At 37.5% G+C, this 72,089-nt stretch overlaps 1 long non-coding RNA gene across 1 annotated transcript; it reads left to right on the forward strand.

Moving 5' to 3' along the window:
* Positions 1-17,459: 17,459 nt before the first annotated feature.
* Positions 17,460-27,331, forward strand: LOC135328395 (uncharacterized). Its single transcript, XR_010389227.1, has 4 exons — positions 17,460-17,593; positions 24,897-25,035; positions 26,242-26,440; positions 27,014-27,331. It is a non-coding gene; the product is annotated as an uncharacterized LOC135328395 (long non-coding RNA).
* Positions 27,332-72,089: the final 44,758 nt, after the last annotated feature.

Below are 72,089 nucleotides of genomic sequence, written 5' to 3' on the forward strand. Positions count from 1 at the left end.
TTCCTTCATTTTCCACTTGGTATAAATACAGTCACTTTTAAACTATGGAAAGTAAGGAACTCATCTGTTTTATTTGGAAATGATTTAGTCTAGTGGGGACATTGTTTCAATCAAGCTCCAGTGATAGACTTCTATAATATTGTACTCCAATTAGTTTTGCATTTGGTTCAATTGTAAATTTTGCCAGTAAGTCATTCAATGTATATTTGTTAAATGTCTGAAAAATAATCACGCTACTGAGGATATCTAATGCTTTTTTTTTTTTTTTTTTTTTTTTTTTTTTTTGTAGTCTTAAGGGTAGGGGCATTCCTGATATGGAAAATATTTTTTTAAAAATCTGACTTTTAATAGTTGTTGTACTTACTAAATTTGCTGAGCTTACACTTTAGGTATTATTTGAATTTTACCCACATGCGAATGGAGCTACCTGTGAAATGAATGAGAGTTTAAAAATGAGCTTGTTGTCTTACTCTCAACAGCATTTGGTATACATTTTTCACTTAAATGACAAAACAGTGAGAATGTAATGAGAACAATATGGTCTACGGCCATATCACCGACTCTGATTTAGCTTTGTACAGTGATTCTCATTAGCTAGTAAAGGCAGGCAGCATTGCTACTGGGGGGCAAAATATTCAAGGAGCCCTATATGTAAAAGGAAGTTGTGTAGCTGATACCACATAGCTTGCTTTCCGCTGTGCTAATGCTCAACTAAGGTCCCTGGTGGGTTGCATAGTTGCAGGCTGGTGAGACAGAAACTACCCTTTTGAATGAAACGTAACATTTAGAATTGCCTCCTTTCAGTAAGTATTTCATGGTACTTTTTGCAAAGTTAAAGTAATAAAGTACAGCTCATTTTGCATGCATTTGGACAGAGGCTTCTTTTCTTTGTGTCCTAGCTTACTGCTGTTTGTGCTATTGAATCATGACAACTTTTGAACCAGGCTTGACTGAATTTCAATGAAGGCACAGCTACAGATATCAGTGGCCTGAGAACAGTTAAGCCTTGATGAAAACTAGAGTGACATAAATGATTTTTCCCACATCTCACAGATAGCCTATGGTAATACTGATTACAGGCTCACACTGTGTTACCAGTCTACAGCCACCTTTTTCACGTATTTGTGAATTTTAATTCATGTTTTTCCTTAATATGTTTGAATTCCAATTTCAGGCTACAGAATATAAATAGAAATGTCAGGACACACATTCTTTAGGTAGAAAATACAATGAAAAAATTGTGGTGGCCTGAGGAGGAATATATGTGGATATAATTTTAAGATTTCCATGGTTTTATATCAACAGTGCATTTATACAACAGTGCTACTACACAGCTATACCATACCAGAACACTGATTGGAACACTGTTTTTTATAACCCTGTTGTGAAGATTAACTGTGTAATGTGCAAGATTTTTAAACAAAGAAATGCATATTATAAGCATTGAAATAATTGCTTTCCTTGATATTTTGAGGATGTGTATGCTTCTCAAATTAAGGAAATAAACATTCATATTTAATTTTGTGTGTAAAAGGAATGTTAAATAATACATGTAACATTAATAATATAACATTACAGAAGAATAAACATTTTAGCACGAACACACTCCTGCACCCTGCTAAAATGGAGACTAATGAAAAGATCCAGATTTTGCCTTCAGTGATTAGAATGACGGATGCAAAGCCCATCCACACCAATAGATAGACCTTCACTTCCGCTAGTTCTTGATCAGTTCATCTGAAAATGAAGCATTTCATTTATGCCAGCCATTTAGGCTCCTTTCCAGTCCTAAGAGCAGAAAGTGATTCTTCTATTCTGAAAAAAAATCCTTCCCTTAAGTGAGGGAGGAAGAGTAAATGGGAGGGGAGAGAGAGGGGCATGGAAACGGCCTCCCATTTACTGGCCAGCCTTAAGTCTCGGTTTTCCCGCTCTCTCAAGATCAGATTTAGAAGACCCACTTCTGAAACAGCGGTGGTTCTAGTGGCAGAGTATTGCTGCTTCACCGATTATACAGAAAGCCTAAAATGCTGAAGTCCAGCTTTCTGGTGGACTAATTATAAGTAAGAATCTCAAACCAAATGAATAAATACCCAAACTTTTAAATGACACAATGGTATAAAGGTTAAAGTACAGTGTGGAAAATGTATCTTTGAAATTCTTTATTCCTTTTATACACACAGCAAGATCCCCCCCCCCCCCCCCATACACACACACACTCAGTAAGTGAACTGTAAATTGAGCTTTCATTTACTGAAACTATAGTTTGTTTCAGTTTCCCTGATTCAGGAATGAGATTTCACTATATTCAGGGGCGTCTACAAGGAGGATCCATTATTTTCAAGTGAACAAATCTATCAAAAGCTTATGAGCATAAACATAAATGTATGCATATTCATATTTACACACACATGCACATATAAAATATACTTATATATATGTAATTTTAAAGACATAAAAATTCATCAGGTGGTTTAGTTGTATTGGGTCATTGATCTCTTCTAATACTGGTGCATTCAATTGCATGCACATATTTTCACATATAGACTTTTTGCATAAAAAAGCAGATGTTTGTTCTATTTGCACTACTGTATAGCTAATCAAATACTTAGGCCAATACTCCAAACATTAATGCCTACAGCTAGGAACACAGGTAGGATTTTGGTTGTCAGTAGATACTGATGATCCAAACCTGAAGCAGATGGTGCTTTACTCCTGGACTCCCAAATGTGGTTCCGTGAAGTACTTTGAACACCTGTGTTCAGTCTGTGGAGATTCAATGATTTTTATATTTTTAATTATTTGTTTAAACCATTCTGGTATAAATTCGTGTAAAGGAGTTGAACAAATCACTTAGGCCTAAATCTTCAGGTTAGGATATCTTTGTATCTGCGTATTTGGTTATGCAAACCTATTTCCTTTGGCATCATATGTTCCTGTGCTTAGGAACATGCAAACTTTCAAGTATTTGGGATGTGGACAATGTTTTCTTCATTTAACCATCAGTGACAGTGTTCATTCCACAAAGGTTTTATGAGGACAACTATATTAAACAGTCTTGTATTAAACTGTATTAGAGTAAGACATCCAATGCAGTAATTGAAATAGATTTATATGTATGAACAGATGCCATACCTAGGTCACATAATGCACACTGTTATTACTGTTCTCTTCAAAATATCTCTTTATCGCATTGTTTGTCACTGTGTAGTCATTGCATTTTGTTTAATGTTAGCCATTTCTCTGGCAGGTATTACACCTACTATAAATATACATCTGTGAATGGCAGCGCAGTGGCCAAATTAATCCTAATGGGGAAATTTGCCATTCATATGTCTCCTCGATTCAGATGGACGACCCACATGGTTAAAGTTAATTGTGTTGGCCTAAGGTATTTAACTGTAAGCTATTCAAGGGAAAGACACGGTGTTTCTACAGCATGAGGTCGTGCTAGAAAGGCCCATCTAGATCGTCAGATTCTGTGTCTGGTTGTTATAGACAAGCAAGTCATCTATACATCTCGTATGTACATATATAATCATATGTAGAAAAGCTTTCCCAGTGAAATCGTACTTCTGACTGGAGATGTGGGAACCATTTTGGTTAAAACACTAACAAATTATAAAACTGGCCTAAATGGAAACAGTGAGTGAAGCCTCTCTAACCTCTGTGATAGTTCAAATTCTTAAAGACCCTATAAAATATAAAACTGACTGTGTGTGCACATGTCTGCAAAGTATCTCCCTGAGAGAAAAGAGATATAAAAATCCCAAGCCCTGACCCTCACAAATACAGAGAAGACTGTCTTTTTGCAACTTGGTGTAGGATGACTTACCTATTTATTTTAACACTTGTTCAGGTGGGGAGTTTCCCTCAAGAAAGTACAGGAATACACTTTCAAGAGAACAAGACTATTTCATCTTCTTGCACTGAGAGATAGGTCATATACAGCCTGGATTACATATATATGTAATTTTCCATTTGTAGAGCAGAATAACATAATTTATTTGGCATTATTTTGTGTTAATAGTGTTTCAGAGTCTTTTTTCATCATCTACCTTACCATTTTAATCCTTTCAAATGTAAAATGTCTATATACACTGAGCACTGCATCTATAAACATTAGATTAAGGGAATTCTTTCTTGGCAGCTGAAAAACAGAGAGAGATTAAAGGAGTAGCCATATTGCTGGCAAGCCACGCACATTTATCATCATCCTGGGCTGACATTGTGGAGGAGAGTCTCAATACATATTTAATTAAACTTCTTGTTCTTCCTCAAATGAAATCTTAGGATATAGGGAAAAGTAAGATGAAATGCGTACTGCGACTGAATTTAGCATAATGCATCCATGACTCTCAGTTTTGGAAGGACTCCAGTGCTAAATAACTGGCAGTTAAAAAGGGGTGAGGGAGAGGCTTATCCCTGGTTTTCTAAAAGACTCTTTTGTTTTTGTGAGATCGGGCGTTTTCTTCCATTGCTCTTACTTTGGTAGAATCAGAATCAGAAAAAGTATTGCTGAGAAATAAAGCTTTAATTTGGCATTTTAAAACAAAGTGAATGAAACTAAACTAGGATCTTCGTAAAATTATAGTAGCACCCAGATGGTAAAGAGAAAGAATTATCTCTCTGTGAATGGGAGAGCTCCTATCTGAACATCCCAAGTACCACCATCTCAAAAACTTTCTAGAACTGAAACAAAATAGGCATGAGAAAAGGGATTTCTGAGGAGACAAATAAAATTGGCTGTTTCAGTGTAAATACAAATATGTTATGAGCTATTCTGGATTACACCCAGAACGGCAACATAATGAAACTGTTATGTGCTATGTAAACACAGCAAATGCTATGTTATTTTGGATGTAGACGCTTTGACTGTAATAATATTTTATCTGTTCAACACCTTTAATCCAAAGTTCTCAATAGTCTGTTGAGCATTAAACAAATTTTTGACACCTTTTTGAAAAGTATTTTCAAAATCATTTTTCAAAAAACGGAAGTTCTGGTTCTATTCTGGTCTAGCCTAGATCCCATCACGCTGAATAAACACCCAAAATGTTCCTCCAGCTGCTAGCATCCACTCCAGTACAAACCATGGGCAAATCCAAGGGGGCCTGAACCATCCCTTCCCCCCTCGGAGTCAGGTTTTCATTTTCATGTATCCCAAAACAAATGATCCAGCAGAGTTGGTGGACAATCTGACATCTCCCGCCCATCTCCCAGATGGTCAGATCAAACTCACTGGTTTCTGGAAAGCATTTAGATGCTTGTATGCTGGAACGGTTGCTTACCATTTGGCATACATGTTTGAGCTCTTTATCCTGTAGCCCAGTAAATGGGATTTTTGCCATTACCAGAAGGCCCCAGGCGTTGCCTGACCTGCTTTAGCTTCAGCGCTGGGAATACCCGGCGGGGTAAAGGCCTGCCAGCCCCAGGGAGCTGCTGGGCAGCAAACTGCCCTTTCGGCTACCAGGGGCTGGGGGAGGCTGGGGGACAACTCAAACTTTAGCCAGGAAGCAATGGGAAGGAAGCAAAGTGTGGCAAGAAAATGTATAAAAATAGCCCCAAGCTAATCCCAAGACTGAAGAGAGAGAAAGCATTGCCATCAACATCATGTTTCTCCTGGGTAAGAGGAGGTGGAAGCCTCCAGCTTGGACTTCCCCTCTCAGGAAGACGGCAGATGATATGAGAACAGTGAGCACCACATCAGAGGACAGGGACAGGTACTATGAGGGTTCAGAGGCTTTTCGGTATAACAGTGCTAACTGTATTATTAATGAGGCCTTTCTGTATTACATAGTCTGGGCTATTAGACTGTTAAAACATTAACTGGACTAACAGCAAATTCTTAGCTTTGTATAGAGGGTTTATTCCCTTTTGCCCACTGCCAGATCTCGAGTAGAAGAACTCTATGACCTGCTTTTCCTAAGTGAGCAGTAGCCTTCGTTCTCTTACAGCATAACCCAGGAGAAAGAGATGTTACTTTGCAAAATCCACAGAGTTTGCAGTTCACCTTAGATAAACTCTGTTGAGTATTCGCTAGCTAAGTGGAGCATGTCCTCATTCCGGGTTGTCCTCTAGTTTATACTACATTCCTTCATTCTTTCGAATCCTCTGATACTAAGGAGAGAAGTGAATCTGCGACTCAGAATCATTTTACCCCACGAAGTTTTTGAATGAAACTGATGTGACTGCTATGATTCAAGCAAAGCTCAAAGCTCACTCATCGTCTGAGAATGATGACTGGATTGCAGGTACCATGAACTTAGGTGCAATTCAGTACTTTTCCATTTCATTTGCGAATTGTGATGGAGCTTAGGCAAGAGCTAAGTGCTTAGATGCTCAGCTGGACTGCCTGTCCACTTATATTTAGGTAGCTATGGTACTTATATGTAGGAGGCTTGCAAGTATTTATATTTAGCTAGAAGAATTCATTGATTAGAAACAGAGGCACTAATTACTTTCTGCACTCCCAGATTGAGGATTAGAGAACAGGCATTCTAACCCACTCAGTGGCCAACACGATTTGCAAAACCTTCTATCCCTACTTTTAATATTTAAAATACATAAAAGAACTTTAAACATAGTGTTTATATAAAATGTGCCTTATTTGATTTTCAGCAGTGAGAAGAAGGTAGAATTAAATTACATTTTGGGAGTCCTTTCGAAAAAAAGTGTGCATTTGCTGTGTGTACATATCCACATGCATGTGTGCATATGCATATATGAATTGTTTTTTTAAAAATAGCTGCTTTGATATGTGCAACTTCTCATGCTTTAGGAATTAATAGTTTAAATATATTCTGTAATGTAAGTAGCTGAGTGATAATGAAACAGATTTCTTCCTCATACAACTCTATGGATGTTCACTGAATAGCATATGAACTTGCAAAACCAAATCATAATTTTATGTTGTTGAAAATTTTTGAAAATTCATTTTTATCATAAAATTCTTTTTTTTTTTTTTGGCAAACATTTGTGGGGATGGAATATTCTGTTGGAAAAGGTTTTTTATATATCTAGAATAGTATTTGCAGCCAGGGAAAGAAAGATGGCAGAATAGCCAACAGCTTGTGCACTCACTGCATGGACTTCACATGTCTTTGCTCTGCACTTGAATGTATTCATAGTTACCTGAAGTTAGCTTAGAACCTGGAAACAACTGGGGTAGCGTAGAGATCTATGCAATTTAATTTATCCTGGTTTCCTGAAAGAGTTTATTACATTATACTTTTCCTGCACAATAACAATTAAAATGTCCATGATTCTGGTAAATGTTCTACTGTCTCTTCTGAGAGGAGAAAAACACAGTGAAACACTGTAATTCTTCTGCCAATTTAGAGGCAGAGCTGATTTACTAAATATGCATCTACAGTCGAGGTGGTGAGAAGAGTTGTTTTGTGCCTCAGTATTGGAAAGAAGAATAAGTGAGGATGGCAGTGGGCATAACACAGAAAAGAAAGACAAGGACAAAAGGAAAGAGAACAAAAGAAAGGAAGTGCAGCAAAGCAGTGATCAGCCAATAGTCCAGTTGCCACTTTATTATTATTTAACACTACATGAATAAAGACAGTGTCAGCTCCTCAGATCAAAGCAAATTATCTTTCTGCTCTGTTACTTAAACAGGAAGTCGGGAATATTGTAATGCTAATTACTAGAGTCCAGCACCATCAGTTCCACCTCATAAAGGGCTAATCTGCTTGCTTATAGATTGGGAGCATGCAAATTCTAAGATTTGTAAAAGCACTTGTTGATAGGAGACAAGGTAGTTGTTGATTAAGGTAAAACAGTTTAAGATTTTCATAGTCTTGCAAATACTTTTTATATCAAGTGGACGTTTAGCTCATAAATCCTTTTAGTCAATTAATAAACATAAATACAAAATCATGTATTTTAGGACAATCCTAAATAACTCTCATGATCATTTTGTTTTTGAGTTATGCCTTTTTTCAAGAATGTGCTGTTTCATGAGCTAAATACTTAAGAATGCTATTCATTATTGTATATCCTTTCAAAACAATTAGGTTAGACAATGAAATCCCATTTATTATAATTTCACATACATTAATTTCTCGTATGGCAGTGGGCTTCTTCATATATTAATCTGGTTCCACCCAGTTTGGAGTTATGCATCCACGGGCAGATATCCTGTTAACACAAATGACTAGGAAAATACTCAAAACCGAGCCAGAGATCTTAATTTACTTTCAATCCATCCTAAGTTACTAGGCTTTTCCTGGTGTTATTATCTCATGCATCCTGAGCTGTGATAAAAACACACTTTGGAGTGACAACGTGAAATTTTATTTCTACACTTTTAGTATGCTATGAACTGGCAGTTGGATTTTAATTCTCTATAGCACCCAATCACTTTTTAATTATCTTCTTTTTCTCTGTGATATGCTTATTTCCCGATGTATACTGGCATCAGCTTCAGATGTGATCCTGCACACTCTGGGAAAATCAGATATATAATGAAAAATGATCAGCTTTTTAGTTGCAGTCATGGCATTTTATGTTTGTATGAGAGGCTTTTTTTCTTTGTTGTTACTTCATCTTTTATATATAACCATAGTTAAAATGAGTTACATACCTTAAAATCAGGCCAGAAGACTTACTGTTGAAATACAAACTCTTGAAATTCCTAATAGAAAATTATGACGATATATTCTCAGGTGTCAACTGGAAACATACTAACTCTCTTTATTTAATATTATTGTTAATTGCATTGAGTTAAATTACACTTAAGCACACACTAAGTAAGAAGGTTAAAATGCATTGCCGAACTGGGATCTTACTCAGTTTATACATTTTCAAGAAAGTTGTGTAGACTAGGAAGGAGAGAAAGGTAATTAGACCCTATATTGTGCACCTAGTACAGGTGCTCATAGACATCAGACTACCATTTCTGCAATAAAGGTAAAAAAGGGGCCATATGATGAAAATTAGACATATCAAAGGAATCTGTAAGGTATATATTTATTGATATAAATATTTCTTACCTTAGTTTATATAAATATTTGCTACTTTAGTTTAGGCATCTATATCTTAGACATGCATGACTCCCTGTATAGGCAATGGAGACAATGAGCTACTTCTTAGGTGAGACTCATTCCCTCCTAAAACAAATGTCTAAGACATGTCAGCTGAGTTGTCTGTAACTTGCCTGTGATTATAACAGGAATGTGGTTCATAGGCTGGCCTCTGTGATGTGAACATATGTAGCCAGGTAAAATGAATCCCATCATTTCAGTTAGATCGGTTGTGAAAGACAGATATTGAAGGTCTTGGAGGGGCAGAGATCTGAACATCTGGTCTATGTCTGGGTACCTATGAAAAATAGGTTCCATTTTATAATTTTATGTCTCTATTTAAATAGTTTTTTTTGTGGGACTGTAACAGCCTAACATTTTGTTTAAGTGTTATTAGGGGGAGAAAAATACTGCAAAGGAACAGGAAATATGTCAGAAGACAACCCTCTGTATATGAAAAATAAACCTGGTGAAGTTTTATTCCCCAAAGGATGTCCTAATCCTTTGTTGTTCTTTGCTAAAAGTTTATGAATTTTTAGGCTATACATGAGAAAAAATTGTAAGGAGAAGTTATATATCTGTTGGTCTGATAAAATACATTTCCTCTCCCTATAAAGGAAGGAAGAAAGCAAAGTTTCTCTAAGGAATAAGAAACACAGATAAGATCTGATTTGAAGGACACAAAGTAGAAAAATTTAAGGGTAAATCCTAAGAAGTTAGAATTCAATATTGAAAAAGAAAGGTTAACAGGAGAGTTCATACAAAAAGCTCAGATCTGCCTTGTTTCTCACTGCATTGGTGCCTGGGCTTGGGAATGGCAAAAATCTCCTTTCTAATTCTGGAAAACAACTTGTTTGGAATTAAGGTGACAAGAAAGCAAAGAGATCAGTCAAGACTAGTAATTGTCAGTAGTATTGATGTCTTTCAATGATGCTAGGAACTAGTGGCCAGAATGCAGGTAAGAATGTACACTTTTCTATCCCAAAATAAGGAATGAAGTTGGTCAAAGAATTGGATAGTTGTCGTAGAGCCTCATTTCTCTTGAACCAGAATTCCCCAGTAGGTTCAAAAGGATTTAGATCACCCATTAAGAGCCCATAAGTAAAATGATATTGTCAGCTAGAATGTCCCAGGACTGCTGAGCAATGCTGTCTTTTCTCATCCCTTCAATAATCAAGCTTTCCATCTGCCGTGTGGAAGTTTGTGTCAGTCTCTGTGATTTCATGCACCGTTAGCTGAACGGATAGATCTTCACGAAACCCGTGGACTCACTATAACTTATGATGTTTTCCTTATCAAGATGCTTATGTATTTTGTTTATAAGATAGAGAGCATTTGAATTAATGCTTATAGTTTTCTGAAAGGCTAAAGTAGTTGAGTCTGAAATCCTTGTGTCCCCCATTTTCTGAAACTACGTTAAATACACATTAAATACAGAACTGTCTAGCCAGCATAACTTTTCTTCTAAATTAAACCATATTATCCTACTAAGAACAGCATAATAAATAAAAAACAGAGAAAATTTAAATTTTCTGCTGAATTCTGACACTACTTCTCTAATTCTTTTAATTGGAGAATATATTTTTCATAGTTACCTGTGATTTGAACAGTGATCACAGTGTTGACTTCCTTTTAGAAAACTGGTCCAGAGGTGTCTCATGTTTTTGTACCTCTTCTCCCTGGGGTTCTGCTGTCCGTGATTTGTGGCCTAGTTTGGTGCCACGTGGCAGTGTGACCTTGACTCAGTTTTACTAAGAAAATAGTTATTAACATGCGGGAAAGTCTGTGAATGAAAGTCATACAAAATGAGTAAAAGCACAGACTGAGGTGTAACTGCTGAGACAGTAGTAGCAACTCAAGGTTTCACAAGAAGTACTGTTGCGAAAATTTAGGAAAACCCTAAGAAAAAATGTCAGAGAATCAGAAGACAGCAGCTCCTTTCCCACCTGGTATCAACTACCTTAGTAGCTTTTTAGTCCTACCTATCTAACATATATATTTACCAATAAATAATAGCTTTGTACTCTTCAGTTGTATAAATTATATTCACAGAGCATCTTTAAGAATGGCAAAAGCTATCAGAAGAAAGTGATCCAAAAAGGGAAGGTTACAGTTGCAATGAAATTGATATATATCTCTTTATAACTATACATCTTTAAATATTACAGAAGTCAAAGATTTCACATGTCAGAAACAAGAATCTGAGTTACCGTTCAATAGTGCCTTTGCCAGCAGTGTTGTCACAAACCACATGGATATAGAAATAGAATGTCTCTCTTCAAAAAAACTTTCTGCAAGTCTAAGTCCAGACATACTTAAGGGTTTAGTCCCTAAAATTTGGATGCAGAGGAAGAAAAACAGATGTTAAAACTTTTAAAACAATTTGTATCAATAAAAGGCATCACTGTACTACAACAGAAGGTCAGACCATGGAAAAACAGAGTAAAGCCAATTTAGTATCGTATCGCTTTACCAAACTACACAAACAGCAAACATGAAGACCCAAATCACTTTGTACATCCACTTCTAGTTTCACTTTACTCAGAAAATGAAAGCTCTCTCTTGCCAAACTACACTAAACATGTAGAATTGGAAGTGAGAAGATTTTTTAAATATATACATTTCCAACCAAAGTCCATAAAACACTGCATGTTATTTATTCTGTATAAGTAGTAGCAATGGCTACCTTGCAGCTCCTCCAAGTCAACTGGTTAATTAGCGGCAGTAAATAATTTCCAATTTTTATGCTCACAAACATGTCCTTGTAAACGTTATTGTCACTTGCATTTCTCTCTTTCTCTTTGCACCTCTGTAAAGTGTTTACACAGACAGCCTTGAAGCTCCTGAGAACTGGGGAAGTCTGCGCTCAGTAGATACAAAGCCTGTTTTCTAAGTGAGGTATTGACTATAATAACCAAGTAGAGTAGTCAAAATATTTTGGGTGACATTGCGAGTACTTAGTCTGCATATATAAACAGGCCTTCTAGGCCTCAGGATCAGAGACAATTGCAATAACTCAGTCGACAAGGCAACACCAGCTACTGGCAGGTTAAACAGAAAAAGAAAATCACAAAAAGAGATGCTTTTTCACACAACAGATAGTTAAGCTATAACTCTCGACAAAGATTTTTTAAGTTTACATGGGGAGACTGGATAAGTTTATGGAAGATAAATCATCCGAAAGCTTCCAAATTCAGAGGAAGTATGTCTGAGTTCAGGAAGACCCTGAGCTGGAAAGGATCGAAGCCAGAGAGGGTACCTGAGGGACCATCAAATGTGTCTTCTGTTCTTATACCCTGTCCTGGCATCCACTTTTGGCCACTTTCTGGGACAGGTAGATAGACTTTTGCTGCTTTTACAGTCTCATGCTTTTTAAGTGTCCTCTGTAAGGTCCATCTTACAATTTGTGACCAGGATGGAAAAAGAAAAAAAGAAAACGCTACCTGAGGGAAGGATTTAATTTTACCTTATTGATGATATGCTGGTGTTTGAATTTATGTCTCCACATCCACTGGAAATATAAAGATCAATAGACTATGATGAACTTTATTATACCATTGCAGCCATCAAAATTTGCTGTCTTCTTTTTTTCCCGTTGAATTCTCCAAAAAAGACAATTTCACTCTTCTGGAATGAAGGAATCAAGTTCCCTTGGCTGGCTATACATGGAGAAAAAATGGTTTCCCACCCTAATCAGACATTCAGACCTTGTGTTTATGAAGCACCATATCTGTGATTTCCCCCCAGGAGCTGCAGGAAGAAGATAATTTTTTAAATCCAATTATTTTTTAAATGATTTGCAGCAGATGCATTGCACTCCCTCCTAAGTCTAATGTGCCTGGCTGCCCATATGAAACCATGATAGCTCTGCTGCCTGTCAACACTCTCTGCAGGTAAGAGTGTAATCTTTCCCCTAATTAATAGTGATGTATGATAACTCATCATGTATTTTTTAAGGATTTTGACACACTGAAACATGAAGTAATGACTATAGTGCAGTTAAAGCGTTCTGTGCTCTGTTTTCTATAAGATCAAGTTGTTTTCTTAATCACTTTTGTCAACTGGGTTAACCTTCAAAAAAACGGCTTCTGTTTAGTGGACTTAGGCAGTAATACCTGCACAGGCTAATTTATTCTCTGATTATTCTCTTGCTTCTAGGCAACTAAAATTTGGCCCAGAATGAAAGGTTTACCTCTTCCAAGTAGAGAGTGCCAGGTAAAAATTAAACTAACAATAAGGCAAAACAAATGATGAATTTGGAAAAAAACAGTATTTGAAGCGTGCAATACAAGGGAGGCAGACTGGAACCAGTATGCAAACATGTTTAGAAAAGCCCTGATGCTTTACAAGTGCAGGAGATCTAAGAGTTACTGGATACTACCCACATTACCCCAACTACCTTTGCCCGGATATGTGAGATACCAAGGAATAAAAACAGTCTCTCTCATCAAGGGGACCATACTATAGAGCTTCCTTCTCCTGGAGTGATATCAGCTAGTATACAGCTAACAGAAAGCTGGTAAGTAGGTTTTGTGCCCTCATGGAGGCCTTGTATAAAGTGCACAAAGAAAAGGGCTGGGATGGGAAGGGAGTGAAATCTCAAAAGGAAATTCTGCAGGGAAAGCGGGCATGTGGTAAGGTCTGCTCCTTGTGGCAGCAGGAAACCCTGTGAAGCATAGGAGCACACTCATGACCCCAACAAAAAGCGCTAAAATGAGGGGCTGACCCAAAGGACCCTGCCCTCCGCTCATAAAGAAGCTCCTATTATGTTCAGCATGAGCTTTGTGATTGAAGATAACGGATGACAATACGGACTACAGCCACAGTGCAAGCAGAGTTGCTAGCTGACTGGCGTGAAACTGTTTGTTTCAGCGTTAGAAGTAGCAAGAAAGGGCCCAGTATCATTCTGTAAATGTTAGCAGAAACAGAAAGGTGGGTTTTGGAGGGATTAGCTGAGTGCTAAAGGCTGGATACTCTTCATCCACCAAAAAGTGTGTATGAACAGTGCCACCATAATGCGTGTCTGTCTTCCCTTTTTAAAGGCAGAACTTGTAGTGTAAAGTACCTGTCTGAGAATAATTTGGGGTGCAAAAAATAAAGCTTTACCAACTCAATCTGCTGGAGGTGCCAGGCTGCAGATCAGCCTAACTTCTGCTTGCAGAAATAGTTGCCACATGAAGCAAGAAGATTCTCAAAACCAGAGACAGAATTACATGAAAAAGTACACTGAAATCAGTGTGAACTAGGACTCAGTTCTCCATTCTCAGTTTAAAATTGCTACCAATTACTATTACTCTCTTTTTTGAACAAATTATGGACTGATGCAAACTGGTGGAATTTCCTGGATTTCAGCAAGACAGCTCTAATTTAAACCAGCTTAGGGGCCCTGTCTCACAGAGAAGTTATCATGTTTTAATTCATAAGAAAATGAAAAGTTAATTAAGTAGCTTGTTGTTATGCTGACAAATGATACCTATAATATTATAACTATAATCCAATAATTATAATGTACTGTAACAATATAGATAAGACTGACAAAAATATAGAAAATATATGTGCTTATAATAGTACATGGACCTTGAATTTAAGGCCTCAGCTAATTACACCGTCTTACAGAATAACTGAGGTTGGCAAAGATCTCTGGAGGCCACCTAGTCCAACCCCTTGTCAAAGCAGAGCTTACTTCAAAGTTACATCAGGTTGCTTGTCCAGTCGAGCTTTGAATATCTCCAAGAATGGATATCCCTCAAGCTCCCTGGGCAATTCATTTCAGTGCTTAACCACTTTCACTGTGATATTTTGTTTCTTTCTTTGTTTTGTCCAATCCCTTGCAACTTTGGACTGTTGACTCTTGGTCTTTTGCTGTTTCAGTGCATTTTCAAGCAGAGCCTGGCTCCATCTTGCCTATAACCCCCCTTTAGGTAGTGGAACACAGAACTTAAATGCTGCTTCAGCCTTCTTTAATCTATCACAAACCCAGTTCCCTCTTCAACTCTTCACGTGTCATGTGCTCTGGCCCATCTTCGTAGCTCTCCGCTGGACTTGCTCCAGTTTGTCAAGACCTTGTGTGCACTGTGGGGATGCAGAACTGGGCACAGCTCTCCGCATGTGGCCTCACAGGTCAGAAGGGAAGAACAACGTCTGTCCACCTGCAGGCTACACTCCGGCTGGGATACCCTTAGCTTTCATTGCAGCAAGAGCACACTCGACCTATTTTCAACTTCTTTTCCTCCAGCACCCGAGACCTCTTTTGGCACAGCTGCTCTGTCACCAGTCAGTTCCCAGCCTGCTCTGCTTTGCAGCATTTCTCCATCCCTGCTGCAAGACTTTGCATTGGTTGCATATGAATTTTATGAGGTTTCGCACAGCTCATTCCTCCAGCTTGTTGAGGTCCCTCTGAATGGCAGCCTGCAGTATATTGATCGCTCCCTGCAGTCCGGTATCATCTGCAAATTTGCTGAGAGTTAATTCTGCCCCATTGCTTGGGGAATTAATGACGATGTTAAATTTTCTTGGCACCATTTTTGACCTCTGAACAGAATTAAGATGTTCATATTGTTAGAAAATACATACGTAATTCCCACTTTTTAGCCAGGTTTTTATTTCGTAGCTGGAAGAAAATATAAAACTGCTATTTCCAACTGTTTTTTCAAATACAAATGCCACACAATGATTTGTTCTCTAATGATGTACTACACTACTATGAAAATGTGAAACATCATAAATGCCAGGAGATGGGTCAAATTAGTTAGATTTATGTTTAAAATACTCTGTTAATAATAAACGAAAGGGCACATAGACTTCATTAGGAAAAAAAGTAAAGGTGATTTCTGAAAATAAATCAGAGAAGGTTTCAAATAGAAGTAATGAAAACTTTTCTCAGAAAGGTAATTCACATGGAAGAATGCATTCCAGTTGTACAACAGTATACAGAAAAATAAAAGAAATAATGAGTGACATGAAAATGTTCGTGGATATAGAAACAGACAGTGTATTTGTTGCTTCCTGCATAACTATATAAAGAACAGTTTGAGGAACTGTCACTCTTAGGGTAATATGCCAAACCAAATTTTATCGCAGGTCCAAGAATCTATATGACTGCAAGAATAAAGCTGGCAGCGATCTATGAAGAGAAATGAGCAATGTTATTATTCCCCGTGCTGAAGCTCAAAAGACAGGATAGTCTTCAGCAGATGTTTTCTTCCTTTTAAACTGACAGATGCTTAAAACTGTGCAGGCTGTATGAAAAATGTCCTTGAACAGTTGTTAGCCAGAGTATCTGATTAAAACTATGTTGGGGGAAAAAAGGATGTCTATATATATGTAAATGGCACATGCTGCCACTGGATGTTACTGGTAACGTACATGGGAACCTAGAACTGGAAAGAAGCTGCAAGGCTAGGCAACCAAATCCAGGTTGCTGGTAATGGAGGCTGCAACTTTTAAAATAAAATTCATGAACTTTTCAAACTTCATTCACCTTCCAATTCAACTTTCTGGCATTTGGTTTTCAAAGCTGTTCTAAAGCTTTACCTATTGGCCAGAAACCATTTTCCTAACATAACAAATTTAAGCATGAGATATCATTTGCAATTTTTTTACTGTGTTTATATTTAAATGTTTTCTTCATGCTTTCATCACATTTGTGGCAGACAGTCACTCCATAATTACCTATTATGCCAAGGTGTTTTTTTATCTTGTTGCTTAAAATATTTACTTATAGCCAAATTTCTTTTTAAGTAACTATTACTTACTAATATTTCTTTTATTCTAGTCCTTATATCATCTGGTGATTTTTAAATGTGTTTTTATTATCTTCAACATTTTATCTTATTAACATTGAGATAATTTCATAACATCATTTCTAAATGTCACTGGAATTGTTTTTTCTCTGTATTCCAAGATCATTGAAGTGAGTACTAGGCAAAACTAACCCTAAGATCAATTTGGAACTTCTCTAGAAACCTCCCTAAGAACTAATAATAGTCACTTCAAAACAAACTATTATCCTCTCCTGTTAGTTTTTTAGGTATCTCATAATTCTTAAATGAATCTATATTTTATTTATTGCAGGTGTTAAATACTTTCCTAAAGCCTAGATAAACCAGATCTGTATTTCTGTTGTCTAGAAAATTTTCTTACCAATGTAAGGTAAAAAGTTTCTCTCACATCTCACTTCTCATATGTTTACACTTTAAGGTACTACCTATTTCCCTCTAAATATTTTGTTTTTGTTTGTTATAAATTTATTCTAAAGTCTTGAGGACAGAATAAGAGTCTATAGTTGCCAAAAAAAGATTCCCAATCACAGTTGTTTTTTTTAAAAAAAATATGTGTCTGATATCCTTTATTGACAAGATGTGCTGTCATTTTGAGAAAGTTATAAAAGATTTTTTTGCTGCTGAACACCTGAATTCTGTTCTTTCAGATCCTCTCATGAAGACTGAGCAGCATCTCCAGCTCACCCACCAACTCAAGCACACTGAGTGTGGATTATTGTTTCCCAGGTTTGCTGCCTGGTGGCCACAGCCACCAAGCCCAACTGACTCCAAGCAGTTCAGGAGGTAACTACTCGCTTACTGATCAGAAATTGCTGTTGGAAAATCCATTTCTGTCACACCTTTTCAGGAACTGGATTTACCCAACCTTGGCCAGCTACATAACTCAATGTGACACCAAATTTATCGCTCATATTTCTTTATTCAGGGCAGCTGTAGAGAGCAAGCGTAACAACATGGATGGGTGACCAAAGAGGAAACAGGGGAGTCTAAATGTTCAGTAGTTTAGATCCGCCAAACCCCAAGCCATTATTTTCATATAAATATACATGTATATATATATAATACAGAGATATACAATTTCTATATGCACACATAAATTTGTGCAGTCCCCTATGGAGTCTTCTGTCAGCTGGCATCTTCCATCAGGAGACCACCCTGAAGTCCCTTGGTTACCAACTTTATTCTTGCACTATACACGCTTCCAAGCTCCAGTCACTGGCTGCACTGTCTCTTCAGTTCACGAAATACACACTTGCATGCCATATCTGAACATTTTCTGGTCTGCACATCCATCTTCATGTGTTAGTCCATTATCTAACTGTCGATTAATCACACTCTCAAAATCCTTGTTACTTCTGTTACTTAGCAGCAATAATTGGACTTAGTATAGTTTCGACTTTGGTCATATTTGTTTTTCTTACACTGAATTCTTTGAATTTAGCTTTTATTTCAGCTGTGGTAATTTCTGTTTCTGTAGTGTCATTTCCATTAATCATTGCGCTTTAGTTTTGTGGTCAACATCACCCTTTTTACTAAAATCTAAGGAAAAGAATTCCTTTAATTGTTTAGTTCTTTCTTTCATCTTCCTTTTCTGGTTTTGTTTTATTTGTTTAAAAGATGCTTCTTATAATTTCCTTTTGAAGGTCTAATTCAGCTAAGTTTTTGTCACTTCTCACTTTATCCTTACACTCCTGATCTTCCTTACTGGTTAGGTTTACTTTTCACATAAAAATAGATTAGCTGGAACAAGCTACATCAATTTTATGAGGTGAAAACAGGATCATTTTCTTGTCATGCTAATAAAATAATTCTCAGCTGGTGCTAATAAAATAATTCTCAGCTGGAGCTGGTATATCAGCGCTATGGCCAGAAAGGATTTTTATTATGATTAATTTATTTCAGTATTGTATTTGTACTGTTTTTTGAAAGATTGAATGAGAAGCATGTGAGGGAACGACAGTTCTCCAAAAACATAACTTTTCATAGAAATATGTGGGGTTTTAAGGAAGCCATTGCTGGGGAGATGTCTCAATTTCTGGCTGTAAAGAGCAGCGGACACATCAGTGCAGCCAAGAGACAGATTATTAAGGCGGTCACCTCAAACATCAGCAGTCCCAGTCTGTGTCTCTTTTTTGACTGACACTGCACAACGGCCCAGATGTCTGTATGGATCATACCAACAGGAGCCTTCGCCTTCAGGAAGCTTTTACTTTAACAGATCTGTGATGGAGGCAGAATCACTCTATACCCATAAATACACAGTGGCAATATTTAGTAAGGCTTCAGTTCCTGAACGGTCACATATACCCTCTGGTTCTTGTTAATATAACTTCAGATTCACTTCAGTTCTTGACCTTAAGTGTGTCGACTTGTGTTAGATGTAGCAGTGTCTCTGGGGAGTCCACAAAAGCAAATTTGTGAAAGGAAATAAAATCATTATTTTGTTTCACTTGGGCTGCTGGTGAAAAATGCTTGATGGAGATAGCTTGTTTTACCACAAGCTCATGCTATAGAAATTAAGTGAATTAGCATTGTATTTGAATGCATAAATTTATTTGGACCACACTGAAATTTGTGAAGATGATACAGTTTCAGGACCTACCTTATAACCTTAGTTATACCACACTTCATACTGTATTTCTATTTCAAGCTTTTGTGTTTGCTTTGCTACCACACATATTTGTAGCCTCAAAAATTATTGATTAGGGATTTTTCAAGACATTCCTGAAATTGGTAAGGATGCTTCTGTACAGCTGTAAGAAATTATGCATTCAGTCCTCAAATTGTTAAGTTTTAGGAGGCTGCATCAGATTTATTAACACGAGTGTGGTATCACAGTGAATAAGCTCACTGGAATTTATGATTAGAAATAAAATATGGAAAAGTAGAAAAGCATGGAATCCTTATAGAATAAGTTGTAATTCTGAATTAACACAAAATTTTATAACTTTTATTTTCACAATGGCCATACATGATAAATGATGACCCACAGTTTAGAAATGGCATTGTGTTTTCTTCCAGATAAATATGTCTGTCTGTAATAGAATAGGTTACATTTTAAGACTCTCAGAATGAAATAGCCAAATATATGTTAGCTAAACTTCAATAACCTCTATGTCTTTGCAAAAAAAGCAAAGAAAATGAAAAATTAATTTCAGACTTTGCAGTCATTGCTACAAAGATTTAAGCAACTTGGAAAACAAATGTGACTTGTTATCTCCAAGAAGCATTACCCACTTATGCACAAAGTTTTTGTGTGAAACTCTTGATCTTCACCATGTGACAACCTATTTTCTCACTGGATGATGCTGATCCATATTTCTTGGAGAAAAAAAAAAACCAGTTTTCACTCCTGGCAAAGCAATGTCCAGTCAAAAAAATTAGCAGAATTTATTTGAGACTGCATCTGCAGATTGAGGTAATTTAGTGCCCTGAGTTTAGTCAATATGTAATCTTCCTAAGTATCTTTTCTCTTCAGAGCTGTGCACACTTTGGAAGCCAGACAAATGGTAACAATAACAGATACAGCAGCTTCTCACTGGGAGAGCTGGGTAGCAGAGATGAGAGAGGTTTTTTTACTCTTTTTTACTTTTTAATTTTTTTTAACTTTTGTATTTGTATGATCATTTCTGCAAGCATTCCATAATATTTCTCAGAATGGTTTGTCATGAAAATATTGGGAAAAAAAACTATTAAGAGCCATATACAACTTTTTCATTTTCCTTTTACCAATTTTGACTGTACAAACACATTTTCCCAGCCTTGATTGTGTGTCATCTTAAATCAGTAACATTGCTTTTTTTTTTTTTTTTTTTTTTTTTTTTGCTTGAACATCACTTTAAAACTTATTTTCAATAGCAGACAATTTCAACAATGGACTGGTGTTTTTGGTAAACAGTAACACAATGTTAATTATGAATTTGCCTCTTAAACAGTGTTAATGCTTTCCACAAGTTTAACAAGGTGCTGCATTTTATTACTGTGAGAATTTCATATTGTTAAAGTGTTGACAGCAAAATGAAGGTAACATTTGTATTATTTGTATGTAAATCCCATAGAGACAGCAAGAGCTCATTTACTGAGAGAAAACATGTAAAGGCCTAGAGGTGAAAATTAATAATATCTGACTACCCATGCGATATCTGAAATAATTGGACAAAATGGTATTCTTCTCTCATTTTCGTAAATGGAAATGCTAAAATACTCAGCAAATACAAATATTCAAGCACAAGCTCACTAGATGATTTCAAATTGCAGTAAAGTAGCATCTAACTTAAAACAAAAGGTTCTTGCTTCTAAGTTTGAAGGGATGTTAGCATTACTTTAGGAAAGAGCAAAGAAAGTGCCATCAGGTTGCGATGAGTTTCAAGAAAGCAGTATGTGGGAAGCTGCAAGAAGTCAGCCCCAGAACTGCATATTGTGTCCCACAAAGACAGCACAAACCGCCTGTGGGCAGAAATCTGGCGGCAGTTGCTTCTGCAGTGTTTTGCACCATCCAGGTAAATAACAGTTAAGTAGTGAGGTGCAAAAGTCTAAGTTCATTTAAAAGACACTTTCCTCCCCAAACGGTTGGCATGTAAGATTCACAAAAAGAAAGTGACTGGATGTCATAATTATTTTTTTAGATTTCTTATAAATACTTTATATTTAAAATAATTTCTCTATAGAACTAAACCTGTTTATTTTACAATGAACACAGTATTATCAACACTTTGTGGCTGCAGGACTGAAGTCAGCTTGCTGTCTTTGCTTCAGTTTTAAATCACAGTGACAGTAAGTTCCGGGCACACTGCAGACTCAGGCCAGCTGTTTCCAGCCCACGCAACCTCCGCCAGCAAAAAAATAACTGTGGGGAACTGAATTTATGGAAGCATCGTTATTGAATCACTAGCTTGCCAGATCTTTCATGAAAAGTAAAAACTAGAAAAATCATTTGGTCATATAGGCACCAAAATATCAAGTTTCCAAGTGAAACATCAGCAAAGTTTTATACAATGCAGAAGTGTCCAATTAGGCTTTGGTTCCTAAACAGCATTTCTTTCCCACTGACCATGCTCACAGATTTCAGACACATGCTTTTTGTTAGCTTGGTCAAACTATTGCTAAGGTTTTCACCATAACTTCCAAACTAGTAAACTGAATCTCAATTTTGGACAATTTTAATTCCAGTTTGAACAAAAAGTAATGCAGCAAAACCAAACCATGAATTTTCAATTCTTAAAAAAATTAAATATTTTCAGAATTATTTCATAAGTTATAGTTATTTCATTCCAGTGTACATCATACTGATTTCTTTGCTCCATATGAACTGAGTTCCTGCTTCAGCATTTGCAAAGCACCATCAGCATCTTTACAGATCAATATATATGCTAACAAATGTATACGTACATCAAATATGTATGCTAACAATATGTATGCTAACTCTGGGCACATAATAACATATCTTCAAGCACATATTTTCCAAGTTTGGCATACATCATAAGACCTTTGACACCTGTAACAATTCTGTTTGGTTGATTTTCCTAAAGGTGGCATCAGAACGATTTTGCTGGTACTAGTGCTGATTATCACATCCTTTTAGCTGTTCCACCTTGAATCAAGTTTTTTACCCTTTACATCTCTATAGTGGAGTATCTCAGAGAACATGACTAAACCTGAAGATTCCTCTAGAATGGTCACTATATTTTGCTTATCAGTCTGAATTCTGCTTCTCAGTAGAATTCATTATAATTGCTACTGCTATACTGGATTTCTACTAGGTTTATACATTTACATTACATCTACTAGGTCATACATTCATATCAGCAATTTGAAACTTTAAGGCAAACTGCTGGAGTTTTCAACCGACTATATAAATATCTTACCTCTTTCCAGTTAGAAAATGGAAATGTTTTGGAAAAGAACATTAGTAAAAAATACCAAGGGCAGCCTGATGGTTAAATATTCATCAGTTTGTCTTTAACTCCCTTGGAAATGAATGTGGTTGAAGAAGGTACCAGTTTCCTTTGAAATGTTAAATATGTGACAGAACTGCATAACTTTGAAAAAAATGAATGTAATACTATTAATTATAATTACCTACCTACTTTATCTCCTCACAAACAGAATAACACCGCCCCCCCCCCAAAAAAAAAACGTGCTATATTCTATGGATCATGTTTGCAAAGATCTCCAGTTACAAAACAAATACTAGTCATTAGAATTCTGACAATTCTAATCTATAATAAAGTTTTACAGTTTTCTTTTCTTCTTGCCACTGGCAAAACTTGATGAAAGCAAATCCATACTCCATATCTTATTTGCAATATTTGCCACTGCATAGGGCTTTCTACTTTTTGTGTCATATAACTGAGAAAAAGATCTGTAGAGATGACTGGTTTTAGTAGTATTCTAGGAAATAATGGCTGTATTTCAGAACAGTATGTTAGATAATTGTATTTGTTTTTGCAGTTTGTGCTGTAAAAATCTGATGAACTAAGTAAAAAGAGAGAAATATCTGAGCTCTTCTGGTGAATTAGTTCAAGTGTTGAATTTATTATGACTAGGCAAAAGACCAATGTGACTTCATCCACCCCAAAAGAGTACTAAGAACTACTAATGTGCTGTCACAACTTTTTTTTTAAGTGCTATTGTGCTATGTATATTGTATTAAAAATAAAGAAAAGCAATTATATAAGAGCAATTATGAGGAGATTATTTTCTTCTCAGTTGAAAAACAGATTTATAATAAATGATTTAAAGGTCGATTACATAATTTAGATTTTACATTCTTTCTTTCCAATTAAAAGTGTATGCAGGAAGAGGCCAGCTCAGGCAAAACCCTGTTTTCAAATACATACAACAGCCGTCTTTGAGGAAAGAATATTGACATTGTCCTTTAACATGTATTCAAAGGAATTACTTTTTTGTTGAAAAAATAAAGCACCTATCCCATTGCAGGAAAAGCAAAGATTAATGTATATTTTACAGTCTACCAATGGGTTTAATGTATCCACACATATACAATTTCTTTGTATATACAGCTGGGACATTAACTCTTAGTTGGACCAAAATAGCAAAATGTTCTTGGTGGCTCTAGCACAAGAGCAGGTTACTGACATTTCAAAATATTAAAAGACTTGGAGATAGCACTTGAAAATCTCACCTGAGAACCTGCCAATTTTTCCCATGCTGGGCCTACATTAAAAAAAAATAAGTTATATGTACACTTTATACCTTTTTTAGATACCTTTTTTTTTTTAGCTTCTGCTGCAGTATAGCGCAAAGAAGGTAGAGGATAAAACTTTTCCTCACTATACTCTAAGTCACAATCCCACAAATAGGGAAAGTGTTTGGGGCAGATATGTTACGTGTAACCCTACACTAGCAATGGAAGTGGAGCAGATGAATTAATTCTTTTCTACCTCTGATGCTTTTTACTCTTATCATGAAAAATGATTACTTGAATATTACACACATTTTGTACCTCTGAAACGTACCCAGTAGAGCCTCCTGGAAATTGCAGTTCTCGAGAGATAAAATCCATGACTCCAAACATAATAATACTTGACAAGAATACTCCAAATCTACACAATTTTAGTAGGCTAAAAGGAGAGTCTTCTTCACTAGACCAATACCTAAAAGGATTATTTGTAACTAATAGTTCTGAAAAGACAAATGAAAGGCCAAAAGCCATCACACTTATTTATGAAAACCGGGCAAAGTATTTGTTTTCTGAGAAAGAGAAATAGTACTTGTCCTTTGATTATTGCACAGAACAAATACTACTGAATGGATACTGCTGCTTTTGCACTGAGTAACCTTAAAAATTATAAATTTAATAAATAAATAAATGATCTGCAAGTTTCTGGCTATACTTTAGTTTCTTCTGATTTTTCTTCTGATTATTCTTTATTGTCTTGCTTCTGCATTATCAAAAATATACCTTTGGAAAAAGCTGTCTCAGAACTGTTTTATAATGATAAATGTTCTAGGTACTGCTTGCTTTTGTTCAACATTTGCTGCCAGGAACTGAAAATAGCAATAGTCACCTCTAAAGATGTGCCAAGTGACCGTAGCTAATTTGAGAACCTTGTGTCCTTTTCAGGTCTGTGACCACCACCGTGTTTCAGCACTCCCGAATCTGCTGAAAAAAGGATCAACCCTGGCAAAGACACAAAGTTTTATTCGGAGTCTCCATAATTAGACTGCATATGGATTAGTACTCAAGCACTTCCTAAGGAAATGTAAGGAACAAATTTAACCTTCTGATGAAGAACAATAGCTTGATGCCCTGCAACCTCTCAAGCACAGTTTTTACGCAGTTTGTTTTGAGGTAGAAAGACACACAAAGTGTATGAATCATCTTAGCAGTGGCCTTAAGAGATGATGTGCTTAAAGTTACCTGTGTTAAAGACACTTTCCTGAGATCTAGCTTCAGATAAAACAAATATGATTCTATTAAAATGACTGTGTTAATTAACCTACAGCATTTTCTTTATGTAACAGTTGGAGTGGTACTGTTAATTAAAGATCATGTAGAAAATAGTGAATAGCTTTCTTCTGCGATAAAATGGCTGCTTACAGAGTTTTAAATCACGTACTCTACAGACTTGGGGTGCCTATTTATTTCAGTATTTAAGACCTGAACTATCATTTTACTCCATAGTAAAATGCTGTGTAAAATCCACATTTGCATAATATTTGAATAACAAAAGAGAGTGAAGATAAAGCTGATATTTACAAGAAGTGCCAAATTTTTTAAAATTAAAATTAGATTATGATACCTCAGGAAACAAGAAACCAAGTTCTTCGGTAATTATTTTGTTCCCTTTAGAACTCAGTTATAATTTTAGCTCTGCATTTTGCCAATTTACTTCTTATCTTGAGGAGATTAAAACACATAGTTGGTAGAAATAATTTCAATATTACCTCAGAACTGTAGTTCTTTTTCACAGCAATCCTTTCCCAGACTAGCTGGGATTCTATGGTTTCCATGTTCCTGCTTTAAGCAACTATTTATTTCACTGCTAGTGCATTCACAGGAAAACATTCTTCGGAGCCAGAGAAGATGCTATGAGTTTTTGTCTTTTCTATGGTTCACATTTGCTATAGAGATTTAAAAGATCACCTAAAAATATATGCTTATTTTAAATGAAAGTTGTTTATACACTACATAATGGTTTAAGACATGGATTTATCATTACAGTGTTCCTGCATTTAAGGGTCTGCTAAAACAAAAAATATGACAGTGCTTTTGAATCTGTAAAGATATGTTACTTTGTTTTTTATAGCAATCAGATGACTCTATTTCAAAGAGTAACACACTGATTTTGGTACGTTTAGCTCACTAAATGCTCCAGCTTCTGCTGTAAGTTTAACTCGCTATGTGTTACACTTACACACCTGTTAATAAAAGGATTCAAACTCTGTGTCCTTATCGTTTTGATAAGTCCTTAGGATTGCAATAAAATTAAAGAAAGTGTCTAGCAGCTGAGGACCTGACTGACATTGACCCAACGTGGTGACCACCAGTACAACAAACCGAACCGGAGTCTCCTGCCTTCGCTGGGCACGTCTGCAGGAGCTGACTAGTGCACAAAGGCTAAAGGAGGACCACAGGCTCCCTGTGCTGTCCCTGTGCTTTCTGAGGTACTGGTGGTGAATGACGCTGGGAGGGCTCTCCAACAGCATCCCATAAGGGCAGAAATGGCAACTGTACTTGGACCTGATTGTACATGCACTCCTGTTTCTTGAACTCCTAGGCTAAAGACAGGCATCCTCCTCCCCCAGTGCTTAAGAATTTGAAATGCTTAGCTGTACTTCTGCAAACTGCTCTTTTGGTTTAGTATTTCTGCAGTTTTTCTTTATCAAACACTGGACACCAGCAGAAGAGAGCAACTATTTTGCCATCTGCAAAAATGGGAGTTAATCATCAATGCAGGGAGCCCCAAGGGTGTAATGGAAAGCATGTAACCTTTTACACCTCTGCATGAGGTCATCTGATAGTTCGTTACTGAATGAAAGAATGAATGAATGAACGAATGAACGAATCTTGTGTACAGCTGATGCCAAATAATGTGCTTTAGAGTCTCATATTTTCCACCATTTCTCATACAAACATCTTACCTTCAGCAGGGTGCACTGACTATAGACCTCCAGAAAGCCTGTATTGATCCCTAAATGGATTAGTCTTTTTTAAATGGGTTTCTGTTTTACTTTCAGAGTCCATAATTCCCATCTTGAAGTAGAAAAGAAAATGCAGAAGAAATACTTCAGTTGCCAAGAAAAAGAAGAATGGAATTTTTATTTTTTTTTAGCATGCATAAGTACTACGTGCCAGAAAGAAGAACACCTCTGCACCACGAGATGAAAGATTTACAATATATTCAGTGTGAGATCTTAACAACACATACGTTCTTTTATTTCTCCAGTGAGACTAGATTATGGACTTGTTTTAGGAAAGACCTTACCTGATGATTAACTGTATTTTGGTGTAATAAAAGTTTGTTCTGTCCATGTTTATCTTCTTTTTAAATTGGTATCTGAAATAAATATATATTTATTCCATCGTGTAACAAATAACTTACAGTGCACATGGTTAAACTATAATCCCTAGTTATGAGTGCAAGAAACCTTCAGATATGCCCTAGGTTATTTATTTATCTGGCACATATTTAAAGAAACATTGTGTATAGTATTTGTCTTTGTAGTGGTTTCCTTGATTTTGCTGTTTAAGATAAAATGCTTGATGCTGGAGTTTTTATTCAGGCAATCTTCCATTAATATCTTTGGGGGCTTTGCTTGCAGAAGTATTGCTAGACTACTCCCATAAAAAAAATAAATGTAATTCTTTCGAAAAGCCATCATACAGAGCATTAACTGCCAACATGATTTAGCTCATATCTAGTTGTAATAACAGCCTAAAACACTATACATACTTCTCTATGCAAGCAAGAACTTCTTGAGTTTTCCTCTTCCTTCATGCTTATCTGAAACAGCCTTTGTGGCTCTTTAAGAAAACAAACTATTCTGCAGAATGAAAGCGTTGAGGTGACCTAGGCCAAGTGAGTGACCCTATAGTACATTCTTGGAAAAGAAAGCATTTTAGAGAAGAGTAAAAAGAAGAAACCCATATGTTATATATTGAGTTCGGCAGATTAAGTCCTAACAGGATTTCAACTTCACTTGAAGTGGATGAAGTAGATCATGGTTACAACTCTTCCTTAAACTCTGTAATGAAAGAAATTGGGAGAAGGCAGCACTTCTTGTAGCATCAGAGCTCAGTCTCTCCATCAGCCCCACACAGTCAATCCCGCTATTGTCCAAAAAAGCCTTGGCTCCTTCTAATTCATTAACTGAATCAAAAAAAACCATATTTTCTTAGGAAATAGACCAAGTTCAAATGTTTAATTTGAGGGCTGATCTTGAGATCATCACTGTACTCATGAGTAACCCTTCTGCTGCCTACACTGTAACTTGAAACTCACTCAAAAGCTATCCCCAGTGTGTTCAGTCACAGTACTACATTATAATGCTATTGCCTTGTTCTGTGTGAATTAAGGCCTTTCTTGGAGCTCATTTAGATGTTTTTTGCCTCCCCTTCTACTTAAAGGCAGTAGTGGCAGGGATGGCCCAAGAAAAGGCCCACGAGCCCAGGGAAGTGCTAATAGGCGCCTCCTGTGCTTAAGGCATGCAAGTCTGGATATATTCTAAAATGTGCTATATATGCTGGAGGTCATCAGGTGCAAGGTCAACCTGGTAGTCTCTGTAGTTTCTAAGGACAGTGCAGACTGATGACAGGTTATAAAAGCAGGCACTACAACAGAGACAAATGACTTCTACAGGTTTTAGTTCAAGTTCAAAGACAACCTTAGTCATTCTTGCACAGCCTCAGAAGGAGATCCAGAGAAGGAAATCTCGCAGTGGCAGACAAATACTTCTTTTTAACTCTTCACTTAATAGAAAAAAATATTATATGCCTTGTCAAGTGAAGCTCACATTTCTATTACACCTGCTCAGCCTTACTAATATGAATTATTGGAGGGCTAGTGTTTTTAATTTGCCAGGTGAGCTTCCAGTAAAGGTAGTAAGAAACATGGAAAAAGAGGTGCTGAGTGCCATTGTAATGTGTTTTATCATAACAGTGCATTCCCAAGCCTGCTATATGTTATCTAGGTCACCAGAATCATATAAAGCATATTTCTATACCATCTATGATGACAGCCTTGGAGTGCTGAAGGTATTTCTGAAGAACATGAAATGGGATACTATAACCAACACTGAGAGGAAGACTGTAAGGACTGTGAATGGCCTATATTTTCAAGATCCAGGGTCTCACTGTGTATGGTTTTGGTTGATAAGCATCTCTTGTTTCATTTTCTGTTTCTTACAGTGAATAAGTTAACAAGGAAACTACTGATAAATTCTTGTCTCTTCTTTGCCTTATGAAAAAATAGTAGCCCTGAAGAAGGCACTGTCCATACCTACTATGCTGTCCCGTAGTCTGAATGAAGAGAAGGATTTGAAAGAGTGCACAGTTTTTGTTGTTGCAATGATATATGCAATGTAAGTAAAAAATGGTTCCTTTAATAAATAATGATTAGCCTATGTTTTCTAAACAAAAAATTCAGTCTCTGGGCCCTGTCCTCAACAGCGCTGATTTTAGGTTTAGGAATTTTATTTCTGTTACAGTGAGTTCTAATGAGATACTACTTCGATCAAATGGGTTAAATAGACCTTCCTGGTAGAAAACTAAATGTGTTCTTAAGTAATTTCCTATCTCCCCAGTATTTCCTCTCATCAAATAGAAGAAATTTGAGAGAAAGAGTAGAGTAAAGTTAGGAAAGGGAGCAACTGGATAAAGAAAGGGGAAGGAAAGAGTTTGAAATACCATATTAATGTTCATATAGTCAGAGGAGAGATGGCAAGAAGCTATTTCAGCAGCAGCTCCGCCCATCTATGCGACTCTCTTTCTGTATGTGGCAGTATCTGTTCCACTCTCTTCTTTTCAGGCAAATAAATAGTCAACAGCAACCCTAAAACCTTACTCAGGCAGGTATACATAATTACTAGTGCTTTTTTAGTGTGTGTAGTCCTACTAAACCGTAGTTTTCAATCACACTCAGAGTTAGCAAGTGATTTTTCACCTAGGTTTCCGAGATCTTATTATATAAATACTCACATAAGTAATGAATATCCAGGAATTTAAACCACACACTTGAAAAATCAGTAACATTGATCTGATTCTGATTCTTGTGTTCTTCGCAGACATTTAGAATTCAGTCTACAAATGCCAGGTTTCAATTAATTAGAAACAATTCATCTTAATTAGCATGAGTTACCATCCTAACAAGAAATAAATTATCTCCTCACAGAATGTGTGTTTTATGAAATCTTAATGGCCATTTAAAGCCTTTTGTGAAAATAAGGGGCAACTGGGAATTTGGAGGTTAGAGAGCGAATTTTTTGCTATCTGCTTATTCTAACTCTTCCTGGCACTGTGGGAAAAAAGAGAAACTACGTCATATCCCTAGATTATCTTGAACCCTGTAAAAATGAGTATCATCATCTTCATTCCTATCAGTGTTCATTAACCTTTTAATAAAAGAAATTTTAGGGTCAAAACTTCCTTTGATTGGGATATTTTCAGTAGTGTAGGAATATTCTGTGTAAGTAGCTTTGCTTATAACCCCAAAACTTCTGTTTTCCCCTCTTGGTCTACTCCAATATCCACAAAGAAAAGAAGGCCCAACTGATAAGAGTAAGATAAATTTTCTTCCCTTCAGGCTGTAGATGAGAGATTTTTTTCTTTGCCCTGCTCTTCTTCTCTCTTTACTTCCTCTCCCAGATATGTTGTTTGGAAAGTTTTCTGTAGGATTAGGAAAAGGAGAGAAATCGTGCTTTAGGTACAGTCACAAACTACCTTTTCTTTTGTACGAGGACCGAGATTAATCAGCTTCAGTTTACTAAGGTCTGTGAATGGAAACCTTACCTTATCCAGCATCTTTCTCTGTTTTTCAGTTTGTAGAATAGTTGTCAAAATCCTGATCCTGTATTGCTAGCCACACGAATGAAACTTGTAGCCAGAAGTATCTATGAGGTGGAGTATACCCTGTAGATGAAAGTCATACAGGCTTATACTTAGTAGCTTTCACGCTAATGAAAATCCAACTCATTTTCTTCTAAAACGTTGTTCATACAAATTAGCAAAACCTAAACCTAGAGAGCCTGAATCTGCTGAAGCAAAATGTCCACTAATGCAGCTCAAAGACTGTGTGACACTTGTGCCCATGAAAGACTGGAAATTAAGGGAGACATTCAGATGTCTAAAGAGAGGCATCTAGTGCCATTTTAGTGCCAGCTGATACTTCCATGCTGGGCAATTTGACACAGGAGCTACAGCAAAGCCATGACTTTCTGAAGAGGTCCCTCCATATGTTATGGTATCGTATGTCCTAGATGCTGATGTTTAGGTGGTCATTAAGTGCTGTAAATTAGGTCTGAGTGACAGATAAAATAATAGTATGCTGGACTTCTCTGTCTCATGGTTTGAGGTTCCTAATATGATATTGGTACTCAAAGATAAGTGAATCAAAAGAATTACTTTCTTTTTATAGCTGTCATGCCCCTAATTGCGTAGGGCACTAGTATCCACCTGGCCATAACTGGGCATTTATCATCCACAGTCTGCAAAATATTCTGACTAGACTGAACGAAACAGAAAGATTGCTCCTCTTCTCTGGGAAACAATTCTGGGTACTAATGCAGAATGTGAAACTTCTTGTGTTCCCTCTCGTCCTACTCCTCAACTTCATTTTACTTTTTCATGCTCAATTTGTCTTTTTCCTTTCTTTACCTTCCTTGCTTTCTGTTAGAAATAACTTGCTTTGGTAGCTAACACTTTATTTCTGCAAAACATCTGCGAGATTGTGACTGAAAATGTAGCTAAAATCAATGATTTAGGCAGTCTGATATTGGTACAAGTATGCCAGGTCTCCAAGTAGTTGATATAACAGCGCTTTTATTCTGTTTTTCTTCAGCAGCAAGGCTGTAAGTCAGTCAGTAAAAGAAACAGAGCTAAATTTTATGTCATTCAAGTTCTTTTTTTTCCTTTCTGTATGTATTTTTGTCTTGTGTTCAACAAACCAAGATTAATCTCAAATAACAGTAAAGACAACAGCTTCAAATCCAGCTCAAATAACTTTACCTCTTTTTCCAAGTAAAAGACAATTAATACCTTATTAATGCCATCTAAAAGCCTATCAGTCAGGATGTTTTCCCATTAAAAACATTCCTCAGCTTATGAAAAAGCAATAAAGGAATAAAATACTTGCTTATTAATTTTTTAAATACATTTTTCCATATCTATCTTTTAAAACAGACACAACATATCAAATCTTGGCTGTTTGCAATGGAATGAAGCACATTAAGCACATGTATTTGAGACCAAAAAGCTTCTTTAAAATTATATGGCCACATAACCCCATTGTAAATTTGATTCCCATTTGCTTTATCTAAATAGACATGATGCTTATGAGATCAGTATGCTAATTAGTTATCTATAATACTGTATCAATTGGTCTACAAAGCTATTAAGACCAATTTCTTTTCTGGGATTGTAAATTGAGTTTGTTTGTATTCATACCAAACAGACTTGCATGGCCTCCACTCTACAGTGTCTAAGCGATCATTGTTCATGCAATAAATCATTTCAACAACTGACATTTGTTATAATTAACACAATCTGTCATCATCTCTCTTTGAGAAGGCAGCACTGGAGTCATTACAGTGTCATGGGCTCTAAACTCCCTTATGAAAGCCAGAAAAGGGACATGTTTCATTATTTTGCAGCACCTATTTATTCATAAATGGAATGCAGAGTTCAGTTTAAAAGGCTTAGCTAAACCATGGGAAGCTGAAACTGAAAATATTAACTTTACAAGAGATAAAACTGTAATTAATTCTAATTTTCTAGCACTGGGTTTAATAGCTTCTGTTGATCTAAAATGAGACTAAAAGAAATATTTATTAAGAATAATTCCTTTCAACTTAATATCTTAAACTATTTTGGATACGCACAACAGGACTTCATGGTACCATCAGTAAGTTTAAGCTAACAGTCATTAAATATTTCATTCCGAGCAATTACTTATTCTGCTGCAAAGGCAGAAATAGAATCAAAACTAAAAAAAAAGAAAAAAGTGAAATGTACATTTTTCTAAATGTACATTTAGAAAAAGCATCCTAAAGTCTGTCATCTATACTATTAATATGAAATGCATGCTTTTTCAGTCCCTATGGAGAAGTGAAAACCAAGAAAAAAGATATCGTGCTTAAGATATCCATATAACCTATACATATACATTTTACCATTGTGGAAATGCTGAGATACAGCAAGGATTAATCTTTACTTAAAAATATAAATAAGTATTCAAAGAAGTTGGAGAGAATCCTAAAAGGCAGGAGAGTCGTCTCAGTCGTGTTTGGATAAATCTCTATCTTTTTTCTTTTGGCAATCAGAAACAAAAAGAAGAAAAAATCTCAGAAAGCCACTCAGGGCAAGTCATCTCTGGATGAGAAAACTAGTAGGCTGGTCTCACAAATTCCTTTCCACTTTATTCCCAAGCCACTGGAGCACGTAAAGGATAATGTTAGTGCTAAGACTAGTTTATTTCCAGCTTTGGAAACTGAAGTTCCTTTTCTAAACCCTTTATCTCCCCCCAACAGAGAAAAGTGATATTAAACTGGTCAAAAACTGAATCTACACTCACTTCTAGGCCCCTGTACACACTTTTCAAGAGAAGTAAAAGGACCTTTAGTATAGATGACAATCAGATCCATTTGGCTTTAATATGTGGAATAATATCAGTTTAAGCCAACAGATGACTTCTCCTAAGCATTGTACCATTTTTACCAGAATGAAGTGATAGAACTGTTCCACCTATTGCGATTGTTATATGCGGTATCACTAGCATGATCGTTCTCTCAAGTCCTAGCTCCTGCAGACTTGTGCTTGGGTATGAATCTCAGCTTTCATTAAAAATACTAAGTTTCTGCTTTTCCTGTTTCAGAGTAAAGTTTGAAAATGGGACCCAAATGAACAAGAGTAAAAAAACAACAACTGGCAAATAGAGAAAACAATGCATTTGTAAAAAAAAATTCTCAGCATTTTAAACCAAACTAATTGACGGCATAGCATACGATTCAGCAAAATATATACACAGATATAAGTATATCTATATATGTAGTATCTCAGAGGGCTCCTTAAAACTTGTATGAGGAAAATGCCATCCAATCCAGGTAACCTACTCTTCTGATGTCAGATTTGAAGCCAGTCAGTTGTATTTAGGTAGTTTACTGTTGATTATTGAAGGTGAACTGGTTTCAATCAATTCACTAAAACTTCCATACGATTAAAAAGTGCTACACTGTAAGCAAACCAAAGTTTTGTATAGGCCCTAGCACACCAGCAAGAACACAAACCTCTGTTTCATGCTGAAGGCATGAGTCTGCTAAGGCATACAAGAAAAAATACATTATTACCTAGGATTACAGTTGCAAGGAGAAAGAAGAGATATAAACAGGAAAGGATGAGAAAGAAGGAGTTGATTCTGACCATCGAGGAAAGTGTTGAGGTGCCTAGAAAAGCCCTCTGACTGCCTCTAGTGCCCACTTCAGGAACTCTCGAGGGTTTATTGTTGGGGACCAAAACAGGATGGCACTGTGTAAGACAGCAGAGAATCTCTAAGACAGAAAGTGATCATGTGGTAACTATGATTTGTGGCCAGAATGTGTGCACGTGAGTTGCAAGTGATCATGATGTGCCTTCCTCCCTACATACCAGCAGTCACGGTGTGCCTTTCTACCTACGTGTCAGCAGCTACGGTGGGCCTGTCCTGCTGGCCTGCCTGCCTGCCTGCCAGGGATCAGGAGATGTCTTCCTACCTATCACAAGATGCCACAATGCTTAGGAGCTACTTGGAGGAGTGGCTGGGCTTCATTGCTATATGACCGGCCATTGTGTTTTTCAACAAAGGATCTTTGCACTACCTTACCTCAGGTCTGTGTCGTCTTATGCCACAGTTTGTGAGCCATAACAAAGGAGAGCAAACCCTTGGTCTCGCAAGCCTTGTGGTAACCAAGACCCTGGAGCAATCAGGTTACATCACATACCATCTTGGACATGCATTTATAATGACCCGCACAGACTAGAGGAGTGAGTGTCTACACAGGGCTGGAGGGGAACGCAAGGGGTCTTTCAGTTCCTCTCTCTGTGGAGAAACAACTGCACTCATCTGTTCCCTGGTGGAGTCTTCTCTTATTTCTTAAAGCTTCTTACGGTTCTGCCATACTCAATGATATGACTTTGCCATTCTCCCAGTCAAGTAAGTAATTGAAGAGTTTCCTTCTCCTTCCTATTAAAAAGATCTCCTGAAGCTGTCCTTGAATATCAGTTTAAGGCCATTATGTCTTGCCCTCTCTACCACAGGTGGGTAGACCCGATGGCTGATCAGCAAGCAAGAGGAGATACAAAAATGTATTCAAAGATTGCTACACCCTCTTTAGGCTTTCTGGGCAAATTCTGCCCCTTTCTTAAATAGCATCTTTCTTGTAGGTCATGGTTTTCAACCTTTTTCTCTCCTCTTCTCTTTCTGCATCACCCAAAGATGGTCACAGTCATCTACCTAAAGTCTTCCTTGGGCTGAATAATGCAGACTAACTTTTTCTTGAGGCTTAAGTCTATATAAACCAATATGATTGTTTTATCCACATGAGAAGGCAATTTCTGATGCACAGTCATCTTGTAATGCACAACAATCTCCATTTTCCAATCCTTCTCTGTGATACGGCTATCTACTGCTACTTAACCCAGCTGTTCCCCACTTTATATTCATGCACACTTTTTGTTTAGAGTTTTGTTTAGTAAAGGTATTGACAGAATGGCAGACCAGGAAGAGCTGGTGGAAACATGAAAGAGAAGTAACTTAAGGGATACCAAAGCTGCTGTTCATTTACAGCTGGAGAAGGTTACAAGTGATTAAACTTTTGTTACCTACTATCATGTACTGGCTGTCCCATTTCTTTTTTGTAGACATGCTAATTAATATTTGCAGAAATTCAATACAATTGACATAAAGGAGTCATGCATACTGCAGCTTGGTAGGAGCTTACTCGTTCTGCTAATTCTTTTTTATTATTCCTTCTTTTAACTATACTTTACTTCTTTTTCTTTTTTCTTTTTTAATTTAGTGTCTTGACTCCTACAAACTCCTACAATTCTATTGTCTCTTCCCAGGTGTCTGGATTTGTATTAGTTAGTGTAGGTAGGAATATAAATTGCAGACGTGACTTTGTCTTGTGTTAACAGGTGATGACAGAGGTTTTGTTCTTCTCTAGCTTGGAAACATGTTGCATTTTTGACAAAATACTAAAGAAAAAAACACAAAGTAATATAAATCTCTAAACTACAAATATGAATTCCACTATTTTAAATAAACACAATTGTCCTTTCCTATAATGGAATCAAAGAATGAGATGACAGTCACAGAAAAGAGAAAGGGAATAAACTGAGAGGTATGTCAGCAATCCATTGTGGCTGTCATGTTTTTGGAAAACCAGGATCGCACTTGTACGCCAGTGAAAAGTTTGCCATGGATAACATGATAACGTGATCCAGTGTGATAAAATATTCTAATGTGATAAAAATATGAAAGCCCTCACAGCTTCCCTTCCACTAAGCATAATGATCATCAATATATGGTCTCTCTTGTGCCTTGTGCTTATAAAAAACAAGCCAACAACCCGACATATGAAATGGTATTTGCTATTTGCTATTTTGACATGTTAAATCAAGTAAAACTGTCTCTGAGCAAAAGCTAAAGCAAGGAGTTAAAGGAGTTAAAGTTTTTCCAAGAGGAAATATGAGGTAATGTACAGGACCACGGCATGGAGTTATCATGGGGACTTGCTGACAGAAATAACAGATACAGTGAATCTGGTCCAACGTCTGCACACAGAGCGATATCGGTATGCGGCGTATAAACAATCAGGCTCCTTTGTGCTCTCTCGTAAGAGCTCTTCTCAGGCCGTGTTCATCAAAGGGGCATTTAGCCTGAGCCACAGCTAATGTTTTGAAATCACCTGACATTCACAAATTGCAAGTTTTCAATATATAAAACAGGTGAGAGACAGCTGCTTCAGTTGCATTTTATACTGAGATTGCTACTAAAAACAGCGAAACCTGGGGGACTGCACCTCCATGGACTGACACTGTAGAGAAGGTTCATGGTACAGCAGGGAAGTAAAACTCAGTGAAATCTGTGGAATTTTACCTGGCTGAAATGCACACGAGCACAGGTACCCACTTGGAATAATTGCACCAAAATATTCTTTTTCTGCTATGAACCAGGCAGCAGTTTAAAAGCACCTTAAAATCACACAAAGATGTCGGCTACAGTTTGTAATGACTCATATGAGCTGCCTTTTATTAAAAAAAAAAAAAAAGAAAAAAAAAGAAGAAAAAAAAAAAAGAAAAAGGCCTTCAGCTCCCAGACAGGATGAATCAAGAATCCCAATCTGATCCCACTGAGGAATTTCCTAATGCTGTAATTGGCACTGCTGAGGGAGTCTAATGCAGTGGAGGTAATCTGCACACTTGCCAAACCACTCTTCAACGCATCAGCACCTGACATCGCTTCTGCTGCTGGAGTTTAGTTTTAAAATGCCATCAGTTAAAACCAGGGAGGGGGGATTTACTTACTCGCAAGTTTTGCTAGGGTTCTGAGACACAGAATACTTTTTTTTTTTTAACAGCAGAATGAGACAAAACATTGTTTTTTAATGACCTTTTTGAAGAAATTCAGTTTGCAAAGCAAGGAATCAAATTAATTTTTGAAAGATATGGGGGCCCCAGAGGGTTTGAAACAAAGAAAAGGGAGTCTAATTCACCGGAAAAGTAGTTTGGGTTCAGCATAGTAGGCGCATACTGCAACACTCACTGCCTCCCCGTATGCCTGGTGTTATAGTACCGTATGCTTGCTGCTGTTCTGTGGCTCTTAGAGGGAGAAAAAAATTATGTGCATCCTATACCAATTTCAAATGTTAGAACTGTGGTAAATAATCTGAAGTTTTCCTCTACCATTCTGCACTGTCCAATGCTATGAAATGATGCTAATGACCAATTATTTCTGCTTGGGTTATTTGTAGAGATGAAATTTATTTCTAATGTTAACATTTTTATGACGTTTTTATGAAAGAGTGCACAAAGTGTTCTGCTGTAGTATATCATCAAGTGATATTGAGCGGTTTATAATTTAAATAACTTTAGCTAGAAAGTCTTTGCTTAAATAGATCATGTTTCTGTACATTTTATTTCATTGACTGAAAAATCCCACACTAATTTCTGAGCTGCTTGGAAACTAATTAATTTTAAATCTGTTTAACTGTTATACAAGTTAAAGTAATAATCTGTTGAAAGTAATTGCAGTGGACAATTTTTAATTTACAGTTCCACAAAGCAATGGCTACACTTTTAGCATCACCAAACTGTGTGCCCTATTACTCCACATAATCTCAGTTTCCATTAGCTAACAAAGGTATGAAAATAGCAAGGAAGTATGCAAAGCCAAAAAGCAAGAAAGATTTCACAAGAAATGAAAAATGTACTATATGAAAATTTAATTGGCAGTACCATAATGCAGGATGTAGGTGTCACAGAAAATATAACAAGATGAAGCAATAGTCCACTGGGCTGCTGTGCTGACAGAATTTTTTAAGAAATAGGCTTTACGCTGATACATTCTTTTGGTAGTGTTCTGTGAAATTGCATACTTTATTATGGCTGCTTTTCAGCAAAGCAATAGAAAAGAGAATATATGAATAAATCTCCCTCAGCTGAAAAACAAGTCACCTGCTGATATCCGTGGACTACACACTTACCTGAGAGCATGGTAAAGCTATGTGTGGTATTTCTGTAAAAATGTGAGACAAAGTCACATGAGAAACTTGTCTGGGGAAGATTTTTAGGCAAAAGCTGTACTATGAAGAAGGAAGAAAGATAAGAAGCCTAGGAATAACATCTGTCAGTTTTTCCAGGTGTGCAGAGTTCTACGTTTCTCTAGGTCCAAAAAGATGGTATCTTTTCCTTGTTAAGCACTCTAAGTGGTACGCTGTGGAAATATAGATTTTATCTTATTATTCCCAGCCTCCATTATCTTTTAGATATAGTGGGATGGCAGAAACAGCAAAATACATCAGTAGAGAATTTTGCCAGCATGATTTTGAATATTAATCACAGCAAACTACCCGCTATTACCAGAATAAGCTGTGCTGCGTGTGAATTTTTAGAAGGAAGAGCTGCGTGGCCCCACCAAAGCCACAGGGGTGAAAAGGCGTTGTGAGCTACCTGCTCTCTCAAGTGAGCAGGAGTCTGAAGCTGTTGAGGGGAAGGGAAGGACGCAGGGGGACCGGGTAGAGAATAGTTCAGCTACCTGTTATTGGTTCTAAATATTTCTGAAAAAAAATAAAGCCAAAGCGCAGCCCCATAAGCAAAGACTTACATGAGCCGAAACAAATGTCAGAGAATGAGGGAAGAAGACCCTCTAGATGAGGCAAAGTCCTATCATTAAAATTGATTTTTTTAACCAAAAACGGAGCGAAGTGGGTACATATAAGTCTATGATATGTTTTGATGTTCAGGGAGATAACTTTAATAAAAAGTTTCAGCCCTGAAAAATTATTATAGCTGGGCTTTAGACCTCTTAGAAATGGATTTATAATGAAACTGCTGACACTACCTGAGCTATAGTGGAGCAAATTGCTTCTGTCCTACTATAATGAATAACCTCAATATTAGGGAGCTTTCCTTCCACACAGGAAGGAAGAAAAAGTTTGGTTTCCTATATTTAAACTTCTTTTCATCTATCTATCCATTTATCTTTTTTTTTTTTTTTTTGTCTTTACATGACGTATCTGCATAACGATGTCCTGTTATTCAAAAGTTGTGCAACAGTTCTGTGACCTCTTATCTCTGTAGTGGTACCTTGTATGGACCTGTCTGGTTGTGATCTCTGACACCCCAGAGCTTGAAGCGTTGCACTCTTTCCCACACATGTCTAGTGCAGGGCTACTATCTCCGGCTCACGTGCAGCAGCTATCTCACATTCACAGGATGTATGGCGTTCCAGTAGGGTGAGAACAGCCTACATGGGGGGAAAAATAGTCTATTTTCTTCTTAATTACTTCAACATCTTTGCTTTAGAAGGGCCTGAAAACATTAAATGCATCACATGACATCTGAATTGAGTTGACCATTTATCATATGATTAAGGATGGGAAAACAAACATCAATGTTGCTACCATTTCAGGTGAAAGATGAGACGTTCAGTTTATTCTAATTTTATGATCTGATCCTAAACTAGCCCTTGCAGAAGGAAACTATCATATTACAGCTTATTCACAAGCCATCTGAGTTTACTAGGGAGAAACTTACGGGACTGACTCTTAAAAAATTATAAAAAATGGACATTGGAGGAGAAGTTTATATGATCTTGTAGAGAACTGGTACTAAACGCGGTTTTGTCTCGACATTGCTGCTGCTGCTGCAGAGCCGCCACTGCCAAGGTGTGTCGGGCAATGCCGCGCCGGCGCTCCTGGGAGCCGTCCGCGAGGTAAACAACCTCGTGCACCTGCACGGGGGAAAAAGGGCGCGAAAAGGGCAGAAGGCCGCCTCTAGGGGAACAGCACGTCTGGCACGAACCGCACGTACTCATTTGCCATCTGCGCATGAGCAGGAGACCCCCGGATGCCCCAGCCCGTTTCTGGAAGGTTCCGAGAGGGCGGACTGCGCGCGACAGCTAATCTGCATGGGAAGCGAGGAAGCACCTCCCAGAGGCGGGGCAAGAGCCTATGAAAACTGCAGACGGGGTGACTGGGGGGGCTCGTTTGCCACGACTGGAGGTCTGGAGCGGAGTCAGCGGAACATCGTCGGACTCGGAGCGGCGGTAGCTAGTTTCTTTCCTCCTTTTCCACCTTTCTCTGTCTTTTCCCCTTACCCTTATTCCCTTCTCCCCTTCGCCTTTCCCCACCTTTTCTCCCCACTCTGTTGACAATAAAAGGTTGTATGATATTTGACCGGTTTTAGGGTCTTAATCTCGTCCTTGGGATCGTAACAAAACCTTCCCGATATTGGATCGGGACATATCTGAGTGACGAAAACAATTTAAATAAAAATAAATGGTCAGAATAATAAAGTCTAAAAGCCATAAAAAATGACAGCATTTCCCCCATGTTTTGACGAAACGTGAAAGCAAATAATATGCTAGGAGTGAGCCAAATGCCAGGGACTGATACCTGTGAATAATTCCCACTGCCATTGGTGAAATTGCAGTGGGGTATCAGTTGGTGAATTATTTTAAAGGACAGAAATATGATCTTATAAAGCCATATAGGATGCTTGCAATACCATCCTATCTTTTTCTGAATCTCGTACTAGACATGGGGTGTAGTAAACCCTCTTGAAAGAGGAGCTGAACTAACAGGATTGCTTCTGAAACATTTGCTTTATAATACAGTTTCAGTTCAAAGGCTTGCAAGGATATCTTCTTAGCTTATCTTCCTGTAGGAAGGTAACAATAACCAAAGAGGTATGTGCCATACATACAGGTAGAATACTAGATTCATCAAAGACAGGTCAAATGAGCTCCAAAATAAGTTTTAGGTCTATCTTGAGGTCTAATAATCAATCAGAGATAGAATTTTAGTCTGTATTTGAGAGAACCAGAGTCTCACAAGTTTTCTTTATGGAATTGTGAACAAAAGTAGATATACTTAATGAAATCAGAAATTCATGTGCAGTTTCAACTATCTAGAATTATGTGCACATGGGAACAGTTGTCCTTCTTTTTCCCACCGATAGTTGATTTGGAGGTATCCAAAACGTCTTCTTTCTACTGTTGCATACAACCTAAATATGGCTGGAATTTTTTTTAGGAATAGCTAAAGCAAAATTACATCAGTAATAGTCTGTGTATCACTGATCCTGCCAAAGGGCTAAACCAAACAAGCAAAACATTCTTTTCACCATTCTGTGATTTCAGTCTAAAATCTTATTCCTTGAGCTATGGAAATCTGGGCTCAAGGTTATATTTCGAGGCATGATCAGGACAGAAAAGGCACCGGTACACTTTGTGATCTTTCGTGTTCAGCTGATATGGAGCGCTTGGCTGCCATGTTGTTCCAGCTTATTACATTTTCTTGCTGCCTCTGAAATGTTCAACTTTTCCTGAAGTGGGTCTCATCTCTAAAAAAAGAGAAAAGAAATTGCACATAGGCATCCTTTCATTTTATTTAACAAATTGCCAACTTTGTATTTTAGGCTAGTAAGTCTTGTTCATCTCTTCCTGATGTGTCACACTTGTATGATTGCCTAATACTGCTGAACTAAGACAGCAGCAGCATCGTGTGCAGTGCCAGAGCTCCTTTGCATCATTAGAGACGGTCCATGAAACAAATGTCATTAACTTGTGAGGAAAGGAAGCAAAACTGACAAACCCTCATTGACAAACTTCCCTCCGTTTGTTCATCAGTCTTTATTAAATAGCAGATTTAATATCAACATCCTTGCATGAGACAAGCCGCTGAAGTCTTTCACCATGAAAATTAATGCTGTTTAAAATTAAACTTGCCTTTGGGTTTCATTTAAAAATTAACATGGTAATCCTTGTATGCTATGTTGTGAAGCCTAAATGAATGCCCGATAATGGAAATAATGAGACACGGGGGGGAGGAGAGGGGCACTGTAGTCACTCCATGCCGCAAAGTATTAATTAATGTAGCCACTGCTCAGAAATCACAGAGTTCGCTTGTTTTCTTTTTCCTTTTTGTTGCACAATGTGAAAAACTGCACAACAGTGATGTGACAGCAGAAATCATGGTCTTTCCACATAGATTATTCACTTAGATTAACTGGAACTAAATATTAAATAATTAGTTGCTTGAAACAAGTGTATAATTCATTTCCATAGCTGACTGCAGTAAAATAGAATAAGCAGAAAATGCATCCAATGAAATCTCACAGGTACCTTTGAGCAACTACTTCAGAAAGCCAAAGCACAATGATGATATCCCCATTAAAAGAGCATATCTGGTTAAGGAATGGTACATTGCTGCCATCAAATTATCCATTTCTCTAAACCCTGCAGTACTGGCTTGTTTCTAAAACAGTAAACAGAAAGAGTGGGCCCTCGCTATTACTTTAAAAGCCAGGATTTGTATCTAGTTGAAATGATCTGTTATATTTCTAATTTGGCATTTTTAATTTCAGCATTTTGAAGACACGTAGTAACTAACCTTGTCTTCATGTAATCCACTGTTTCTAGCCTGTGCCAGAAATAGATACTGGTATGAAATAAACATTACCTTACTGTTTTTTCAAATGCGATAAGCTGCTTTCTCCTTCATTTATATTCTATCTTGAGGACTTTGCCTTAAAAGTTCCTCTTCCCTCTCCTTTCTTATATGCTATTAGAGCTTAAGAGAGACATTCCCTGCTCTAGGTTGCTGTCTCTATGCTGGAAAATCTGGTTTGGAATTGGCTGAGCGGTGCAAAGCTGTACGTCATGGACATCTGGGTAGATGGAAAGAAATATATCCAAGCATCAAAGAGGTTCCCCACCTGATTGCAGAATGTGTAATAAGATAATAGCAATAGTAATTCAAAAACCTGACAGGGTCATTTTTTTCTGGTTGGTTTCTCCTTCATATATCTCATTCATATGGCTTTTGGCTAACCTTTTCATTTGGAAGAAATTATTTTCCCCTGGAATTAGACCTATGTGCACAGAAAACTCGGTCTTTCTAGACTGTCTGTGTGCACATTATGATTTGAAATCACTAGTCTACGCAGGAATCTTCCTGTGTTTGTGCCCGTTGCCTCTCGTCCTATCTCTGAGCACCACTGAGAAGAGTCTAGCCCCGTCCTCCTTACACCCTCGTTCAAGGTACTTATACACATTGCTAAGATCCCCCCCCCAAGACTTCATGAGACTCCTCTCTGCCCATCTCTTCAGCCTGTCAAAGTCCTTCTGAGTGGCAGCACACCCCTCTGGGGTAGCAGCCACTCCTCCCAGTTTTTTATCAGCAGCAAACTTGCTGAGGGTGCACTCTGTCCCTTCATCCAGGTCATTGATGAGTAAGCTGAACAAGACTGGACCCAGTACTCACCCCTGGCGGACACCACTAGCTACACACCTTCAACTGGACTTTGCACCACTGATCACAACCCTCTGAGCTCTGCCTTCCAGCCAGTTCTCAATCCACCTCACTGTCCACTCATCTAACCCACACTTCCTGAGCTTGCCTATGAGGATGTTATGGGGGACAGTGTCAAAAGCGTTCCTGAAGTCAAGGTAGACAACATTCACTGCTCTCCTCTCATCTACCCTGCTAGTCATCCCATTGTGGAAGGCCATCACATTGGTTAAACATGATTTCCCCTTTGTGAGTCCATTCTGACTACTCCTGATCATCTTCTTATCCTTCACATGCTTGGAGATGACATCCAGGATGAGCTGCTCCATTATTTTTCCAGGGATCGAGGTGAGGCTGACTGGCCTGTAGTTTCCTGGGTCCTCCTTCTTGCCCTTTTTGAAGACTGGAGTGACATTAGCCGCCTTCTGCTCCTGAGGCACCTCTCCCGTTCTCCATGTCCTTTCAAAGATGATTGAGAGTGGCCTAGCAATGATGTCCACCAACTCCCTCAGCACTCATGGGTACATCCCATCAGGGCCCATAGACCTGTAGATGTCAAGTTTTCCTAAACGATCTCTAAGCTGATTGTCCTCCACTAAGGGAAAGTCTTCTTTTCTCCAGACTTCCTCTCTTGTCTCCGGAGTCTGGGATTCCTGAGGGCTGGCCTTAGCAGTAAAGACTGAAGCCAAGAAGGCATTCAGTAACTCTGCCTTCTCTGTATTGTTCGTCACCAGGGTCCCTGCCCCATTCAGCAGTGGGCTCATGCTTTCCCTAATCTTCCTTTTGTTATTGATGTATTTAAAGAAGCCCTTCTTGTTGTCCTTGACATCCCTTGCCAGATAAAACTCCAAAGGGGCCTTGGCCCTCCTAGTCCCATCCCTGCATGCTCTGACAACATCCCTGTATTTGTCCCAAGTGGCCTGTCCCTGCTTCCACCTTCTATACACTTTCTTCTTCTGTTTGAGTTTTTCCAGGAACTCCTTGCTCATCCATGCAGGTCTCCTGCCCCCTTTGCTTGACTTGTTGCTCATTGGGATGCACCAATCTTGAGCTTGTAGGAGGTGATCCTTGAATATTAACCAGCTCTCTTGCACCCCTCGTCCTTCTAAGGCCCTACCCTGTGGGATTCTTCCCAGAAGGTCCTTGAAAAGGCCAAAGTTTGCTCTCCTGAAGTCCAGGGATGTGATACTACCTTTTGCCCTGCTTCCTCCTCATAGGATCTCCACCATCTCATGATCTCTGCAGCCAAGGCTGCCCCCCACCCTCGCATCCCCAACCAGCCCTTCCTTGTTTGTTAGTACAAGGTCCAGCAGCACACCTCTCTTAATTGGCTCCTCCATCACCTGTGCCAGAAAGTTATCATCAGTGCTGTCCGGGAACATCCTGGATTGCTTGCGCCTTGCTGTGTTGCTTCTTCAGCAGATATCAGGGTGGTTAAGGTCCACCACGAGAACCAGGGCTTGTGATCATGAGGCTACTTCCAGCTGTTTGTAGAAGGCCTCATCGACTTCCTCTTCTTGATCAGGTGGTCTGTAGCAGACACCTACAACAATGTCACCCGTGTTAGTCTGCCTCTTAATCCTTACCCATACTCTCTCGACCCGCTCGTGTTCCACCCCCAGGCAGAGCTCAATACACTCCAGTTGCTCTTTCACATAAAGGGCGACTCCCCCATCTCGCCTCCCCGGCCTGTCCTTCCTAAAAATCTTGTAGCCATCCATGGTAGCATCCCAGTCGAGCTATCCCACAGTGCCTCTGTAATTGCTATGAGATCATGGCCTTGCGACTGCACACAGATCTCTAATTCCTCCTGTTTATTCCCCATGCTGCAGGCATTTGTGTACAGGCACTTCAGGCACTTCAGAGAGGTATCCGAGCATGGTGGTTTCCCAGAAGGGGTGTGAGGGATTCCCCCACAGTCTTGTCTGGTAGGTGCTTCCTTAGCTGCATGTAATTGCTTGAGGTATCCCCACTTGAGCCCATTTTGCTAACTGCATGGTCTGTATAACTCTCCCCTTCCCCCAGCTTTCATAGTTTAAACCTTTTCTTACCAGGCTGGCCAGCTGATTGGCAAAGATGGATGTGCACCGTGAGGCAGATCTCATCTCTCCCAACTAGTTGTCAGTCTTCAAACAGGGTCCCATGGTCGTAGAATCCAAAACCCTGTTGCCGACACCAGCTACGCGGCTAGTTGTTTACCTGTAGAGGTTGCACATGAGTGCAGAAGAGAAGTGGCCCATGTTGGCCTATAAAAAGTGATGAAGAAGAATTGAAAATTATCCCCCAAACTCTACTAGGTTAGGAGCTGAGGGGAAGTTTTGGTGTTGCTATCTCCTAATTCTATTCTTGAAACTATTATGCATTGTACCAACTAATTGTGAGCTTTGGATGACCACCAGATGACATACAGTGAGAAGAACAGGGTCCAGAGAAAATGTTTTTTCACTCCATCTGTACACCATTGGCCTACCAGAAACCTGCTCTGAGCAGAAATGATATATTAAAATATGTGAACAGTCTCTCAGTTTCTAAGGCTATTCACACACATGAATATTAAATTCAGAAACTGATTATTCTGAATACTGACAGGAGATAGACAGTAAACATGAAATACCAAACTAGAAAATGCATGGTTAAGCATATGGAATAATGCTCTGTACAAAGTGCACACTGAACACAGCAGTTCCTCATGATGTTTTGCCTTTCGAAAAGGAATCTGGTAAACAGTAAGTTAATTAACAAAATGAAACAGAAAATGCTGTGTAACTGTCCTTCAGTAGCAGGAAGAAACAAAAACATACGAACGCAATGGGTTTGTCTTAATGTGACAAGAGAAAATGCAGTTTTCTCAGCAAGTTATAAATCTGGTTTCTGTCTTTGTCCTTTCCAGAACCAAGATATTTTTTGATTTATGTTCAACCAGGATAGAATGCTCTGTCTTGTGGAAAAATTGGACAGGAAAGGTTTAAAATCTGCGAATTAAATTCCTTACGCCAGCTTATGTCTCTCTAAGGTGCTTGCATGCAGCCTCTGAGAGAATGAGCCCCCCACAGAAGTAGAGGCACCCCCTTGTTAATCAAGGTGAGTTTATCCTGCTAGGGATGGAAGAAGTCCTTTGTGAAATAGATGACCAGTTCACAGCTCTTCTTCATGAAAACTGTGTATGTCACTTCTCTTATTTACTTAATGTTTTATATTTTCCCCTTTATTTTTTGATCCCAAAATTCTTCTTGTTCTCTTTTTCACTCCAGGTTTCTCCATCATGCATCTCCAGTCCAGTGCTTTTTGTCACTTAATGAATGGACCTTATTCTTATTCACAGTGAGGACAGATCTACTCTGCTGCAAAGATATGGTTGGGGCTCACATAACACAGCTTGTTTTGGCTTCGAACAAACTTGATACATCAAGGAGGATAGCTGTAGCAGTGCAGAGTACTGCAAATAGCACCGGCAGAATGCCGCCAGGTACGCGGCTGGTGCTGGCCTCCCTGAGCTCTGTTTTGCTGGCCTCCCTGAGCTCTGTTTTGCTGCAAATAGTTTTGGGGTTGCTCAGGTACAAGTGTGAGAGCAGCAGTCATCAAATCTTTGCTGGCAGCTATAACTACTACAATAACAGTAGTTGTACCTGTAGTTTATACCTGCTTTGTCCCTTTTTATGCTGCTGGAGTGATGTAAACCCACCACCTTGTTGTGAATAAGGATCAGTGAGAATTAAACTCCACATTTTTTTTCCTGCCTTACCACCCCTCTAAGCCCTCTGCTTTCTTTTCCACTGCCATTAAGTGTAGGCAAGTGACCACTGCACTGCGCAGGGACCTAGGATATATTTTACATGATCGAGATGTTTCTGAAAAGCTTGCAATCAGCATATAGGCAATTAGAGGCCCCTTTAATTCCTGGCAGTATTGAGAGCTCCTGCTGTCTGGTTTAGTACTGGCAAATGCAAATAAGGCTTTGAAAGGATCACTGTAAGTCATTCAGGCTGATGTAGCACTTTCATTCCCCAACAATACATTCAAATCCACATGAAAATCAGTCTCACATGATATCAATAGTCAGCCAAATCTCGGTCCTTGGATTTCTTCATTTATGGCAGAAATCACATATTATTTACAGAAGAGAAAGAGAAAGAGAAAGAAAAGAAAATGCAAAGCAATATTCTCAGAGCAGACACGACAGGAGAGGTCTGTTAATATTTTGTAGGAGTTGCAATTATTCTGTGCTTGTACCTTCAGAGCTAGCCATTTCTCAGCCTAATTAAATAATCCTATTGTACAGTCCATGTAAGGCATAGGGCAATTAACATTTGTATCATAAATAAACAATTAAGGAATGTTTTGATTTCTGGTTACACTTCTTGTCATTCAACCTGCACTGCCCACTGGGGATTTGCTCTTTAAAACACTTACCAATTCATTACCAAGTGCCTACTGCTTCCCCTACTTCTGGCGAGGCATCATCTATAAAAATAAAATTATAACTATCTGCCCCTTCACTGCTGTAACAGGCAAGGACTGAAATTACCAACATACCTAATTCTTTAGTGACTCTTGTCACTAATAGTACTGCTTAATTTTACCATGTAACTGAGAGAAAAATCTGGTCCAGATTTGCAAATATTTTTTACTCTATGCTATTACTAGCTAGTGTTTGTCCAGGCGCTGAAACTGTGAAGTTCTATATTATTTCTATCTATTCTCCTTATTAATATTTCTGCTAGAAGGATTATCCAAAAATACTACTGATTTTATATCTTCCTGTTCACTAGCCAATTTGTTAAGTACAGGTACAAGATTTCTGGTAAGGTGTAGAGGTACTTCCCAGTGATGATCTTGGGTCATTTTTATGATTCTGATAATGAATGTCTCTGATTAAAGCCATAATTTCTTAATGGATATCTATAAAAATAGTGATAATTTATAGGGCCCATAGGTTATCATTATTGCAGCAGAAATTCAAAGGAAGATATGAATCATGGAATCATTCAGGCTGTTAGTGGTACTAGTTAATGACAGTAATAAATGGTATTAATGACTAGTTAATGATTAGTTAGTGACATCAACTCAGGCAGTTAAAGGTACCAGTTTCATAATGATGTCCCTGTAAGTAGTTTCCTGTGACCATGCAAGTGAAATTATTGAGGCCCGTAATGTCCCTCACAGGCACAAGGGTTAATCTGTAGACTTTTCACTGCCACATTACAGTACAAAGATATTGATGAGATAGATCTGACCGGATATGGAAGGAAGACAGGGTTTTAAGATTTGTAGACATTAAAAACGTGCAACACAATCCAGAGTTACAAGTATCTAAGGATAAAAAACAACTTATAAGTACTCTTAGGGGTGTTGCCATTGAGTGTTTAACAACTAAAAGAGGACTAAATAAGAAGTACATTATTATATAATTATTTCAGTGTATTCAGGTAGACAGATTATATCAAGATTTTCTAGCTTTAGCTGTTATTGTATGGTTATTAAATGGGACTCTTGGCAAATACCTGTCATATCAAGTCATCCTTACCCAGGCATACATTAAAAGAACTCAGCAAACCTCACTAATTCAATAATTCTCCATTGACTCCACCTTGGATATTGAAATTCACCACTCTTTCAAATAATAAGTGTAGTTTCCATTATTTTTACTATTATTTACATTATAGCAGCCTGAAAAATTCTAGGATTATGCTAGCAAAAAGCAGGAGACAGCTTTCTGTGATACAGATCTAGGAAAAAATTATTCATTCAGGTAAGAAACAACTTGCCTGTTAATAATCAATCTGAAGGAGAAAGCAGAAGTTGTCAGCAGCTAATACATGCTGCCTAGAGTAGCATCAGCTTAAAAAAAAAGCAAGTGAATGAAGAAAATACCTTACAGTTTCCTATCAACAAATTGTAGACATACACTGCCCACAAAATTAGATAAGTGAACATCTTAGCATATTTGTCCCCAGGAGAAAATCTTATTTCTTTTTCCAGAAGTTATATGATATGAGAGTAGTCTGAGCAATAAAATGGCAGAAGTCCCAGTGGACAGATGATATTTTCTGTGGGAAGGCTCCACAGTAAATCATAGCAGTTGCAGATTGCTCTGTGTTTGTGTTTATTTTCCATGAGCCGTATACATTCTGGAAATGGCTTGTATTTTGAATGTAAATTGCCAAGCTTGTGAATTTCAGCTCATGCAAATATGAAAAGCTATTTCATAATCATTTTTCAAAGCCATTTTAGCATAGTAGTTTTATTTTCTTACTAAGTACTTCCCCACACTTCTTCATAAGTAGGGAAACAATATGAATGGTGCCCATCTGTTCTTGCATGATTTTTATTTCAAGGCAATTTTAATCGGTTTACTGGGTCTGGCTAAGTGAAGAGAGTACATTTGCAGCCATCTGAAAATTCCCTGTACTCTACATTGCTTCCAGAATTTCTGGAGTCCGCAGTCCATTTTGTAAAATACAGTGTTTGTGGGAAAGCACATGGAAACAGGGGCTGTACCTACAGTCAGCGCAGCAGTTCGGCAGGTGTTACACAATAGCACGTTTGTGAGAAGAACAAAGTCTTTTCCAGGGGGTCAGAGAGGAAGAAGTCTACAATAAATACCAATGATATTTGATCCAGTAGATAACACGCTATCGGGCCATAGATAACAAAATGTTTCATATACAAAATAAACACTATGACTGCATTCCAGGACTGGGAACTTCAAAGACTGGTATGTCTGAAATTTCTCCTCTGTTCAGTAAATTTATTTCAAAGGCTGGTCCGGTTTGTCTCTGACTCCAAAACTAGAACAAACAAGATAAAAAAGCAGCCACTGTGTTGTCTTTTATAGCAGTAAGTACTGTGCTATGCACACACAAATACAGTGTTCAGTATGTCCCCTGTCAAGGTTTTATTTTGTCTCCGATTTTTCTTATGAGGAAGAAAATAGTGAAATTACGGTATTCCATCTTGTTAAATAGTTATTCTGTATCTTCTTTTCCTTCACTGTCAGTATCTCCCAGGCCTCAGGCACTTTATCAGTATCCAAAATAAAATGTAAAAGAATGGCTGCCTTAATCTCAGCTACTGAAATATTAGTTTCTATTAGAGTATGCTGACTCCATGCTAAAAAGTCACTGTGATTTTCTTTCTGTGTCCCTGCAATCTGCAATGCCAAATACATTGCTATGGAATATCAAGCTTCAAAAAAGCTGGGCATTAGACTGACACAGATTTTGGATATGAGATTCTTCAACCAACTACCAATGCCAGAAATGAGGATTTAATCTTTTAAATGAAAATAAGAAACTGTAAAGGAGCTGGTCTAAACTTTGCAAAACTTCTTATCACTTAGAATATTTTGGAAGTGAGTCCAAAATGCAGGTGACCAGGTGACTTGAAGATTTTGAGTGATTTTGGCATACAATGACTTTGTCTTTCTCTTTATGTATACTATGTTTGTTCCAGAAGTAAATCTTGGTCCAAAATCTACCCACCTAAGGGAAAAAATTCCAATTGATTTTAAAGAGTTTTGGATAAAACTGTAGCCCAAGAAGATACTTAAGCATTTAGTTCAGTCATGGGATTATTCCCACCATAGTCAAAGGGACTACTCAAATTCAAACTGAAATACAATTTTTGTATGGAACTGGAACCTTCTTATTATTTAATTATTGCTTTCCTAATGAGAGAAATGCAAATTGCATTACACAGAATATCTGATAAAATATTTTGAAAACTGATTTACTCTATTCCTTAAAAACAATCCTCAGATAAATCAAAAAATAAATCCAAAGATTTTGACCTTAGTCGGCTCACATTTTAAGACTATCCCAGGACAGTGGGACTCCTTTGGTTTACAAGTATGTAACTGAGAGCAGAACCGGCCCTTTTATCTTAAATTAGCTCTGAGAGAGTGCCAAATGAGATAACTCTTTTAAATCAACATACTCAACATTTACAGTACTGCAGAACTCCAGCCTGCCAGAAATAGTCACTGGCTGGAAACTTTGAGGTATGGTGTATTCCAAGAATGTTTTCCTCTCTTTAACACTGTGCCTGATGTAGCGACAATCAACAGTGGAGGTATTGCAAATTACATTATTTATTAACTTTCTGTTATATATATACTTGGATTCTTTCAATTCCTTGGGCTTATATTACTTTCTTTGAAATCAGTAAGTATATTAGGCTGTATAGCTAGAGGAACTTGATTTACAGATGGTACCAGGCTTATTTTCATAGATAGTATGAGAAGCAGTTCAATTGTTAACTGTTAATTCCCTCTGCAAAGAATTTCTTATTACATGGCCCCTTCAACCACAAATTGCCTATCAGACTATTCCTATTTTATCCTGTCCTGATTCAGAAAATAATATGCTATTTCTTTTTTTTTTTTTTTTTTGCCCTCATTCTCAATTCTGTTTTATAAGTACCCTAAAAAGACAAGATGGCCCCTTCCAAATACCTAGTATTATCTTTTAGACTGTAAGAAAGCAGGTATCACATTTGTAAAGGAAAAATAAAAACAAAATTGATCATGGAAGATGATGTAAAATGAATAGTCTGAATTTTATGGTTTTATATAAATATACTTCAATCAAAATAAAAATGTAAGTGCTTTACTCTTCTAGGGAAAATATGCGTTTGAGTGTGTATGAGTATAGTTTACTCCTTACTGAGGATAATGGGAAATTGGGATGAATCAAATAACGGATATGTTGGATAATAAGGTTACTTCAAGATGTGAAAAGGGTGCTGTCAGAAATTCACAAATGGCTTTTCACAGAAACACCTGGGAATCAGGAGGACTTATCAGAATCTTCCCCGAATGACCTGATACTATACTAGAACTAGTCCAGAAAAGTTGCACCGAAAGTCCCGGTACCAACAAACGTGAGAGAAATGCAGGAAGCTTGAGGAGTTGTCAGTAGCTAAGGCTTTGTGAAAGCAGCAACTTCTGGATTCAGCTGACATTAAAAACAGTTTGTCTGTGTAGGGCAACATGTGATGTACTAAAGCCTGACTAACTCTATGCTTGTGCTGCTACCCACAGCTAACTCCAGTATTTCTGCACCCACGGCATGTGCATGATCTATTCACAAGCCAGCTGAACCTTTGACAGATGATCAAGAGCTGTCAGAATATTTCTATTCATTATCAAGCTGTTCTGTACTTCAGTTTGACATCTCGAGTAGTTGATTTCTTAAACTGAGAAGGACCACTCAATTATATCCATTTTTAAAGCTTTTTTAAAAAATCATTTTAATCAACAAAGAAATCTACCTGATAGTATGAAGAAAATGCAAGAAATGTTGTATATGGATGTGTCTCATTTTGTTAACAAAGCCTAATGTTTTATAGCTGAGATTTTTCAAAGGAACCTGAATGACCTACAGCTTTCACTTAATTTGAAATATTAACTTACTTTCATTGTTTTGGAAATTTTGCCCTTAGTACCTCCTTAGTTGTATATAGTCAGATTCCCAATGAATTTTAAGCTATTCACTGCACTTGTCTCTTCCTGACTTACTTTTCACAGTATTATTCAGCCCCTCTCTTCATTTACGTTAGCAGAGAGTGCTTTTTCCATAAATTGTCTTAATGGGTTGCAAAGGTGGACATCAGAGACTGAAATAATTTGGTCCAGAAGCAATTTTCCAGGTGAACTTCTACCGAACACTTCCTCCTTGGCCTATGAACTCATTATCCTGGGGAAATCAGATTGGGGGTGAAAATGGGAGTCCGGACACACTGCAGATTTTGAAATGACAGGGGAAGTGTGTTGAGAGCTAGCTGAGAGTGACAAGAAGTTTAGGACTGGTATTAATATAGCTCATCAACCAAAAGTGGTGGTGTATTGTTTTGTGTTTCGATCAGTCAAGTTATTTGATGACAAAGGTTAAAGACAAGATTTGCAAAGGCTCCTCAAAGCACTCAAAATGTAAATTTGCAGAACTCGATGCACAATGTTGGCACTTAGGGTAACATCAAAATACCCAATGATCCTACCTTTCTCTTTCGGCTCACACTCACATTTTACCCTCTGGTGGTACTGTATTGCTGTATCTTGCTCTGTACCTTATATAGATGTTTGATGTTTGCATTCTGATCAAGTATAGGGTACTTTACTGTTGCAATACTGAACCTAAAGGCTTTGACAGGCAGACTTTGGGAAATCGTGACCTGAACCAAAGGTCAGTGTAAGTTGTTGCCATCCCAAGTTTTGCCACTGCCGAACACCAGTCATGCATAAAAAAAGTACCAAACCTTTATGGTCTGTATACAGTCAGTGTTCGCAGATTTTCTTTTGCGAAATGGGAACTGCTAGTATCATCACCATTGAGATCATACAGTATATGAAGAATTGTAGACTGTATTGTGAGATTTTCTTATTCTATCTATATGAAACAGCTGATTTAGTAGGACTATTAAACTATCTGGGTTTGCATGGAGCACCGAAGTGTGCCTTATATCTGTTGCCGTCATGGTCACCATACAGTGCTGTTAGTACGACTTCTCCTCTTTTCCTCTCTTTGAAGCTCAGTGGTGCAGAATCCAGGCTGTTAACGGATGCCATGCCTTGGAGCTGGGTTGTCATTGCCTTTGAATTATTTGGGAATGGGAACTCAGTTACTCAAGTAGTTTTCTGCATCTACTGTCACCGTTTAAAGTCAGGTGGAAGACAGTATCATATTTTTCCACAAGGATGTGGAAAACTAGTGCTGTTTGGTACTGAAAACATTTATAGAAGCCAGTATTCTCACAAAAAAAAAAAAAAAAAAAAAAAAAAAAAAGACGCTATACTTCAGTGGATATAGTCATCATCAAGCAAAAGATCTAAGGGATATTTAATCTACAAAACTAGAGTAAACAACAGTTCTTCTAAATAAAATGTTGCATTTGAAGAGTAGTTCAGTAATTTGTTCAGTCATGAAATGCTGGTGCTTTGGTGATATATTCACTTACTGTACCTCAGCAGTAGCTTGTTTTATATTCCTCTGGGCTGTCTAAATTCCCAGTTGTAACTTAATGAGAGTACATAAAGTTTCCAACAGTGAAATGGTTGTGAGGAAGAGAGATTTTTCCCTCCCCTCTTACCCGTATTTAATTTGTCTTATACTCAAAATATTTTGCCTTCATGACCCTGAACACTAAGAGTAAACAGCTAGATATATTGTGGCCTTTTCCTCTCTAAATTGCACGTGACTATATCCTCATTTATACTTTTTTTTTGTTAAAAAAGAATAAAGCCTTTAAGATGCACTAATAGGCCACTAAATAAATAGACTTGATTACCCAGAAAAAGACCAAATAAATTGAAGGGGCTCATGAAGAAAATTAATAAACTCTAGTTGGTTTTATATTAATAAGACAAAGAATTACATATGGTATGGGAAGGTATGAGGAATAGTAATGTCTATTGCAATATAATTAGAATATAATATGTCTATAAGGAATAATAATATCTATGTCTGTAAATTCACCTGAGGACATTACTCTATGAGTGTGGAAACTGTTTCAGAAGAATAAAAAGCACTTTCTTAAGGAAATCAAGAAGGACAAAATCACACCCTTAAATGTAAAGGCAGCACATTAGCTAGAAAATGTGTGCTGCTTTTTTTTAACAATTAATCAACTAAGCTCTGTTACCTACTGATACAATGAAAAGGCAGATTCGCATCTTATGCAAAAACTTCAGGGATGCTTTTGATATTTTATGTTACACCAAGAAGAGATTTGCCATAAATAATCAGTCAGAATGGAGGCGAATACCAAAATAAAATCCAAATTCTGAAAAATCGTAAGTATTTGAGCAACGAACTCATATTTATATATAAGTATGTATATTTATATATATACATATACATCTATATAAGGCAGAGAAAAAGCAAAAAAAGAGAGATTGAGAAGTAAAGCAAATCCAACTGCAGCAAAGTATTGAAATGCAAATCAAGAATTCTGACTGGACTTCTTTAGCATGATACTAGTCGACGTGGTCACAGCTAGATTTTATGACCCCCTCCACACACACACAAACACTTTCCAATACATACAGACTACTGGATTCTGATGTAATACGCAGCAAGTATCAGAAACAATAGGATCTGATCGAGAGGCCAAGAGTTTAGCACCTGTGATGACAGAAAAGAGCACCCCTGAGGGGTGATTACCAGATGAATATGGATAACTGGGCTTGAGATATAAGTAAAGACTGCACAGAGGCTTATGCATATAATGATTTATCTGTTGGGAGCAAAAGATTGAGTTCTTCAGGCATCTAGGTAATGTCTGGAGGGTACATAGTGGTTATATAAATGCAATTACTAATAACAGAAGAGAGACCAGAAGAAAAGTCATGGTGGAAAAATAATAAACCTTTTGATAGGAGGTGAGAAAGTTGAACTGTCATGGTATTTTTCTCTATGATTCTGGTATCAGGTGCAGATGCAGACAGAGTGGGAGAGCAGATCCTTGTGAGGGAATAACAAAGGAAAGAGGGATATTAATTTTTTGGATTAGATGGAAACTTTTGGAATAAATGGAGCCTGCACAGTGAGGAACACCTGTGCAATACAAAGTGGAACCAGTGCTAAAGGATAGGGAATGGAGTCCAGCAGGCTACTGAAAATTACTCATGATGCAGCTATAAAGCTATTGTAGGTGTGTTTACACAAATAAAGGACAGGCTAGATACAAAAAAAAGTCAGTAAAAGCAAGTAAAGAGCAGGGAAAACAAAATCACATTTCAGAAGGACATGTAAAATAAGGAGCAAGATCACGACCAAATATATACACAGCTCTTTATAAATGCGAGCGGGGAAGAAAAAGTTGGAAAAGCTGAGTAACAGTATTGACTTGAATAACAATATCAACACAAATGACATTTCATAAAGTTGATGGATTAAAAGTAGTATGTGGGACACTGTAATTCCATTGGATTGTATACGTAACTATACCAACACCATCAAAGATGTGATGTTGAATTAGTTGACTGCAATACACATTATGATTTTCCTCTGCACCACTGCAGAGGTGAAAGCTATCAGTCCATGGCCTGTATTTGTTCTTTTGCAGGATAAGATATCCAAAGTAATCATTTTATGAAAACATTTAGCATTAATCATTAGGCTCTGCAAACTAGCTCCTCAGTGAGTAGAAAGGAATACTACTGTATTCCATGAAAACCAGTGGAAAAAGATAATATACACTAGCTAAATATGTGGCCCATGACCAAAATGCACAGAAAAAACATGAAACAAATTAATTTATTGGAAGTCGTGATGGTCAGCAGTCAGTTTGTATCTAGAACTAATGTACTGATATATAAACCCTAAACAACAAGGCGACACAGAAGTTCCTCATGTATATATCTCAATACAATATATTCTTAAACAGCTAGCAATTAAAATATGTGACTATGAAGGTAATTTGCATTTCTGTATTGTAGAACATTCCATGATTTTGATATATCTTTTTTCATTCTGAATCAGCATGAGGAAAAACAATTCCTACTAATGAACAATTTGGGTGGAAAACAAACTTTTAGGTTAACCAGATGTTACACTTTTATGTAAATGAAAATTTTATCACTGTTTCAGACTTTTAAACTATTTACTAATATCTACAATAAATTTTGATACAGATCTTTAATGAGAAATGGAACAATCTCATTTTGTGATTTTTGGACTATCTGATTTTATGTTGTTTTTATTCTCTTAACAAAAACATGTCAAAATTGACAGTCTGCTACAAAGATCTAATTATGAGAACACACTATTTTCCATCTGAAAAATAATTGGCTCTGATAAAATGTCATTCATCTTCTTGCATCCGCTTGTTAATAACACCTCTGTGATTTCCAGCAGCTCTTTCAAAAATATGATTTCTTAAGTTTCTTCAGGGAGCTTTTATTTATTCCATGAGCCAAATCTAAATTTGTTTGAACAATAAAACAACTAAAAATTACCATTTCCTTATTTTGGTTGTGTTTGTGAAGAATGGCAACTTGTCAAAAGTTAAAAGTGGAATTTATAAGTCTTTAAGTATACTTTAACTAATTTTTTCAGCTGAGGTTTCACAAAATTTAGGACATTTATTGGATATTCCAGTATAAGATGATTTATTTATAAAGCAAACAAAAAAGGGATACCATGTTAGGCCAGGAGGAAGCAAAACCTCATCACATCTATTTCAGACAGTTTTGTCATTCCTGGAAGGACACCACAATGGCCAGGCTGTGCAGTGTCTCCTTGTCCGCTGAGTGACGACTCTACTGATACTTAGGCTTCACTTGGTCCCACCCATTGTGAGCCACTTCTCCTGTCAAGCCCACGCAGGGATTCAGCCCTACCTGAACACGTCTTTCGAACATACCCATAGAACAACTTTAAATATTAATTAAGGCATCTCTCTAATTTTTTTATATCTTCTTTCTGTCCTCCTCCCTCAGTGTGATTCCAGCCCTGAGTTACAGTTTCGCAGCAGATCTGCATTTGTCTTTGTGGGGGGTAGAAGTATCATCTCATGGTCTCTTACGGCTGCGTTACATGACAGACACTGGATAAAACCTCCCAGGTTTGATAAAGTTTGACTTGGCTCATCACAATAATTTTGTTTTGATGCAGTTGTGTGTGTACATCTGCATAAGCTAATTATAAGGCAGAACTAATTACAAGGCAGAGCTTGAGAAGAGATGTTAACATTCGTCTGAGTTACAATTTTGGGATTGATTGTTTATTTTCAGAAGCACCAGTTTCTGAGGGAGAGAGCCAGAAGCTGCCTCCTCCCCAGGTCCCCTCCGCTGCACCATGCCACATCTCACAGCACCAGTGGTCCCACTGCGAGCGCTTGTTCGCACTGACTGTATCAGGTTTATGACGCGTCCTCCACAGCTCACTTTTGTGCAAATAGGTTGGATTTCACTGTTGCTTGTGCCATTTTCATTCCATCTCCTGTTTTTTCATTCCTCTCTCTTTTTCAGAAGCACATAAATCCCTCCCTGCTCCTGCCTTTGAACTCCCCGTTCAGGACCCCACATTTGGCTACCAGCATTTTCTTATAGTGCAGTGATGAACCAGGTGTCGTGCTCTCGTTTTGTGTTCCCGGGGCTGAAGCACCTGCTCGGAGGGCTGTCTCGCGGGGAGCTCCGCCGTGTGATCGCCTTCGTTTGCAGCGCCTGTGATTCATGCCTCAGGCTTCGACCGTGTCAGTAGCAAAATATTGCAGAATATCCAGGCTTGAAAAGGGAGGCTTGTAAACTGTGGAAACACAGCTTTGTAATAAATAGATATGACAAAACTTTTGAAGAGTGCTATGTAGGGAAACTGTTTACCCCTACTCTGCCAAGTTGAAACTTTAATCATTTTTGTCAACTGAAAAAGAGGAAAAATGTTTCTTTCAGGTCAGATAAAATGTTTTCTTTTGATAATTTCAAAAATGCATTTTGAATTATCTGCTGGATTTTTTTATATTCAGCTCGAAGTTCCAAGAAAAAGAAAACAAAGTCAATATTTTCTGACAGGGACTATTCTGACCATTTCAAAATCTTAAAAAATATTTCTTACCAACAGGTACATTCCTCAAAGTCAGCCATCCCTTGCAAAAGTTTCTGTTCTGGTTCACTTGCTTTTTTCAGCTGAAATAATTTTGTAAAACAGTCCTGACCAGCTCTGTAGTTGAATTACTTTAATTTACTTTTCAGTATAATATTTCCCACCACAGTTTATAATATTTGTACAATTGTATGGCTTGTTATCGTCTTACATTTTTTAGTGTACTTTGGAAAGAGCAGAATACACTGAAATGTGAAGATATACTTTACAATATGGTGTTTCTAAAGTTTGTGGTATTTACTATACAAATGCTTAAGAAATATTTGTGCAAAGAGTAAAGCCAACAATCCAAAAGCTCATTGCAATCTATGGGAGACTTCCCATTAAATTCAATGGGCTTCGGTCCAAGCTGCTTGTAATTATAGGCTGACATTTTGAAAGCTGCCTAAGGGAGTTGGAAGCCTAATACTCATTAAAACTAACAGGGCACCTAGCTTTACTAGGGTGCTTTGGAACTCACTACTACAGTGTACATAAATGAGTGACCTGTTTATGAGGCTCAGCTGCTTGCGTTAGAGCTCCAAGGTATCTACAAGCATGTGTCTTATCTTCTATATCACAGAAATGTGCCTTCTTTTAAAGAATAGATTTTACTGCTTGAAAATTACTGTTTTATTGCAGAAAAGTACAGTCTAATTTAAAAAGAGAGAGCTGTACATATAAAAAATTACCATGGAATTGACCGAAAGTGATTTACACAATGGTTTTCCAGTTTAATGTTGGGTTTAGGTTTTTGGGTTTTGTCCTAATAGGAAATGTTCTTAAATATTTGGAATAGATTCATAATGAAAGCTAGATTTCTATACTGAACAAATAATTCAATCCATAAATTACCTGATAAATGTATCTGGAGCAAAGAGGCTATGAAACGTTTGGCCGTATGTGTCTATTTTTTTGTTCAAGCTTCCCAGCAGTATTCAGCAAGAAGTCATTGGTTTGAAAAATTGCTTGACTTGAGAGTGACAAATGTTGACTTTAATGTTTTCTATTGATTCTGCACTATATTAAACCAATGTAAGTATAAGGTAAGTTACCTGAACTACAGATATTTATATGCATTATGCAATACCAAATCAAATTTGTGAACTGTTTTGATTTGTTCTAAAAACTACCCCATCAGAGAGAGGCCCATGGTCCAGTAATACACCCAAATTCATCTTTGATTTCAACTCACCTCTAGTTTAATTCACACACTTACAGCTGAACAGTTCACTAAGTGTTTTTCAGGGTGTAGGAGTCATCAAAATACATTTTTACAACTCGTTAAAGTTTCATTCAATCTTTAGCGGTTATAAGCATAAAATTTTGAAGCAAATTGGGAGCACGAGAACAATATTTTCATTTTTAGGGGGTCTGAATTATGCGATGTATTAGAATAAATGCAATACTTGTTTAGATAAAATATTTATATGCTGGTGATACACAGTTCAACAGTAACCCTAGTTTTATTTAAATTAGTGATGGAAGTTCTATTTAAATTAGTAATGGATCATAACATTATTTCCCAATATGTTTTATTAGGTTTTTTATGGGTTCAATAGACAATATTGTTGTTATAAGATTATCACTCAGTTAACAGAAATTTATACAGAATATTGTAACCAAAAAGAAACCACACAAAGTGGCCATATGCAAGCAGATAAATTATTTCAACTGAACCTATGTATAAATTAAAATGAAATATAAACTCTTTAAAAATGAACTTTGAGGTAAAGATATAACTGAATAAATAGCTGGTCAGCTGACTGTAGTCATTTGGCTCCTGGACCTATATGTTTTTTTCAAGAGGAATTATGTTCCTGTTTCAAACATTAACATCCTAGATTGACAGGAGATTATGCATGTTGCAGAAGTAAAATCAGATTTCAAGAGAAACAATAGCCATTGCATTTGTTATTAGCATCATGTTAGATTTTGCTTAGGTCCCTTGCTGTTTCCTGCTTTTGAGGCAGCCTCTGGCCTGCCCTCTTGGTTGAAGGAAGGGTGTCAGTATTTAACTGCAGGTGCAAATATGAAGAAAGAAAGGGAAGGGAAGCTATTTCTTACCACATGAAAAGCCCAAGGCAGGGCAGGAAATGTCATACAGTAAAAAAATCAGAAAGTACCTAATCAAACTGAGTGGACTGAAGTACAATTGCTAATATCTTTACTGAGCTGTTTTATAATATCATTTGCTATAGAATATATGCTTCTACCACAGTGCAGCTAGTTGTGTATGTGTGCATTTTCATTAACATCAGTGAGGTGGCAGACATAAAATGTAAACATTCATGTTAGTCCAACACCAAAAACTTTGTAGGTTCGGTTCAGGTAATTTTTCAGATCTTCAGATCACCATGAAATTCTTCCGGAAATACCAACGCTATTTCTAATCTTTGTGTTTTTTGAGAACATTTCTTCTTTAGGATTCATGACGCTTCTCAGACTCATACTGCCAAGAAACTAATCATCTTATTCTCAATTTTAAGCTAAAATTAGAACTGAAAATGCTAATATCAACCTTGGGACTGATCTCCATAAATTTCACTACAACTCCACTGCGTCATGCTGTTGTCACTGACGCTTTAGCTACTTATTATCCACTTCTCAGTTCTGATGATCCTAATCATCATTTTCTCTACTTCAACTAATAATTCCCTATTAAGCATCAAAAGTTTTACTGGCTTGTAAGTAGATTAGATCTAGATTAGACCTATTTCCCTTGTCTAGAAATAATTATCTATCTCCTCAATGAAGGATAGCAGGTTAGCCTGGCGCAATCTGTCTTTGTCAAACCCATGTTGCATTTTATTACATTTTCTCTTTACCTCTGTGCCTTTATTCTTCCCCTGTCATTAAATGTAGCTCAGACCAGTCTGACACACCCATAGTTACATGGATCATCCTTTCTTCCTTGCTTAAATATGTGTAAAACCTAATATTTTCCAGTTGCATGATATCTTCTCAAACTCAGTGGATTTAGCTAATATCTTTACTAGAAGAGCAGCAATTTCATGTGCCACTACTCTTAAAATTGCTGGGATAATGACAGTTTCTCTCAGTTTTCATGTGATGCACTTAATGTTCTGTCTCGACAACAAGTGGTAATTTCTGTCCCCTATCTTCCCTCTCACCCCGCTGAAAATTGAGCTGTAGTGTCAGTCTATGCTTGGATCTTTCTTAATCTTTATCCCACCCTCACTACACAATGATTTCACTGTCCCAGTTCTCTTTTATTTACACAGATAAAACAATTTTTGGTAATTATTTAAGGGGGGAGGGGTTAGATTTAACTGACTGACTTTGGACAATTTTTCTTTATTCTAAAATTACTGAATTTTAAATCATAGTTTTCTGATCACCTCTATTTTACATTCCTTCTAGGTTCTCTGATTATTCCCTATCTCCTCCTATTTATTTATTTATGCACGCGCTCACTCCTCTTTATTTTAATCTAGTTCCATGTAGTTTCTGCACATTTGATTGTTTAAAAATTCCATTTTTTCTCTAGAAAAAAATCCATTTTTTTTCTTCTTTTTCTGGTTTAACCTGACTAAGTAGAAAATAATTTTATTAAAGACTGCTTTTGACTCAGAAGCTTTAAAGACTAATTTGTGTTTATCCTTCTTTTAATTTAAAGTGAAATAGCTCATGCTAATTCATTCCAAGATTATTTTCTACAGCTAGTTTTTATGCAGCATGCTTGCTACTTACCAAAGTCAAGGAAACACGGTCTTCAATAACGGGATATGATTCTATCTGGTAAATAAATCTGTTGGTTACTGAATCCAAGACTGTATAGACTTTAAATTCTTTGCAGCATTTGTTCTCCAGTTTATATCTGGGAAGTTAAAGTCACTCATAGTGACAGTTTCTGGTAGTATTTCCAGATGTCTTTCTACGTGCAAATATGAGCTTGCAGTTCTATGGTAGGCCCCATTTACTGTTTCTCCCTCCCCCCCCCTCCCCCCCCAATACATGCAATATTTTTTCCATCCTTTCTTAGGGACAAAAATGACAACTTATCTATGCTATTCTTGCTTATTTCTTTTAAGATGTCTCATTCTAAAGGTGCAGCTTTACCCTCACAGCCTTATCCTTTGTTTCTCTCTGAAAAAATACCTTCTCCAGAAGGGTACGTTCTTCCGTTTTCTCCTTCTCCATGCTTCTTTACCCTTTGGTATCCAACTTCATACTGTGCATCAGTATTACAAGCTTCTGCATTTTGCCTGCTGTTCTTATACTGGAATTTTAACATTTCACTTGTTTGTAGCCATATCAAATAATTTAGTTGCAAAAGATGCAATTTTAACTTTCACCTGCTTGACTACTGCTTTCATGTCTATTGATCATTATTAGTCAATTAATTGGCAACTAGTTTCATTATTAATTTTAGTGGTGAATAGCATTTTTCCCTTCTTATTTCTACTCTTCAGTGTTCCTTTATCTGTTGTTTGCATTGTCATTTACTTTATTCTCTTTTTCTTGTAGCTCAGTTAAAGCTCTGCTTCATTCTGTTAAAACAAATGATGGACTTTAAAATAAGTTACTCCCAAGATTCTCAGCACTTTTTGGTCTGATGATCTTCTTACCACTTGTGCTGGCCACGGCTGTATAAAGTTAATAGCTACACTAAAACCAACCTATCAAGAAAAGAATACTTTCCAATTTACAAGCTTCTCCCAGCTTTCCTTATAGCACCAGCTTCCTGAGTTAGCTGTTGATCTTTGTTACTCTGTCTCAGCTTAGACTCTTCTTTTTTTTTTTTTTTTTTTTTGAGTGTCCTGCAGGATATAGCTCAAGATTGCAGAGTTTAGCATTTTCCCTGCCCTGGAATAATCTTCTTCTGTCTGTTCCAGATGAACTGCAGCAACACACCGTACAGGGCTTCAAGGTCTGCAGCACTTTCGGCATTCAAATTTACAGACTCTTGCAGAGCACCTCTTCAGGAGCGTGCGCTGCTGAGCCCTTTCCCACACCCTCACGCTGCCTTCCCCTACACTTGGTCCTTCAGGTTAAGGAGCTCCCTGGTTGGGACCAAGGACACGATCTGACATCTTTTCGACATCAGACTAAATTGCCTTCCCTCTGCAGAGCCCTAATTTACATGGGAAGGAAACATGGTCACGCAGGCTGTAAGGCATTTGGCAGCCAAGATGGAGGTGAAAGGAGAGAAGGGAGATCAGGACTTCACGCTCACCATCATATAACCTAAGCTATACCATAAAGCTCTAGGTGAAGATATGGACAAAAGGTGAAATATTTCTGCTTCAAGTCAAAAGAAGTCTCTGTAGAGAATGAAGACTGTGCAGGGGGGACAAATGAGTCCTTGGCTCAGTGTAAGGTTGCAGATTGTATACCCTGAAGCATCCAAAATCATTGCTAGCTCTCTCCTTCTTGCTCCTTGACCTTGTTTTCTCTAAAGTAAACAACAAAGTATATGAACATTTGGTCAGGAAAAATGGATAGATCTTAGCCACTTTATTTGATGTTCTCAGGTACTTTGTGATTATCATACTGCAAAAAACCTACAAGGTATAAAGCTGACTGAGTACTTCACAGTAACAAATTGCATTACTATAGTAGCAAGTCTGGGGCCACCACAAACACGAAAAGGACTGATGGACTATGAGTTTCCTTTAAAGATGCAGGTTGCAATTGTCCTTGTTTAAGACAAGCAGGGCAAAATTTTTAGAGGAGCTGACATTATATAGCACCTGCTACATTCAAATCCCTGTTCCTGTTGTCTTCACCTGCTATTAGGGAGCTCAGCAATACTTGTCCAAAATGGGCCACAGTCTCAAGGTAGGAAATCAGAAACTAAGAAACACATAGTTAGTGACCAGCTGTGAAAGCTTTAGCAGAAGTTTATTCTCCAGGGTGGCATGGACTGAGTTAATCATTATAACCTGCTTCTTTTTTTTTTTTTTTTTTTTGCCCGGCAGTATTTTCCTCATTCACCCTCATTCACTGTACATATTCCAACTTCTGCAGCAAATGCGGAATTCAGGCCACAGCAATCTTCTTTATTACACAACTGTTTTTTCAATCTGAGAACACCCCATCTTGGGTACTGAATGAGGTATGGTTCCTGAAGAAAAAACAGTATGCTATTATGTAATAAAATACTATTTTCCTTAATATGTACACATAAGGCCATGTATTAATAATAAATACACATTATTATTAATAATAGTATTAATAATCCACAACTGGAAATTCTGAATCACTATAGAGACCACTGATACTTGCTCTAATATAGTAAAGGAGTGATTCAGGAATGCTACCATCTGTCCCAAGTTCAAGGAGACAGTAAGTTTTTATTGTCACAGGTTCTTCTGCCAAATCCTCCAAGACTGTGCTTGTTGATCTTATTCTCTTCCAAGCCTTGGGTTCTCATCTAAGTCCCATTCTCCCTATGACCTCCATTATAGTCATTATTCCTTGAATTCCTCAGATGCATTCCCCTAAAAAATCCCAAATTTCCTCCTCTTTTTAGCTTACTGAGAGTCCTCTGTACCTGAGCCCTTTGATACTCCTCCCCACTGCATCCAGCTCTGTCTTTTGTCCCTGTGCAGCTGAAACAGGCTTTCTTGCTGCTGGGCTCAACAGACTCTCTCTGTTTTGTCTTCATGTGCCTCTGGCTTTAAAATATCACAGAGATGCAAATATAAGAAAAATATTACTTATACTTAAGTGGACATATCCCCTCCTGACCCCCTGCCAGATAAATGTTCAGTGCTCAAGATATAAGAAATCTCTGCTAAGTCTGGACTTTTTTCTTTCAAAACCTTCTAATTTATTGTGACAACAAAAACCAAATTTCAGTTTTTATCCTGGAATTGCCAGCTGCCAAATATCAGTCTGCAGCTTCAAATTATATTAACTATTTAAATAATTTCTTTCCTTATCATGTCCCTCCTTCCCACCTTCCTCTCTCTGATTTATTAACATGAGCAAAACAACATACTTTGCCTCATTCTCAGAAATGGCTGGATTGTTTTGGAAAAAAACCCTCTAATACACATTTCAGTTGCCTCTGAGCAGACACTATGGAACATTTAAGACCAACTATCTGCTGTCTGGCAAATTTAAAAGTAACAAAAATCAGCATTTTATAATGAAATGTGTCCGGAAACATTAATAAGCATAGCTATTGACCTGTTTTTGAACTTGATTGGTTTATTCTGCATTGGCCAAGTAGCACAAAGTATCTGGCTGAGCCAGGCAGCTCTACAGGCACTTTAGCTTTCGTCGGTGACTTGACGCTGGCCTGGCTGCTGCTACTGCATTTTGCAGCTTTGATTGCCTCTCAGGCTGCTTGCGGGAATCCTGCAGCGAAGCTTATGCAGAATGCGCTTGAAGTTGCTCTAAGCTTTGGTAGCATCAGATCAAGCCCTAGCCAACACATCTACACTGAGAAGCTTTCAAAAATCATTTATTTTCACTTTTTTAAATTAAACTTGATCTGCACATACAATAAAACTTTTTTATTTTAGATACACAGAATAGGGCCTGGTACCTCTGTCATTCGGTGACCCTCTTTGTATTTAAAACTTACATCTTTCTACACACAGAATTTCTTTAGATATAAGGGACAGGTGTTTATTTGCTTTTTTTTAATTAAAAAAATAGCAATTTACTGCTAAGGAAAAAAAGAGCATAATTTAAAAAAATTTAGACTAATTTTCTCTGATTAACCAAATTTAGAAAAATCATTTAGAAAGGGTTTGGTTGATAATAATTGAGTAAATTGGCTTAAAGTAAATCGGCAGCTGGTAGATGTTTTCATTTGGCAATCAAATAATCTAACTGGTATGGAAATGTGCTGGACCTCTGAAGGACTGATCAAACTAGGCGAGCTGTGTGAAAGGATGCTGCTGAGGCTAAGAGGTAACCGGAGTTGAAATGTGGTAAAACCAGATATCGGTTCTGTAAGAAGAATTTAAATAGACAGCAATGCTATAAACAAAAAAAAGATCCACACTAATGTGAAAAAAAACCCATGAATATGTAGGTATATGTATTATTATTATTCCCATTAGTGAGTGGAGCATTTAATACACTGTAGGTAAAATTTATTGGCAAAAGGCTTATAAACAAGATTAGGGAGTGCACAGGGATTATGGACCCTCCAATCAGTGGATCTTAGAATAATGGTTATAGCAAGTGTCATAATGCTCATATAGAGGACATAGGAACTTTCCCTCTGGAAAAAGCTATTGTGATCCCCTTCACTATTCCACAGTCTCATTTGCATATGATCTCTGTGGAACATCTTCCATTTAAACCTGGAAGAGTACAACAAAAATAACACCCCTTAGGTGCCTTCAGGGGTGGGAAACTAAATGGAAAAAGGGATGAATAATTTATTGTCATACGTGACATTTTATCCCAAACAAAATCATCACAGCTGAAAACATTAAAAAGATGCTGTGAATTTGTACTGCTTTTTAGAATTGGTATAATGTATGCAGTTAAGGCTTTGCTAGCCACACATTTTATACAAGTGATTATCAATTGATTTAAATTGCATATTAGAATGCATAACTTTAATTCTGTATTCACCTAGTGAATCTGCAAAATTCTGTAGAAGAGAAAGGGGTCATGGGAAGTTGTATTACTCATCAGACGCTAACAGTCATGAGTGCTCTTGTTTTTCCTTGTTTCAGATGAGTGGGACCAGATATGGAAGTGATGTTGTACTTCTGCACTGGAGCAAGGTGGTGGTGGTGGTATGAGACAGGGGAAACGCAACGAAGTTCAGTCCCTTCTTTGGGAATAAATAGATCCCTGTCATAATGACACAGAGAGCGGCTCACTGGCAGCAAAGGAGCTGTGACTCACCAACTGCCTTGCCCAGCAAAGAGCAAGGAGAGCTTTGCCTCTCTTCCACATTTACTCTGGGCACCTAAGCTCAGGTCACAGCTTGCACCCCTTGCTCATGCTAAATTCCCATTGAAGTCGGTGGGAACTCAAATATGTAAGGAATGACTCACATTTTTAACTTTATCACACATTCAGCTTAAAGGTGTTCCAAACCTCCCTTTCCACTACTCACAAATCTGAACAATCAAATGTCCGCAGTTCCCGTAATTTTCTTGTGGTGGGAGGTCATTACCCCTTATGTAACCTATATAGTTGATCTTCCTTTTCCCTGATGTCATCTACCAGTTGTATGTATTAAGCAGTACACAGCTGACAGGCCAGTGCGAGGTTGTCAGCCCTCAGGATTTTCTACTTGCAGTATGCCACTTTTACCATTTTACTTGCTAAATATAATGGACTTTTCATTTCTCCTTTAAATGTGAAATATGTTCACATGAATAATATTTTCTTCATATCCTAGTTTCAGCAGAAAGATAAAATATAGTAAACAATCTATCCCCTCCTCTTTTCCTTAAACAGTATATTGTTACTTCAAGCAAACATTTCCTGTAATCTTAAATTAGGATGGATCAAAGGATGAAAACATGTTTTCTTTTCTTTCTTGAACAAGAGCTGAAAGAGCTTTTCAGAAGATAGTGACAGTTTAAGGAAACTGCATTCAGTAGCAGCTCACAAACAGCTCTAGCTAATTTCTGAAATAAAATGGTAAACTAAAACTATGTTACCTTCATTAAAAAAGCCACTAGCAAGAAGAACAATGGCTGCATCATTCACGTCCCTTTTGACAGTCACAGGAATGGGAAAGACTGGCATTCATGAAACGTATGGTCTGAAGTCTGAAGATGACCCTTCTCCACTGTAGGTTTTATGGATAATATAGCCAGTACTGTGATATAATAATGACATCAATATATAGGTATAAAAGTCTATTCTGTACCTACTTTTTATGGAATAACAAATGCATCTGAGCAAGTGGCAGTCTGGAGTAGACAGGCTAAAGCTTTGGAAGTCCTTCCTCTACTCCACTACATCTACTGCTCCTCATCCCCACCCAGAAAAAAAGTCTCTTGGGGCAGCAAGCCCCCACAGCCCGGCAGCGGAGCAGGTGCCACCTGCGCCGGGCAGCAGGCCGCGCTTCTGCCAAATACTCCCTCACCGCTTTGCTGGGCAGCAGCTCTTCTGCTTGCTCTTCCTCCCAGGTGGCAGAAAGGGGAGATTTTGGAAAGGGAAATAAGAGGATGGGGCACTTCCACCATGGCTGGGAATGATGCAGTTTCTATTACAATTAAATGGAATAATTTTATGTGAGGTGGGGTTGCTCGATGCGGGATGGATAGCTCCCAGGCCACTTAGACGTGCCTGTAAGGGTGCACATTTTCAGTGGAGAAAAGTTGAGAATAAAATGAGCTGCTAGCTTTGGTGCAATGACAAAACGTATGTATTTGCCAAGCAATCCCACCACCAAACCTTTAAAAGAGACTTTGCATTATCATTTCAATGAAGCTGGACATGCTGTTTTGCCTGCCTGTTTAACTGGGGTCTCAAATGAAGCATCTGCTTTGACACCATAATTTTCCTTCATTCAAGGCATGTTTCATATTTGACCCATCCTAAACAGCACGAGAAGAACTGGAAAAAAATGGAAAGAAATTCATGAAGGTTTTACAGCTTGGGGAATTTAGATCAGAATATGCACCAGGCAACCTACAAAGCCACACTAAAACAGTTAAGTGATGTTTTGCACTTAGAAGATTTGCTTCTGTTTTTCTTTCTCATCTAGATGTAAATATTTTATATTGGTTGTACAGGAAATGTACAGGCGTGATTGATGCAAACATTAGGCAGTCTTAGTTACTATTTCAATGGCTTCAGTGAATTCTGCTGGCAGACAGCATGTTCTGGCTCGCTGCATTGTATGTAGTTATGATTTGCTCTGGCCACTAACAGATCTATTTTGAATTAATTCATAAAGCACTAACTACCTAGGGATGCCCATGACAAAGAAAGAGGAGGGATTTCCTTCTTCGTGGAAAAAACTGTTGTCAGTGAATGCTTTGAGCTAGATCCCCTTTGCTGGACAAGAGATGGGGAAGTCTGGCTGGATCACCACTGGCCCTTAAGACTTTAGTGTCAGAATTTCATCATAAAATCCATTGTAACCGGAGCTCGCTCCCTTTTAGTACATCCTCGCTTGGTCTATATGGTCTTACTTTCTCTGTATGGTTGATTAGCTCCTGTGCAGCTCCTTTACAGCTGGAGTGACTTGTCATGACAAGAGGCGAGCGTGCGTTAGAAGAAGCCTCACCGCCTGCACAGTGTAAATGAAAATTCAGAAAGGACCAGAAGATGAAATGATCTCATTTGAACAAAAAGCCCCAGAGTCACTCATGTTTTTGCTCTTGACCAGAAAGTCAGCCAAAGTTTTTGCTGGTCTCCTTTTGCAAGTTCATTTCCATTATAGTCAGCCTTAGCTTTCTGGGTGGACGCTCTTGATAGGTCAAAAACAAAGCAAAATCCAGATTCTTTAAGTCGTTAATCTCTAAGCACATCATAAAGCTTTGAGTCATACAGAATACCATGTGAATAACTCATAGTATTTGCTTTTTTCATTTGTCAGCTTGTTCTAGGCTAGGAAAAGGTGGATTTTTTTAAAAGACCAATGATTCCTAAACCTGAAGTGAAAAGAAAATGTCATGTAGAACATTAATGAAGTTTAGGGGCAAATGGGATAAAAAGAATGAGAAAAAAATCATACTTAATTGATTGTTCATTTGTTATGCATAAAATGTATTCAGAGACTGTAAGGAAATTTTCACTATCTCAGATGGACAGCGCTATCTCAGGAACTAATGAAATTACACATAGCTTCAGCAAAGTACTAATAGTTATAGCTCAATATTTCAGTTGCCTAGTAACCTGATTGATTTTCAAAGTAAGAAAAAAGGAAACAAACCCTGTATTGTGTGTTATGCAGTAGTGAAATGTGCACATAAAGTATTACCTTAGCTGACTGGTATGTGCAGTTCAGCCAAATTCTTCATTAATTACCCTTGTAGTGAACAGGAAACCAACATCATTACTATAACAACTAGAGAGATTGTGGGATTTTTTCCACTAGCTCTTACAGGGATGAATACTGCCTACAGTGTGTTTTAAAATGCTTAGACTGACTTCATGATTCTAACATTAAGAATAGCATGTTAAATAGTTAAAAGTGCAGTCGTTGCCAAATTAAAAATAAATTGAATATAGCTAGTGTAATGCCAAATTATGAAATATTTATAAGAAAGCAGTAAAAAGGGTTTCCACTTTTACACTCACTGTCACAATATTTTAAAAAGTTAGTATAATCCTGAATAAGGATTTAGAGAATTTCCAAGTATTTTCTCTTAGGCTGGCATATAATAAAAAGATATGTGCTAACGTTTACTATAGTAAATGAAATAAAATTCTGAAATAAAGATTCATAAAGTGAGTTTACTGCTAACTTCCTCTTTAATCGTCTGCCTTATCAAAGCTGTGCAAAGCTTAGTAATGAAGTCAGGATATGATTATGTTTGGGACTTGTTATCCTTCTGACTGTG

This window comes from Dromaius novaehollandiae, chromosome 4, assembly GCF_036370855.1.
Source record: "Dromaius novaehollandiae isolate bDroNov1 chromosome 4, bDroNov1.hap1, whole genome shotgun sequence".
Lineage (NCBI taxonomy): Eukaryota > Metazoa > Chordata > Aves > Casuariiformes > Dromaiidae > Dromaius > Dromaius novaehollandiae.